The sequence below is a fragment of the Leucoraja erinacea genome, chromosome 20 (genome assembly GCF_028641065.1).
Source record: "Leucoraja erinacea ecotype New England chromosome 20, Leri_hhj_1, whole genome shotgun sequence".
Classification (NCBI taxonomy): domain Eukaryota; kingdom Metazoa; phylum Chordata; class Chondrichthyes; order Rajiformes; family Rajidae; genus Leucoraja; species Leucoraja erinaceus.
In genome coordinates this window covers 11,381,960-11,454,048 of record NC_073396.1, presented here as the reverse complement: position 1 = coordinate 11,454,048, position 72,089 = coordinate 11,381,960, and the positions used below count along the sequence as shown (strand labels likewise).

The following is a 72,089-nucleotide window of genomic DNA, read 5'->3' as shown; positions in this document are numbered from 1 at the left end:
AAAGTACGGGGAAGGACGTATAAACCGTACAGACAGCACCCATAGTCGGGATCGAACCCGGGTCTCCAGCGCTGCATTCGCTGTAAGGCAGCAACTCTACCGCAGCTCCATCATGACTTCTTTATCACTAATTGTGGTAATTGTTCTAATTGTGTTGCCACTTTCAGGGAGTCATGGAAGTGGATCCCAAGGTCCCTCTGTACATCAAAGCTGTTAAGGGTCATGCCATTAATTGTATAGTTTCCCATTACATTTGACCTCCCAATGCAAAACAGCTCACACTTGCTCAGATTAAACTCCATCTGCCATTTCTCTGCCCGTTTCTGTAGCTGATCTATATCTAGCTGTCTACTTTGACAGCCTAACTCACAATCCACGACCTCAGCAGTAGTGGCAGCATCTGCAAACTTACTAACCAACCCATCCATCTACATTTATGTCCAAGTCATTTACATACACCACAAACAACAGAGGTCGCAGCACTGAGGAACTGTACTGGTCACAGACCTCCCAGCCTGAATATTGTCCTTCCACCACGACCTTCTGCCTTCTATGAATAAGCTAGTTCTGAATCCATATGACCATTCTGTGCATCTTCTGGACCTTCTGGATCCTTCCTGGAAAAGCACCAATAGGCATTCAGAGAACTCTAGCCAGCCAAAGAGAAATGAAATGTTCAAGTTCAAGTTCAAGTGAGTTTATTGTCATGTGTCCCTGTATAGGACAATTCAATTCTTGCTTTGCTTCAGCATACAGAACATAGTAGGCATTTACTACAAAACAGATCAGTGTGTCCATATACCACAATATAAATATATACACACATGAATAAATAAACTGATAAAGTGCAAATAACAGATAATGGGTTATTAATAATCAGAGTTTTGTCCGAGCCAGGTTTAATAGCCTGATGGCTGTGGGGAAGTACAATTCTTGAACCTGTTTGTTGCAGTCTTCAGGCTCCTGTACCTTCTACCTGAAGATAGCAGGGAGATGAGAGTGTGGCCAGGATAGAGTGGGTCTTTGATGATACTGCCTTTGATGATACTTTGAGGCAGCGACTGCAATAAATCCCCTCGATGGAAGGAAGGTCAGAGCTGATGATGGACTGGGCAGTGTTTACTACTTTTTGTAGTCTTTTCCTCTCCAGGGCGCTCCAGTTGGCAAATGGCAAAATATCATACATCTTCTGCATGATACAATACTCCAGGAAAATATCTGAGGTCCTGCAGAAACTTCATCACAATGACACAAGTTGCTAGCACAAATGGAACCACCCATAAGTAGATGCGATAGAGGCAAGAAGACAACGTTTGCTGATTCATTGTTGCTGAGGTAATGATTTTACATTGACCCAATTCTTTTCTGCAACTGAAGTTGATCCTTCCTGATTCACTGTAGCAAGATTTTATCACCTGATTTATGGTTGAGAGAAACTGCTAAACGAATGACAATATTGTGGTGGATGAAGGAAATGTTACAACAGCAGGTGCTGAAACTTATCAGTTCAGCATCCAAGCTTTGTCCAGCGATCCACGAGATAACGTTTCCGCTTATTTCAGTTCCGTGAAACATCATTTAAGACTGAGGTGAGAAAAAAACCTTTTCACCCAGAGAGTTGTGAATTTGTGGAATTCCCTGCCACAGACGGCAGTGGAGGCCAAATCACTGGATGGATTTAAGAGAGAGTTAGATAGAGCTCTAGAGGCTAGTGGAATCAAGGGATATGGGGAGAAGGCAGGCACGGGTAATTGATTGGGGACGATCAGCCATGATCACAATGAATGGCGGTGCTGGCTCGAAGGGCCGAATGGCCTCCTCCTGCACCTATTTTCTATGTTTCTATGTTTCTATTTAGCTTTTAGAGTTCTCTCAGGTCCTCTTCTCTGCACCCACAGATTAGGATCCTTTGTATATTACCACCTAAATTGAAAATGGGGAATATAAATATTAGGAAGAACACATTTGATCTCAAACTTTCTCTTCCTCCACCTTGTTTATGCCTCCTCTTACAAGCCATTAGAAACATTGAAAATCCAAGCAATGGAATCATGATATTCACTGATTTCAGTTATACTTTGGCAGCACAGTGGCACAGCTGGTAGAACATCTGCCTCGGATTCGATCCTGACCTTGGGTGCTGTCTGTGTAGACTCTGTCTGCCTGTGGCGGCAAGGTGGCACAGCGGTAGATTTGCTGCCTTACAGCACTCACTGCGCCAGAGACCCGGGGGTGCTGTCTGTGCGGAGTTTGCACGTTCGCCCCGTGACCGCGTGGGTTTTCTCCGAGATCTTCGGTTTCCTCCCACACTCCACAGTCGTACAGGTTTGGAGTATAATTTACTTGGTATAAGTGTAAATTGTCCCTAGCATGTGTACGACAGTGTTACTGTGCGGGGATCACTGGTCGGTTCGGACTCAGTGGGCCGAAGGGCCTGTTTCCGCGCTCTATCTCGAAAACTAAAATTAAAAACTAGAGTTTGTATCTTTTCCCTGAGACCATGTGGGTTTCCTCCAGGTGTTCCAGGTTCCTCAAATGTCCCAAAGAGGTGCAGGTTTGTAGGTTAATTGGCCTCTGTACAAATTGCCCCTAATGTACAGGCAGTTGATGCGAAAGTGGGATAACATTGAACCAGTGAATGGTCGGCATGGACTCAGTGGGCCAAAGGGTCTGTTTCCATGCCGTATTTTTCAATCAATTTCACCAAGTGATGAAATCATTCTCATCCAGGAGATACATTGTCCATTGTTCATGTTGGTCACGTTGAATCCCAATAATTGGTCAAACGACTCATGCTGGCTGGAACAAGGAGTCATGCCCTGGCAGTGGTTTGCTGAATGAGCGAAGATTGTGTTGGTACCAACTGAAAGTACAGGTCAGGATCCTGCTGCATGTTTACAACACTCAGGATAATTCAGGACATTGATGAATATATCCTGCTCCCTCTTATGGATTGCAAAAAGAAATTGCACCCCACGCCTCTGCCTCTATCTCCAGAATTTGAACTTTAAGCAGAAGTTGAAACCATTCTGTTCCAACACCAAGCACAGGGATATCATGTCAAAATAGAGAAATAGAAACATCTCTTTGTTTATTTTCAGTGAAACCTCTCGGTTCTGCTTTGGTTCAGGCTGCCAGAAACCGAGACTGTTGTTTCCCTCTTTTCACATCCATACATTTTAAAACCCCCTGTCTGCCTGTCAGTGTGTTCCAGGAGACCAGATATCGGTCAACATAGATATGGTTAACCCTCTCAACCACTGTGTCTTGGCTGCGTAACGATAGGTTCTGCCACCTCAAATGCGGCTGCATGAAGGAAAGATCTATCATCAAGGGCCAGGCCCCAGCGTCCGGGCCAGGTCCCCTTCTTACTGGTACTATTGGACATGGACTACTTTCCCTCAATTATCAGGTTCTTGAAGCAATCCTCACAATCCTAATCATACCGTGACAGTGGAACACTACAACCCACCTCTTGCACGACGATGGATTTTTTAATGTAACTATATATTTGCATTAATGTTGTGCTTCCGCACAGTTTTCTTTTAGAATTTACATGTAACTTATGTAAGATTTGTTTTTGAGTCTGTGTGCCCGTGATGCTGCAACAGGCCAGATGTTTCATTGCACCCGTATCTCACTGCACTTGGGCATCAGACAATAAACTTGAACTTGAGCTTCACACCAACTTACTGAACATCAGATGTAGAAATGACAAAGGGCCCTGCTGCACACACACACACGCACGCACGCACGCACGCACGCACGCACGCACGCACACACACGCACACACACACACACACGCACACACACACACACACACACACACACACACACACACACACACACACACACAGATACTGACTAAGACATTCCCTAGCTCTGCCACATCCACTAACCACACAAACACATAATTTCTTATACACTCCCTTCCAATGTGTTCTCACATCCTCACATTTTCACTGGGCTTGGCACATTGGATTGTTTTATGTGGGGGGTGGGGGGATGGGGGAGATGGTCATGGGAAACTTCTTTTCAATCTCTTACCTTGCCGGAGATGCGATTGTTTTCCAGATCGTATCTCCGGCCGCTCTACGGCCTAACATCATGGAACTGGCTGCCTTGCTTGGGACTGACTTTGAGCCCCACCGCGGGGCCGTGGACTTACCATTGGAGCCTGCGATCCCTTGCCTGGGATCGACGCTCCAACCGCGGCCTGCGGATTTCACCATCGAGGAGCTCGCAGTCTCAGGTAGAGACTGATGTTGGGAAGCTCCAAAGTAGCAGGAGGTTCAACCAGCCCCGACCCGGAGTCCGATCGCTCGGCGCAGGGGAGCTGAGATCTCCCCCCCCCCCCCCCCCCCCCCGATGAGATTGATCACCCCGACTCGGAGGACTCGAGGCCCCAACCATGGGAGAACATAGAAGGTTTAACTTTTTTGCCAAACATACTTGGTTAATAATGTATGATTCTGATTCTGATTTGGAGGTCCTTGCATAATGACCCAGGAACACTAATTGATCCTCCATACTTGATGACACACCAGTTCTAACAGCTCCTACAATGCTCTCAAATAGCCGACACAATTTCTTCTCCTGACATATTCATGGATCTTGAAATTCTCAGTAGTCCAACTGCGATCAATGTTGCTCAGATACTCACCGGTTCCGACACAGCCCATAGCTTTGGCCCACCGAGTCCACGCTGACCAGCGATCACCCGTACACTAGCACTATCCTATAAATTTACGAAGTTATCAGGACTTGAGGGACAATTTACAATTTTACAGAAGCCAATTAACCTACAAACCTGGTTTATAGTGCCATCTATAAATCCGCCAATGACACCGCTGTTGTTGGCTGAATCACGGATGGTGATGAGTCAGCGTACAGGAGAGAGGTAGAACACCCGGTTGAATGGCGCTGAATCAACAAACACTTGCTCTGCATCGAGAACAAAACCAAGGACCTGATCATTGACTTCAGAATGGGGAAGTCGGGAGATCACATGCCAGTTTTAACTGGTGTGTTGATGGTGGGGACAGTTCACCCCGACATACCATATTGCTCTGACATGTTTGCTCATCCTGATGGACTAATGGATTCTGATACGTCTGCTGGTCCTGGCACACTCACTGGCCTGACACACACTAGTTCTGACACACTCACTGGTTGTGGCACACACTCGGGTTCCAACAATAGTCACGGTATTGATATACTGCTCCAGGTACATTTGCTGTGACACTCTCTGCTATTGAAATGTGCACTTGTCCCGACATATTCTTGGCAGTGCAAGTGCATCACTGGTCCGGAAACTCTCTGATATGACACACTTATTGCTTTCTGACAAACCTTATGCTGACAATAGTCCTAACATTCCAAGTAACTCTGACACACTCACCGATCCCAGAACACTCTCTCTGGTTTTAGTACTTACCAGCATGAAACATGACAAGAACTTCAATCGTAGACACCATGGGACAAGAAGACTTTGAGATTGTAGGATTGGCACAAAGAAAACAGAGACTTAATCCGGTCACAGAGTGTAGTCTTCAAGACAGGGGACCATCTGTTGCAATTAATTGTACTGGGAAACTAACAAATAACATAGCACATTCAGTGCCTGAGAAATATTGGAGTATTGGTCGATGTTGTGGTTGGAAGGATGAATTAACACAAAATGTTCCACACCGCAGTTGGTTATGGTGAGAGTCCAGACTTAACTATAGTCATAGTCATACAGTGTGGAAACAGGCACTTTGACCCAATTTGCCCACACCGACCAACATGCTCCATCTACGCTAACCGCACCTGCCTGCTTTTGGCCTATATCCCTCAAAACCTATCCTATCCATGTACCACCTTAAACGTTGCGATCGCACCTGCCTCAACTACCTCTTCCGGCAGCTTGTTCCATACCCCCACCACCCTTCATACAAAAAAAAAGTGAATCCTCAGGTATCCATTAAATCTTTTCCCCCTCACCTTAAACCAATGTCCTCTAGTTCTCGAGTCTCCTGCTCTGAGCAAAAGACTGTGCGTTTACCCGATCTATTCCTCATGATTTTGTACACCGCTCCAGGATCACCACTCATCCTCCTGCACTACAAAGAATAAAGCCTTTGAATAGACCCTGTTCTGGCACTTCAACTTCGTATTTAATGGCGACTCATAAATCTCAGCCAGGGCACCTGAAATCTCCTCTCAGGCTTCACGCAGTGTCCTCGGATTGATCTGATAAGACACAGATTTGTCTACCTTCATATGCGTTAGATAGATATGCATCGCCTCGACCATAATACTGACTGCTCTCAAGACACTTCTATTGACTCCCCCAAGTTCCTCGGTCCTTATGTCTTTCTCCACAGTAATAAAAGAAGAGAAATACTCGTTGAGGATCTTGCCCATCTCCTGTGGCTCTACACATAGTTGGCCACTTTGATTCATTATGGGTCCTATTCTCTCCCCAGTTACCCGTTTTCTCTTTACGTACTTAGAATTTGGAGACTTGCACCATGACTCAGCTCATGGGTAAAAATGTATTACTGACCATGACACAGCTGTTTTCGGCAGAGTGCAGCGTTGTCATCAGCAAGTTCGCACGATGTTACCATAAATGAAACTAAATCCAAATATTCAAATAGATATCACAATGTGTACAAGGGAATGATTCATTCCCATCTGATCCTGCACAAGCCACAAGTGCCTCAGTGTCAGCCACAGTAAAGCCCACAATGTGAGATCAAAACTCCCGTGGTCCTCCCGTACATCCCAGTGTCAGCTGCTCCATGGTTGCCAGACGCAACCCATTTAGAAAAAAGGCTCACTGTTCTGCTTTTTCATGAACTTCAAACATTCCAAAGCACTTTACAGCCAATTAAGTCATTTTGCTATGAAGAAAATACGGCAGCCAATTTGCACATACCAAGTCCCAAGTGACCAAAATCATCTGCCTTAAGTGGTGCTGGTGGGACAACTGTCACCCAAAATCACTGTGATAATTCTCCCTCAAGATTGATAGGAGACTTTAGGAGAGCTCCCCCTCCGCTCACCCCACTCACCATCAACAACACCACAGTCACATCTGTGGAGTCTTTTAAGTTCCTGGGAACCATCATCTCCAAGGACCTTAAATGGGGGGCTACCATTGACTCCACAGTCAAAAAGGCACAACAGAGGATGTACTTCCTGCGACAGCTGAGGAAGCTCAATCTGCCACAGGCAATGATGGCCCAATTCTACACGGCCATCGTAGAGTCTGTCCTCATCTTCTCCATCGTGGTCTGGTTTGGCTCAGCCACCAAGCATGACATCCGGAGGCTGCAGCGAATCGTCCAATCAGCTGAGAAGGTTATTGGCTGCAACGTTCCCTCCATTGATGAACTGCACACTGCAAGGGCCAGGAAGCGAGCGGGCAAGATCATCTCTGGCCCCTCTCACCCTGGCCACAAGCTCTTTGAATCACTTCCCTCTGGATCTTTCCAGAGATGCTGCCTGTTCCGCTGAGTTACTCCAGCTTTTTGTGTCTATCTTTGGTTTAAACCAGCATCTGCAGTTCCTTCAGACACATTCAGGTTAGGAATAGCCTCCATCATCATGCACTACGAAGCAAAATGATATGAGCCAAAACAAGGAGGATGGTTGAAACTTGGAGGGGCATCAATGTCCTGTGCGGCTTTGCCCGTGTCTTTCTCAGTGTGTGCAGCCATAGAGGGAGGTGCTGCTGATGCTTGACATCTTGTTAACTTGTTGACCAGCATCGTGAATTGTCCATGTTTAAGTGATAGTAAACAAAGAGGCAAAGTGTCTTTTGTTTCTGTATGTGTAAGGTGAGAGATGTATATGTGTGTTTGTGTAGACAGTAGGGGTTGTGTGTGCGTTTATGTGCATGTATGTACCTTGGTGCCTGTGTATGTAGAGACATGTACAGGCATTTCAGTGATGATCCAATCTGCCTCTAATCTGTCTTTAATGGAGAAAATGATCTCTCATCAATTTGAAACTCATTTCTCCTGTGTAGGTGAAGCAAACAATTTGAATACACGGCTGCAGGGAACTGATAAGCAGACGATTTTGTGTAATAGACCCAAGTTTTTTGGAACTTGGAGTTCCCCTGTTAACAGAGCTGTCAAGACCAAGTACAGACATCCTGGGGTAACTAAGTACTTTTCTATGCCAGCCAGATCTCGACTGGCTAAGCAGCTGAATTGCAGGGAACAAAATCTGTCACTTCTTTAAAACGTCTCAGGATTATGTTGAAGAAACAGAGTGGAGCTGGCAGTTATTGGGAGAAAACTATCGACTGAGCTGAAGACTGTAGGAGGAATGGGGGAGAGAATGAGACAAAGTGTGATGTCACAGGAAAATGTGAATAGGAGACAGACATGATGAGTTAATTCCTACAGAGAGGTGAGAATGTGTAGGATGAGGGTTAAAGCTGAATAGAAACAAGAGAGGAGGGTACACTGGAACCTAAGTGCAGCAGGAGAAGCAACTAAAGAAACAAGTTGGGAGACTTGTGGCAGCAACAGAGAAAATACAATTCTGATCGTCCATCAGTTTTCAATAATAATTGGGCAAACATTGGCCTTGATACAAGTGCTTTTCGCTTGATGAACAATTAACTGCATGGTTGTTGAGTGTGCTGTGCTGGCTCCGCAACCAGCTGCGCATGCATCCTCAAACATCGCTGACTCCGCTATTGCAGATAGTTAGGTCCCAGCTCATATCCTGTACAAAAAGAAAAGCATCAGCTCTTTGGGCAAATCCTCCCTCCAGAAGGTTTGTACAACAATAGATGATGGATCAGGTTAAAGTGACCCACTCACCAGAGCTGCCTTGCTCACTGCGGTCAGAATAAAGATGATGGCTTACAATTTTTATGGTGAAGCGTGTAGTTTACTGACTAGAGAAGTGAGGGGGTGGTGATCAGGGTTGTGTGACATCATTAAACATAAGCCAAAGTCCCCAGTGATGCTCCACAGCATGAAGAAGTCACCTTATCAGTCATTCCCTGCCATTATGTGACATACAGTGAAATTAAAGTGGAAATCCCAATTAGGGAATGTAGGTCTGAGCAATGTAAGCCTGAGCCGAGGGGAGAAGTTTCATCATTTGGTGAATGGTGAATCTTTGGAATCGTCGACTTTACTGGGCTGTGGAGGTTCTGCCCTGTCCATTCAAAACATAGAATGATAAAGTTCTGGACATTAAGAGGATGAGGAGATATGGGGATAGTGCTGGGAAACAACTCTGAAGTAGAAGATTGGTCATCATCTTTTCATGTATGGCACAGCTGATCGAATGGCCTGCTCTGGCTCCATTTGGTTATGTTCATAAGTGCTTGAATCAGCAGACTAGATGTGGTCCTGAGGTTTAATCACAGACCTGGGTTTTGGCTTTGGCTTTCATCTCAGCCTCACGCAAGCCTTGAGTTACAGCAGCAGAGCAGATACAATGATGTTCTGTACCCACACCTACTTGCTAGTGTTGCCTAAGTGTTGGGAGGGAATGGGTAAACTCTCCCTCATTTGGTAAAGTCACCCAGCAAGGTAAAGTGATCGAAACATACATTGATCTGACATTGACATTCAATTGACATTGAAGCATACATATGGCTCAATCTCCTTAGAACGCTTAGAAAGTTTGGCAAGTCCCCTACAACTCTCACCAACTTCTACAGATGCACCACAGAAAGCATTTTATCAGGATGCAATACAGCTTGGTTTGGGAACAGCTCCAGCCTTCACCGCAAGAAATTGCAGCGAATTGTGGACGCACCACACATCATCACACAAACCAACCTCCCTTCTATTGACTCACGCTGCCTCGGGAAGGTCAGCAGCAGCATCAAGGGCCACTCCCTCTTCCCTCCTCTCCCATCAGGCAAAAGCTATGGAAGTGTGAAAACGCACACCTCCAGATTCAGGGACAGTTTCTTCCAAGCTGTTATCAGCAACTGAATCATCCTACCACAACCAGAGAGCAGTGCTGAACATCTATCTACTTCATTGGTGACCCTCGGACTATCAGACTTTGCTGGCTTTACCTTGCACTAAACATTATTCCCTTATTATGTATCCATACACTGTAAAGAGAGTTGTGAATTTGTGGAATTCACCCAGAGAGTTGTGAATTTGTGGAATTCTCTGCCACAGAGGGCAGTGGAGGCCAATTCACTGGATGAATTTAAACAAGAGTTAGATAGAGCTCTGGGGGCTAGCGGAATCAAGGGATATGGAGAGAAGGCAGGCACAGGTTACTGATTGTGGATGATCAGCCATGATCACAATGAATGGTGGTGCTGGCTCGAAGGGCCAATTGGCCTCCTCTTACACCTATTTTTTTATGTTTCTATGTAAATGGCTCAATTGTAATCATGTTTTGTCTTTCTGCTGACTGGTTAGCGCACAACAAAAGCTTTTCACTGTACCTCGGTACACATGACAGTAAACGAAACTGATCTAGTTTGTATTTATCTTTCAGTCAAGCTGTAGCTAAAATTATCTTGTTATCTTCCTTGCACTCTACATTAGTATATGTCTGTCCCTATTTTTCTCTCTACAAGTTCCTCAATTATTGGTTCTGATTTGACTGTAAATGCCCGGTGTTCTTTCTGTATGTGTCTGGCCGTTGGAGAGGTTACGTCCGGGCTGCATCTGTTCTCTGTCCTCCGTGACTGTGACAGCTACAGTGCTAAGTAACTAGATACTCAAGCCATTGGCTAGCCCTGCGTGGGTTAGATACAGAGCATAGCCCGGGTTAGTGTGGGAACTGCAGATGCTGGTTTTTACCGAAGATAGACACAAAATGCTGGAGTAACTCAGCGAGTCAGGCAGTATCTCTGGAGAAAACGAAAAGGTGATGTTTCAGGTCCAGACCCTTTTTTGGACCCAGGTTAGCTTCTACCCAGCACTTCGGGATGGTTGGATTCAGATTCATCCATCTCCAAATTGTCCCATCCAACACTTTGGTGGCAGGTACCATTATCGCTTCCAGCAATTATTTCATGGATTTCATGTTTTAAACAGAGAAGTCACCCAATACCTTTGCCTTACTAAACTCCCTGTCACCATGAGAACTGTCTTATTTCAGTAATCAGGGACATGATTAAGCAGTGAGCAACCGATAGGGGATTGAGGCCCTCTTGTGGTAGGATGAGTCCACATGCCTGCCATTGAAATGTACAGGCATTTAGAGAGAACTTTAAACACAATCTAATAGGCCTTTCTCACGGGGCGACTTGACGCAAGATGTAACCAGAGTGAAGTGGTCGTGGTCTAGCACGATATCACACGATATAACGGGGGGGTAGACAAAGAGTTCCCACGGTACTCGGCATTTCTGTTATTTGTGCGAGTGACTTGTCCGTCTCCCGAGCTTTCCCGTTAAATCTTGAATGACATTGTAAACTGTCAAGTGTAATTAAATCATCACGTGGCACAAATGATGGGGGGGAGAGAGAGAAATGAGGGGAGATGTATATACACACACAAAGCAGAGTTTTACTGTGTATGTGGGAGACACAGATGGACTGAGCACAGTACCTCGGTCTTACTGTGTGTGGGAGAGGGGGAGAAAGAGACGTACACTCACAGAGGCAGAGTCTCTCAGCCTGTGTGAGAGGGAGGGAGGGAGAGAGAGAGAGGCACACACAAGGTGGATGTGAAATCTCACCTGCCTGTTTCAGTGACAGACACCCGCCGCCAGTAAATGAAGACACCCCCATCTGTCTCCCCCTCCTCTCCCTCGACTCCCCCACCTTTCCCTCCCAACTCCAGTCCCGTCCCGACCCCCTGGGAAACTGAAGGGAGCAACAATTAACTGCTGCCTGCCCGCTGAGTTAAAGAGTTCCCACGGTAGTAAGACGATGTTAGTTGCGCCCAAGTTTAAATTTCCAACGTGTGTTTCAGAGTAAAGAGTCAGCGCAGAATCCTTGATAATCAAAAACTGTCTGAATCAGCAAGTTAGACACAAAATGCTGGAGTAACTCAGCGGGCCAAGCAGCATCTATCTCTCAAAGAAGTACATGTGAAAAATTTCTCACGGACCATAAAAATGCGGGACCTTTCAGTAAAGTCCCTTTTAAAGATTATAGTTATTTTCTTGAATCTCATTAACATAACTCATGAATAAGTTGATGTCCATATGCGGACATATACGGTACACGCAAGAGTCAGTACGGATATCGCACTGGCCACTACGTGCATATAATGTTGCAATATTCAACCACAAGTGTACAAGTCACTCTTGGAGAAATTCAAGCTTGTTTGAATTTTCTCCCGAGTCACCAAGTTACACGAGTACCTGCCGTTAGCGCCACGGTGGTCCACGGTGGTCCACGAATGCCGTACGGTTATCGCAAAGGTTCCCACGATGTTCAACTCTGGTTAACTCTTGCGTCAAGTCGCCCCGTGAGAAAGGGGTTTAACACTGGAAAAGTTCGATGGGCTCTCAAGGAGAGCTTTAGTCTGCATCTATTCTGTTTTGAGATTCTCTACCTAAATATATTTTCTTCCTAGTTTTCGCACTCCATTTTGAGTTTTTATTTGGCTTGTTTTCATTTTATTTGAATAATGATATTTACTTAAATCACCAAAAGAAAACTTAAATTAAAATGTTCTCCTCCCGAGGTTGCATTCCAACTACAATGCCTTGTTGGTCCTAGAAGGCCTATAAACAGCCACAGGCCTATAAACTCGTCCCCAGAAGGTGCTTTATCTCCAGGGATGTCCAGGTACATTCATAATCTCAGAGTTTACAATCCTAATGGCCTCTGAGAACAAACTCCTTCTCAACCTCTCCGTTCTCACAGCATGGCAACAGAGGCGTTTGCCTGGCCGTAACAGCTGGAACAGTCCGTTACAGGGGTGGAAGGGGTCTCCCATGATTTTATTGGCTCTGGAGTTGCACCTCCTGATGTATAGTTCCTGCAGGGGGGCGAGTGAAGTTCCCATAGTGCGTTCGGCAAAACGCACTACTCTCTGCAGAGCCTTCTTGTCCTGGGCAGAGCAATTCCCAAACCAGATTGTAATATTTCCGGACAAGATGCTTTCCACAACCTTGTTCTACATAGGGGCCAGGACGCATGTCTGTGAGCGGATGGCGGCCACACCTACATGTACACACGGATCCCGCCCCGGATGGCAGGCATCAAATCACGTGTTCAAAGAAGGTAGACAAAAATGCTGGAGAATCTCAGTGGGTGAGGCAGCCTCATGCAACCCTTGCATATCTCACCCGCTGAGTTTCTCCAGCATTTTTGTCTACCTTCGATTTTTTCCAGCATCTGCTGTTCTTTCTTTAATGTGTTCACAGAAGGTGCCACTCATACTCACTCGTCCCCAGCCTACTGACAACCCCGATCCTGACCAAAGATCATAGAGCGAATCTTTGATCCAGATAGTGAAGCCCAGACTACAGTAATGATTTTGTGATATTAAAAAAATTTTTAATGTGAAAATCTAATCATTAATATAGAGGTGCCAGTACACTGTACCACCACATACCGTCATGATAAAAGCACCAGTTATGGCTATGAATGTGTTTAATGCAAAGAGTACACATTATGCTGCATCTGACCTGCAGTATATATGGGGAGAAACAGCAGATGCTGGTTTCGACAGACACAAAAAGCTGGAGTAACTCAGCGGGTCAGGCAGAGTAGGGGATGTTTTGAGTCAAGATCGCTTTTCAGACACAACTTCAAGTCTGAAGAAGTCTTGACCCGAAAGGTCACCTATTCCTTTTCTCCAGACATGCAGCCTGACCCGCTGAGTTACTCCAGCTTTTTGTGTCTGCGGTATATATATATTTCTCTTGAAGGTGTATAAAGATATTTTTTATTTTGGCATTGGCATAGCTCAGGATGTTTCCTACGTGAAGGGTGTTATATAAATACAATTTACTGTAGTTGGTTCACTGAGCGGCAACAAATGAAACCGTTGCAGATTTTCCACTGCTCGAATCACCAGATGTCTTAACGGCTACATGCAGTGTTGTTGGCCTTTGACAATAATTCTCTTTCTTATTCACACACAGGTGTTATTACAACAACCCTTATCCGGTGACTGATTGGGGCTTCCATTTATATTATTTTACCTACAAGTAATGCAAATAGTTCCACTGCTTCAAACAATGCCACAAACACTCTTGTGTAGGAAGGAACTGCAGATGCTGGTTTAAATCGAAGATAGGCACAAAATGCTGGAGTAACTCAGCAACTCAGAGATGCTGCCTGTCCTGCTGAGTTACTCCAGCATTTTGTGTCTATCTACTCTTCGCTAGTAGAGAACAATACACATCCTAGACTGACCAAATCCTGCTTATTAAACCCTCTGAGAGGTCACAATACTCTTCAATTCTTGAGAGGACTCGAATGGTCACAGAAATCTTTTTCCGTTGTTTTCTGATGCTATAATTATCCTTGGCTCATGCTTTTATCGAGTACACAGTTTGTGTGTTTGTGGCCTCCGCTTTTATTCTTTCAAATTGTCACATCTAAATCACAAATATGTTCACACTTATAGTTGTGGAATCCTAGTTAAAATAAACTTACCTGATGTCATGTGTAGGAAGGAACTGCAGATGCTGGTTTAAACCGAAGATAGACACAAAATGCTGGAGTAACTCAGTGGGACAGGCAGCATCTCTGGAGAGAAGGAATGGGTGTCGTTTCGGATCAAGACCCTTCTTCAGACTTGTGTAATCATGCTTTCAATTAAAAATATTGGTCCCCGTGAAGAATCATGAACTCAGAATGTGCCAAATTGGATTACTTTGGTACCAGGTCATAAGTCAAATTAACAGTCACAATTAAAACCAAAACATAATGCAAAAATCCTTTCCGATGAAGGATCCTCTAGCTGAAACATTAACTGCTTCACCTTCCCCAATGGATAGTCAGCAATGGGAAATCATGTCCCACAACTTTGATTAAACTTTTGAAGACGTGGCCAAGAAGATTAATAAGGACAGTGCGATAGACATCGTCTACATGGACTTTAGCAAGATTTTTGTCAAGGTCCTGTACGATAGGCTGGTCTGAAAGGTTAGTTCACAGGGAATCCAGACAAGCTAGACAATTGGACAAAATATTGGCCTGAAAGTAAGGGACAGAGTGAGAGAGGGCTGTTTTTCATAGTGGAGGCCTGCCACGGGTCGTGTACCACAGCACGGCAGCGGCGCAACGCTTCCGACGGCCCGGGACTCTTGCACTGAGGCTGCTCCATGGCCGGAGCTGCAGCGAGCGACTCGCCAGCCCGGCAAACACTCGCCATCCCGCAAACACTCGCCAGCCCCGGCTCCCCACATCTGTCCTCGCCGCTGGTTCTGCTTCCATCCCTCCCTCAGCCCCGGCTCTCCAACACCCGCGGCCCATGCAGTTTATATGAGTTTTGAAATTTTCATTGATCACGGAATTTCTCACGACAAGAGCGTGAGAAATTTGTGATCAGCGTGAGAGCATGAGAATTTGTCCAAATGCGTGATTCTCACACTCAAAGCGTGAGAGTTTGCAGCCCTGCCCTTTACCACAAAGGCTACAGAGGCAGAAATGGACACCACCACAATTTGTAACCTCACAGCCAAATATTATTCACCACCATTTGCTGACTCATCCTCACTACCAGGTTCCCCATATTTCCTGAAGGTCTTGAGACACAAGAGACCATAGATGCTTGAATCCTGCTCAAAGATCAATGCTGTAGGAACTCAGTGGGTGATCTATTGCCTGCCCCCAGCTGGATTCCTCCAGCTGTTAGTTTCCTACAGGCTTTATCGGCTAGTATATGTACTTTCCAGTCTTATCTTTTTGGTAATGGCTGTTATGTCAAGCTGATTTTTTACCTATAATACATTCTAATTTGGTATGGCAAATTGCTGGAGGATTAACGTGTTGTCTTCAAAATATTTACTGCACTAACCATGTTACATATTTGCAATATGAAGAGTACTCAATCCATTACAATACCATGTAGTGTGCCCTATGATGAAACTAACTTCATTAGTGTAGTGTGTAACCTCTGCCTGTAACCTTTGCTGCACCATGGGCACTGGGCCTGGCTGCTTTAGCTAAGTAAAGAAACCTGCACACCCAGCTGCAGCAAGGACAGGATCGTGCTATTTATATTGTAAGACTTCCTGTAAGGCAAATGCACACAGCAAGCACCTAATTGCTACTGTACTCGCTGCCACAATGAGTCTGAACACTGACTGTGAAGGGAAGAGTAGGCAAAGGAAACGCTTGTGCAGTAAAAGTGTCAACATGACTGGCAGCACACAAGTGTGACAGCTGCATTAAAATGGCTTAAAACAAAAGGGTGAACGGGGTGTGAAGACCCAGGGTCATCTGCAGAGCATGAGAGCAGCACCAGTACAGGTACCTACATTTAGACAGGTACACGGACATGGTTTAGAGGTATGTGGGCCAACACAGGCGGGTGGGACTAATGTAGATGGCACATGTTGGCTGGTGTGGGCAGTGAAGGTTGGGTCGAAGGGCCTGTTTTCATGGCTTTCCGAGAATTATATCTACTATAAATTCAAATTCACACATGCACTGACTACACCGCCCAACACGGACTTCCATCTGTATATCTGTATATATGTATGTAGCGCCGCAGAATGTGTGCACCTATTCCACCCCCCATCTCCCTTCTGTTTTTTGTTTTTTCTGTTTCTTGTTTGTTGTGCTAAATTGTATGTATGCACTGAGTACGAGCAGCTTTCAGTTTCACTGTACATGTATAGTGACAATAAATGGCATATCTATCTATCTGTTTTCATGCTGATCTTGGGCAGAACAGTTGGCATAACATCCAGATCGAATGCTTCCTATGCTGCAGCCGGAGAAATTGATTTTACAGGTTACAGGGACTTGATAGAGGTCTTTAAGAGGGATAGGCAGAGTTTAGGTGGATAAGCTTTTCCCATTGAGAGTAGGGAAGATTCAAACAAGAGGACATGACTTGAGAATTAAGGGACAGAAGTTTAGGGGTAACATGAGGGGGAACTTCTTTACTCAGAGAGTGGTAGCTGTGTGGAATGAGCTTCCAGTGGAAGTGGTGGAGGCAGGTTCAATTTTATCATTTAAAAATAAATTGGATAGGTATATGGACGGGAAAGGAATGGAGGGTTATGGTCTGAGTGCAGGTAGATGGGACAAGGGGAGAATACGTGTTCGGCACGAACTTGAAGGTCCGAGATGGCCTGTTTCTGTGCTGTAATTGTTATATAGTTACATGGTTAATAAGAATGTAGCAGTGTTAGTGTGCTCTTTTGGCCATAGTGTCAATGTGGCTGGACCAGGAGAATATTTTGGTGACATTTATACCAAGGAACCTGAAGCTCTTCATCATCTCCCCTTTGTATTATTGATACAGATTGGGGCATGTACTCCAGCTTCCTGAAGTCGATGACCAGCTCTTTTGGTTAGCTGACTTGAGGGAAAGGTTGCTGTCCTTACACCATGTTACTAAGCTCTCCATCTCCTTCCTGTACCCCGTCTCATCATTGTTTGAGATTCCGCTCACTATGGTGGTGTCATCTGCAAACTTGTAAGTGGAGCTGGGGCAGAATTTGGCGGCACAGGCCGTGAGCATACGGGGAGTAGAGTAAGAGGCTGAGGATGCAGCCTTGCAGAGTTGCAGGTGTTGAGAATTATTGTGGAGGATGTTTTGTTGCCTAACCTTACTGATTTCAACCTATGGATCGGGAAGTTGTGGATCCAGTTGCAGGGGGATTGCTGAATACTAGGTCCAGGTGTTTGGAGAAGTTTGGTTGAAGTTATGGCGTTGAAGCTGTTTCTATAGTCAATAAATAGGAGTCTGATGTAGATGTCCTGGTTATCAAGATATTCCAAAGAAGAGTGTTGGGCCAGGGAAATGGTATCTGCCGTGGACCTGGTGCAGTGGTGGGAAAAATGCAGTGGGTCATGATGGAGATGATGTGCACCAAAACAGGCCTCTCAAACCCCTTGATCATCGTGGATGCCAGAGCCACCGAACAATAGCAATGGCTACTGTACTTTCCTTTGGCACACGATGATAGTGGTCTTCTTAAAGCAGGTGGCAACCTCAAACTGGGGAAGGGAGAGGTTAAAGATGTCCGCGAATATTCCTGCCAGCCGATCTGAGCATGTTCCGAGGACATGACAAGGGGCTGCAACCGGGCCAGTCGTTTTCTGTGGGTTCAATCTCAGAAAGGCCGATCTGATTTCTGCAATGTTGGCCGTGCGTACAGGTTCACCTGCCTGGCGGGGCATTGATGGTCGTTCCACTCACCGTCTGTTCCAAATAAGCAGAGTATGCATTGAGCTTGTTGAGGAAAGATGCATTGTCGCCACTGATTCCGGCCAAGCTTGATTTGTAGCCCATTATAGCATCCAAACCTTGCCACAATTAACAAGTATTGGTGTGGTTAGTCTTGGACTCTGGCCTAGGATATTGGGATGAGGATAGGTGATTGTGAGTGGGATATTTGTTATACTGATTGTATTGGGAAGGGTGATTGCATATATGACTAAGATACTGTATAGTATATGAGGGTTTTTCTTTTCTTTTTTTTCTCTTTTTTTTGTATGGCTTTGTAAATATTTGATTAGTGTATAAATGTAAACAATTTGGTGTACATACTGTATAGCTGCTGGTATACATATGGTGTACCTAAAGCTGCTAAATTTGTATAAGATAATTATAAGCAGTTGAATAAGGGGTGGGTCCTTTTCGGACACATACGATTTCATTTATTTATAGATATTGTTTATGACACTTTATAAATATTCTTGTTTTGTTTTTTGTACGCTGTTTCACACTTGCTTTTTATTCTTTTATTCTGTTCGAAATAAAGAATTAAATAAATAAATAAAGAGTCTGGAATAGTCTCCTGGCACCCGTGATGGCTTGGCAAAGGTGGTATCTAGATTTCTTGTACAGGTTGGGAACACCCGATGACCGTCTCAGACACGGACCTCACCCTGGAGTGAATCTCGGATTACTCGGATTGATTTTTTTTGGCGCGCAGTCTTCTACACACTTGCTGATGAAATCTCTGATGGCAGGTGGCATTCTCATTTGGCTTGGCCGATGATGCGTTGTTGAATATGGGTCACTTCACCATCTTAAAACAGTCATGTGGGAACTAATCAGTTTCCTCAGGCCAACACTGTACAACTTTCTGTACCGGATTCTCACGCTTTGGTTTCTGCTCGTAAGCAGGAAGTAGGAGCACAGCCTGCTGATCAGATTTTCCAAAATGCGTGCGGGAAACGGTCGATGTTGACTGCGTAGCCGTGGTCAAGGGTGTCTGACTATAAGTCACTGGATAGACCACAATTGGAGTACTGGGACCAATTTGATCATTACATGGGCAATGAAGTGACAGTGTGGAGGAAAATTACGATAAATGTTCCAGGAATGAGGGATTTCTGCTTCAGATTAGATCTGAGAGATTCAGGATTTCATTTTATGATAACTTTATATTTACCTGGAGTTTGCAGCAAATGTCTCATTATCGCCATCTGCAGGGAAACACCTGAACTGCTCCACCACAGCAAAACAATACCAATCAAAGATCCATCCTATGGGCATGATGGATACTTTTTATTTAAGAAGGAACTGCAGATGCAGGAAAATCGAAGGTAGACAAAAGAGCTGGAGAAACTCAGCAGGTGCAGCAGCATCTATGGAACAAAGGAAATAGGCAACGTTTCGGGCTGAAACCCTTCCTCATACTTTTTAGTTTATCCAGTGGGAGATCATATCAGGACCAGTGCCTCCCACCTCTGCCTCCACGCTCTCCTGTCTTTTGAACAGTGTTGGAATTAGGATGTCAAGGAATAGGTGACATTGGAGGGCAATCCTAATCATCAAAGGTACGTTGAGAGAAAGTAAACCAGAGTCATGCATGTACACAAAGCCCCAATAATCACAGACACACAATGTATACAGGCACACAAATGCATGCACACCACACAAACGAACAGATACTCAGAAACACAACACACAGACACAAATACAAACAACAAATATAGACACACAAAATGCATACACCAGAGGCACATGACGTACATATGCACAAACCACATACACAACAAACACACATAGTCCGGCACACACACATATTATTATGTTAACTATTGCCAAGTGAGGTGCGGCATGGTTTAAGATGAAGAGATATGCTGCCTGTACACTCCTATGACAAGAACCAGATTGTTAGATACAATGGAAGTATCCCTGTACTCATTTCACAGACAATGTTAAAGTAAAACAAGGGTTAAGTGCAGTGTAAGCATCTCTCTGAATAAGCGAGTTTGGTATTTCAAGTCAAGTCAAGTCAAGTCAAGTTTATTTGTCACATACACATACGAGATGTGCAGTGAAATGAAAGTGGCAATGCTCGCGGAACAACAAAACAACCAAACAAATTATAAACACAATCATAACACACATATTATTTTACATAATAAATAATAGAAGGAAAAACGTTCTGTACAGTTAGTCCCTGGTGAGAAATGCGTTTACAGTCCGAATTGCCTCTGGGAAGAAACTCCTTCTCAACCTCTCCGTTCTCACTGCATGGCAACGGAGGCGTTTGCCTGACCGTAGCGGCTGGAACAGTCCGTTGCAGGGGTGGAAGAGGTCTCTCATGATTTTGTTTGCTCTGGAGTTGCACCTCCTGTTGTATAGTTCCTGCAGGGGGGTGAGTGACGTTCCCATAGTGCGTTCGGCCGAACGCACTACTCTCTGCAGAGCCTTCTTGTCCTTGGCAGAGCAATTCCCGAGCCAGATGGTAATGTTCCCGGACAAGATGCTTTCCACCGCCGCTGCGTAGAAGCACTGGAGGATCCTCGGAGACACTCTGAATTTCCTCAATTGCCTGAGGTGGTAAAGGCGCTGCCTTGCCTTTCTCACCAGTGCTGAGGCGTGTGATGACCATGTCATATCCTCAGAGATGTGGACTCCCAGATATTTAAAACAGTTCACCCTATCCACAGGATCCCCATTTTTACTCAATGGAGTGTACGTCCTCGGATGATGTGCCCTCCTAAAGTCCATGATCAGCTCCTTCGTTTTTTTGATGTTCAAGAGGAGGCTGTTCTCCTGGCACCAGAGTGCTAGATCAGCCACCTCCTCCCAGTAGGCCCTCTCATCATTGTCTGAGATCAGGCCCACCACCACAGTGTCATCAGCAAACTTAATTATTGAATTGGAGCTGAACCTAGCCACACAGTCATGTGTGTACAGGGAGTACAATAGGGGGCTGAGGACGCAACCCTGGGGCGATCCTGTGCTCAGGGTGAGGGACTTCGATGTATTCCCTCCCATCTTGACTACCTGGGGACTGCGCATGCCCAGGTCATAGGTCACTTGAGATAAACATTCTCAGCAGCTGAGCTGCTGCGTGTATACAGACCTGCGTTTCATCCGCCGTCAGGATCGAACCAGGGTCCCCGGCGCTGTAAACGCTGTTGAATTGCTACTGGAGTTAGATAATGTAGAACAAGTGTGAAAGGCTGATCTCACTACCGTTCCCTCCCGTGTTTCCCATCCCTGTCCGGGGGCAGCCGGAGATGGGACACCGGCCCGGAGCAGTGTCGGCCCGGGGCTTACAGCCAGTGGGGAGAAGCACTAACTCCAGCTCAACTCCAGCTCAACTCTGCTCCAACTCCCGAGGAACCCGTTCCCCGATGGGCCAGGGACCGTCAGCTGCACCTCTCACCTTATCCAGTAGCTGTCGGTTATTATACAGGGGTGAACCACACACCCCTCTCCTGCATAACCCTAGGAGGCGAATTTGTGAACGGAGTCTCACTACTGTCCCCATCCCCTCCTGAGTGTCCCACCCTGTCCGGGGGCGGCCGGAAATGTCCGGGGGGACGGGACACCGGCTTGGAGCAGTGGCGGCTCCAGGCTTACAGCCAGCGCTAACTCCAACTCTCAACTCTGCTCCAACTCTCGAGGAACCCGTGTCAGCTGCACCTCTCACCTTATCCAGTGGCTGTGGAGAGAGAATGTCCTCCAATGCTGCTGGGAGAGGTTCTGCAGAATTCCAGAGGGTGGGTTTGTGAAGTAGGATATAAATAATATCTAATTAATGTTCATAAACGCCTGTCGCCTGACGAGTGACGCCTGTCCGCTATTGAGTTGACAGAATTTTAGTTTAATTCATTGGTGGAATCCTTAACAATTTATACACAGTTTATACAGCCAGTGCTTCGTTTGCCTTTTCTTTATCACGAATGACCATGATTCCTTGCGTTTTTTTCGGAATACCGAACTCACATTGTTATATCAAAATAAACAAGCTCAGCGGCTTTTAGAAAACTCGAGAATTGGGCTTTGGCCACCTACGCAGTCGTCTGCAAGCATTGTTTAAAAACTCCACCTCAGCTTTTGGAACAAATAGAATTAATAACTAAAATATAAAGAACAGGAGGCCATTATTTACCAGATTGTGTGGGCAATGGTACAATTGGTGAGTGTTTTAAATAGAACATTGGGTCATTTATAAAAGAGCTACTGCAGCACAAAAAACTCTCATACATGGACATTTTTTAAACTAATCTAAGATTTGCTTTCACGTCAAGGGTCAAGACTGTTTAAACATCATGTGTACTGACAATGGAAAAATGAAATTCTTACTTGCAGCAGAATAACAGGCTTCTAAACAGAATACTCATAGGTAACATAAAATAAACAAACAAATCAATAGTGTGGTAAAAATATTCGGTCATTACAATAGACAAAAAACCCCGGAATATACGACAATCCGGTTGTCTGGTCTATTCTCATTCTAAGATAGTGAGAACAAGGATGGAAGAAGTGAAGTAACAGTCTATAAATCAGGGGTTCCTTTTTCGTCCCTTTTACCCCCGGCAACTTTAATAGCACAAAACAATGTTATTTCACTTATTTATGAACAACTAATGATGAACAGATACCGGTATATCAGACCCAAACACGGTTAGTCAATGAGAAATTATATGTACAAATCCAGAATCAACAAATTTACCCCCTGGGGGTAATTTACCCCAGGTTGGTAACCCTTGCACTAAATTATATAGTTGAGTGTGGAATCTACAAAGTACATGATAACGCTAGCTGTTCCAGGACCTGAAGTCTACTTCCCTGATCAGAGAGGACATATGTACTTGCTCACTGACACTTATACATGGTGATAAAACCTGGCTTTGATTCTTTCCTTTAAAAATATGGTGGATTTTTTCATTCATATTGCTGGTTTTTCTGGGAAATGCATGGGGATTTATGTGAGGCCTATTTACAATCTCTCAGAAAATGGATATGAGAAAGAAAATGATGCCATCTGTCAAATGATTTGTTTTTCTCTTTTCCCAAAATTGGAAGAGTTTACAGAATTTCTGAAAGGCAATACATCCTCTGAAGTCAGAAGCCTCAGATACTTCAGTTCTGAACTGGGTTACCTACGTTTGCAGAAGAACTCATCATCTATCTTACCGATTAGATCAAAGTGATTAAGACATAGCCTATGTTCAACATGTTTACGCCATTCTGTAGCTCTAACAAAAAAAAACATAAAGAAAGATTTAATAATGGTGGATCCGAAATCTATGCAAATGTATGTATTATCTTGCACCTAGGGAAGGGAGCCTAGAATTTGAGGGCACAAGTTTTTGAAAGGGAAGAAATTTAAAGGAGATCCAATAGGTACGTTTTTCATATAGAGTGCTGAATATCGGACACAAGCTACCAGAGGGGTTGGTGGAGACAGTTACATATTGCAATGTTGCAAAAGCACTTAGACAGATAGGGATGGCCTAATGCAGGCAAATGGGAATAGTTTGGTGTTATGAAGATAGACACAAAATCCTGGAGTATATCAGCTGGACAGGAAGCATCTCTGGAGAGAAGGAATAGGTGACTTTTCTAGTCGAGACCTTGGTTGGCCTGGGTGAGGTGGTTCAAAATGGTCCATTTTTGTACAGTGTGATCTATAATTCAACTCTTCAACGAATGTGAAGGGTTTGAAGAAAATGGCAAGCCAAAGTGGGGGACATTGTATAACGTTGTATAAAGTTAGTACCTTCACCAATGTAAAGCACTTTGGCCAATGAGAGGTGTTTTTTAAATGTGCTATATAAATAAAAGTGACTTGACTTGACTCGACTTGACGTGATTTTTTAAATTTGTTGTTTCATGTTTGGTTTAGTTTAGTTTAGTTGGGGAGTGTTTTCTCAGTTATGACACTGACCTGAAGAAAACTCCCCAACTAAACCACGGGTAAGGTCTAGCTTTCATGTAAACTCACCATTGTTTCAAGGTCTGTGCTTTGCAAGCAACAAAAAATAATGAGTTGAAAGGTAGGGAAAACAATTGTTAGAAAATGACCACGCCAATCTTTCAGTACTCAATGGCATATAAATGCAAGGAACATGTAAATGAGGCAGATGAATTGATTCTTCATTTCCATCTCTGACAGAACTGGTCATTTCTGCATTCATCATTATGCCTCTTGCCATTAGCAATATGCCACACAAAGAATTTAATCAGCTTTTTCCTGCTATTGAACCACTACATTTAGTCACCTGTTCTCACCTTATCAGAGATATTACCTTTGTTTTACCCAACCCCTTCTGAAACTTGTTCTCAGTTCAGATGAAGAGTCCCAGACATGAAACATTAACTTTTCTTCTTTCCGTAGTTGTTGCCTTACTCTGTGTGTGTTGATGAGTCGAGGGCGCTGATAGACACATGCAAATACAACATTCTAGCTGTTCTGGAGACATGACATAAAGAGGGGCTACTTTGGCAGTTTAACATTCCTAGTTACAGATTTTTCAGCTGAGTTAAAAAACAAGGAGGGAGGTGGAAACATTGATTAAAAATGAAACAATCAGAGCTGTGAGAAGTGATGATATGTTAGAAGAATCGTCACAGGAGGTCATACAGTATGTATTGAACAAAAGAACAAAAAAGCAGTATTTGCACTGTTGGGGGTAAACTAAGGATCCCTTACAACCCATCAAAACATTGGAGCAAATGTGTCAATGGATTTCTGCCAAATGCAAAAAGCAGCAGAGCAGAAATAATGGAGGATTTCAATTCACAGAATATTAACTGGAAAACAGTGGGTGCAATTGAGCACAGAATTTCTAAACCACATTCAGAAGAGTTTGATACTCTGCATGAAGAAAAACTCTGCAAGGAATGTGGAGGTCAATGGGCCGATGTTGCAGTTAATATGATATTTTGGAGGAGTAAATGGAATAATGGCAATAAAAGTGGCATTAAGGGGTTTTGCATCTTTGAAATTGGTTAAGCAATGAGGCTCAGATGAAATATATCCCAGACTGTTAAAAAAGCAAGGAAACAATATTTGGGAGAGGTCAGTGATATTTCAATCTCTGCTGTCCTCTGAACCTATTGTTTTGACAATAACAGGGAAATGTGTCAAAAGCAAAAAAAAGAGGGGGGGGTGCAGGAATTCGGCCCTTCGAGCCAGCACCGCCATTCAATATGATCATGGCTGATCATCCAAAATCAGTACCTCGTTCCTGCTTTTTCCCCATATCCCTTGATTCCATTAGCCCTAAGAGCTAAATCTAACTCTCTCTTGAAAACACGGAGGCATAAGGGATATTGAATAATCTTCTCCTAATCCCCCGAAGGGGCTGAGAACTGATCTCCAAATGAAGTATTTGTAGATCAGTGGGCTAGGGGCAGGAGCAGGCAGAAACAATAGGGAAGTTGCACATAAGGTCATAATGTCAAAGGGCGTGATGCATGAAGTAGCTCAATCTTTCTGGAGTACAAGGCAGCTTCCAGCATACACTAGTACCACACTAAACAAGTATGTTCTTACCTGTTAAAAAACACCAAATTGGTCATTTTTTGCGCTGAAATAAATTGTGGAAATAGGGGTAACCATGAGAGAAAACCGCCAAAATCACTGCTGCTCACTGACTTGCGAAAGAGCAGCGTGCCGGCGGATTGAGGGCAGGTCCCGGTCCACGACAGCCCGGGGCTGGAGGGTAACTGAGCGCTCTGAGCCTGAGCACCAAGGTGTAAGCGGCCGAAGATGCGGATCCCTCGGGACAGCCCCCACTCTCCACCGGCCACGGCTGCCCTCCACCCCGTCTCCCCCTGTGCGGCCACACTGTCACGGACTGTGGGTCGGCACACACACGGGCCGGGTGGAGCGGCTCCGGGCAGCGGACACACGGGGCCATAAACCCGGCAACGTCCCCGTCAGCTGCAGCAGAGTTGGGGACAGTCTGGTCCCTCCGTCCACCCAGAGTCACTGACCGCGCTGCACTGGCTCCAGACCCCGACCCCCACCAGGATGATTTACCCACCCCGACCCCCACTACCACACGGGGTAATTCACCCCCCTGACCCCGACACCCACACTGGGTGATTCACCCCTCCACCCCCGACCCCCACACGGCCCTGGGTCCGTGAGTATGGAAGCCATAGTAAGTGTTTAACTGCAGTTCACCGCTTGTACTCCAGAAGGCGTTGCATGGCAACAGTGCAGGTCACGGGTCGTGACCTCGACTGTCGTGCAACCTCCTTATAGGTCTGTCAGAGCAGTTCTGCTTGTGGATTTTGGGAAGGAGATAGAAACAAGTAGTTTGAATAAGGGTCCCAACGTGAAACACCACCTATCCATGTCCTCTAGAGATGCTGACTGCCGATTGTGTTACTCCGGCAAATGGGTGTACAGTTTACAAACTTTGAAAATATCGACATTACTGGATAAACAGGCAATATAATTAACAATTGAAACATGGAAGATGGACACGACAGAAGAAGAATGTAAACTGTTGAAAAACCAGGCAAAAGTTCGATATACTCTGTTAACTATTCGGGTTGACTGATTGCAGAATTTTCTCTTTTTATTTCAGATTTCCAGCCTCTGTAGTTTTTTTTTAATGATTTTCATGAACTATCTTGTTTTGTCCCCGGAGCCGGAGGTACCAAACTCCAACTCCAAATCTCTCAGATGTGGATGAAATGAAAGCAAAGAAACTATCAAAGATCCTCTGCTATAAGATATTTGGATACTTTAATCTTTGAATGAAAGGGGGTGAAATGCGGGGTGCGTGCCGGGAGGGAGGTGTGGCATGTGGCGCACTGCGTGATGGGAGGTGTGGCATGTGGCGCACTGCGTGATGGGAGGTGTGGCATGTGGCGCACTGCGTGATGGGAGGTGTGGCATGTGGCGCACTGCGTGATGGGAGGTGTGGCGAGGCAGCGTGGCAGTGTGTAGCAAAGATCCTATAGCAGAGCGGGGAGGTTTACAATGTTTATTATTTAATGTCCCTTGTCTAGTCTGAAATAAAGTTCATCATTGGATATAAAAATCAGAAGAAATATAATTGTGTTTGTTATATGATTATATACATTTATATCACATTCATGTATGTGTGTTTATAAACATTTCATTCTTTAACAAGAACTAACAGAATTATGAATCTAACCCTATAATCACGCACAAAAACTGTTCCCCCGCAATGTTAATTACCCTGCGATTCGGGTCGGGTCGGGTAGGTTCCGGTTACTACAAAATCAACTCAAACACTGCTTGTGAGCCATTTAAAAATAAATGATTTAAAAATCATAAAAAAAGACAATTACCAGTCAAATTTAATTCTTGACAAGAATTAACAGAAGTATGAACTGAGAGAATTATGAATCTAACCCTATATCACACACGCAACGTTGATTACTCTGCGAGTCGGGTCGGGTCAGGTGGGCTCCGGTTACTAAAATGGGCGGGGAAAATGCCCAGGATCCCCTCTGTAGCTACTACACGGCAGCCCATTGCATTTCGCAGGAGTAGCCCATCTTGCTCCGCTATAGGGTCTTTGGCGTGTAGGGGGAGTGGCGCGCTGCCTGACGGGAGGTGGGTCGTGTGGCGCACTGTGTGCCGGGAGGGAGGGCGTGCGGTGTGCGGCCTGGCAGCGCGTTGGGGAGTAGGCGGGCGTGCGTGCGTGCCTGGAGGTGTGGCGTGTGGCGCGCTACGTGCCGGGAGGTGTGGCGTGTGGCGCGCTGCGTGCCGGGAGGGAGGGCGTGCGGCGCGGCCCGGCAGCGCGTTGGGGAGTGGGCGTGCTGCGTGCCGGGAGGTGTGGCGTGTGGCGCGCTGCGTGCCGGGAGGTGTGGCGTGTGGCGCGCTGCGTGCCGGGAGGTGTGGCTGTGGCAGGCGGGCGCGGGCGGGCAGGCTGGCGGTTGGTGAACGGTCGCCAGTATGGCGGCGGGGAATGGGTCACTCTCGGATTTCGCCGAGAGCTTCAGTGATTCGTTTTGTCCGAAATGCTCCGGCATGGAGTTGGCGGCCACTGCCAAGTGGGTTCGACTGAACGTCGGCGGCACTCGGTTCCTGAGCACCCGGCAGACCCTGTGCCGCGATCCCAAGTCATTCCTGTACCGACTGTGCCAAGCCGACCCGGACCTGGACTCAGACAAGGTGCCGGGGAAGGGAAGGGAGGAACCGGAGCGGGGTGTGGGGACGGGAGTAGAGTGGCATAAATATCTAGTGGGAAAGTAGAAAGGCTGAAGGAGTTTGGGTGGGGAGACTGTGGGAGTAATTGGGACAAGTAGCGAGGTGTGTTCGAGAGTGGAGACGGCAGGAGTAGGTGGATTATTGTGAGGAATAGAGTCTGGGCAGAAGAGTGAAGGAGGTTGTCAGCTGCTGTAGTGAGGAGATGTATTCGCCTATTTATTTTGCAGGGTTGATATGAAGTATAATCATGTATGGTCGCATAATCTTTTTGTTCATGTACAGTACTTTGACTGATAGTATACAAACAAAAGCTTTTCACTGTACCTCGGTACATGTGACAATAACAAACTAGATTACAACGGGCAGGTGGCGATGGAGGTCGTGGGCATCGGGGTACAAAAGGGTGAGGAGATAATGCTTTCAGACAACAGTGGTGAGGGAATGGTTCTGTGGTTGAGGGTTTCTGATCAAAAGGGATGATTTTTGAGCAGTCACAGAGCAATATCTGAAGCGTTTACTGAAGCACTTTTTATCTTTGCACTTCTGATGTACTCATTTAGCATGCACTGGATAATTAAAAGTAGCCCTGTAACCTATCTTATTGACTATACTTAAAATATAATAAATTGGAATTTTGGCAATAAGTATTAAAATATGAAGAAGGGGAGAGCTGTGTAACTCGAGAATTACTAATTTTACAGCTGAGACACCCAGCTGTATTGATGAACATAATGCTCAGTTTCCCAGTTTCTGTTGGTGAGTGGTAGAACGTGGTGAGCTGAGGGGAAAGTGGAGAGAATGGCTTTTAGGGCGAATTAGTAAGGAATTACTCTGTGAGTTGCCTTGGAATGATGGGCTGAATTGGACTCTAATGTCGTAAGAAGATATGGAAGCTGGCCCTAATATTCCAAAAGTTTCTAACCAAACATTATCGTTTATTTCTTTAACTGGATACAGAGGGCATAGATGCTACCAGTAGTAAAATTTGTTCCATAAATTAAATTTTATGATTCTATATGCTGCAGCTTAAGCCAATTTATTTTGAGACGAGTAGAAAGGGAACTGGTCTGTTTAGATTGCTGAGTGCTTTGTTTTATGTATAGTGGGGTGACAGACGTACTTTGATATTAATAAAAAGGGACATATATTTGAATCAGCAAGTTAAAGCTGTTGTCCCTGGGGTATATTAAGTAATACAGATGGAAAGATCCTGAGATCATCCGTATGCCCTGCTTAGTAACTGAACTTGGATAAGATGATGCCGAGTCGCTGCAGCTGAGAGTATTCCACTGTATCTATAGATGTGTCAGCAAGAGAAGGTGTGGGCTGAGTAAGGGCATTAGACTTGTTCTGATGTCTGTATGACAATCTGGCCTTGAGAAATAATAAAATATGAGAATCGGGTCCCATTATCAGGCAGTATATCACTTTGATAGTTTTCAGTTTTCATTTAGGTTGATTGTAAACCATTCTCTAGTTTTTGACAGTTTGACTGATGCAGACATGATCTTTTGCAATAGGAGCATGGAATTATATTATTTTAATGACACAAATTTAATGTGGCTTTTAATTTTTGGCTCTACTTGACCAGTTCTCCTTTTATTGCTGATATATCTGCTGATAATAGCAACAGTGACTGGTGATGTGCGGAGTCCTCTTTTGGTGATGTGAACACTGAATGGTAGACAGACAGTGTTTTATCTGGTCTCGTTGTTCTGAAAAATGCTGTAACACTAGGTAGAATCAGTCTGCTAAAACACGGTAATTGCATTCCTTGCATTATAAAAAATTGTATCGCAAAGACGATTGTGTTATAGAGTCCTTCGGCCTAACTTACCCACACCGGCCAACATGTCCCATGTAAACTAGTCCCACCCACCTGCGTTTGACCCATATCCCTCTAAACCTGTCCTATCCGTGTACCTGTCTAAATGTTCCGATAATACATGGCTCAACTACCTCCTCCAACAGCTTGTTCCATACACCCATCTTTCCCGCTTCACCTTAAATCTATGTCCTCTGGTTCTAGATTCCCATACTCTTGTTCTTTTACCCAATCTACACCTTTATAAGATCACCCCAGTGATCCTAGCCTTCCCAGTTCTGCTCAACATCTCCCGATAGCTCAGACCCTCAAATCCTGGTAACATTTGTGTAAATCATCTCTGCACCTTTTCACGCTTGACAACATCTTTCTTATAATATGGTGCCCCAACACAAACTGAACACAACACTCTAAATGTGGCCTAAATAACAAAGTTTTACGCAACTGCAGCATGACCTCCGAAATTCTATACTCCATGCCGGATAAGGAGATTAGGTGTTAGAAATGAAAAGATCATGAGGTTAGCCTTATGCCATGCTTATTAACTGAACGTGGATACGGCGATGCGGACATTGCTGGAGTGAGGCGACTCTTTGCATGCTTGTCCCGCAGGAGAATCTGCTATCGACCTCCCCTTTTAAATCTCTCTTCTACCTGTTGTTCTTAAGTTGAGCTCAATTGCATTTATATATAATATTATCTTATTTGATTGGATAGCATGCAAAAGAGCCTTTCACTGTACCTCAATACAATGACAACATTAAACCTCAACATCATTGCAGTGAAGTGTATTCCACTCTATCTACCAGACTCACAATAACAAACTCCCACAGGATTAAAAAAAGATGATGGTCTTTTTAATAGCTGCAAATTCAGTTTTGTTACTGAAAGCTAAAACATCCTAAATGCTGCATGTTAGTTTTAATGGAGCACTATTGCACAAGTGTCAATAGAAGAGCTGTGGTGAAACTGCTTGACTCTGATGTCAGGAAACAATGGTGTCTGATTACTGCAGGGTGGTTACATGGAAACAAGTTTATTTTTTCCCCAAGACAGTTTTTTCCTGATTGTCGATTTCGAAAATAACTTTTAAGTAGTTTTCTAGTTCCCTGTACTGACAAACATGTGAAAAAACTTTTGTAGTGGCAACTGGTTGATGAGAGATGGAGAGCTATATCCTAGTTTTGCAAGAGAACATTTTAAACTGGGAAAGAGCATAATTTGATTAGTCTTTTAGTGGTGAAGATTGGTCTGATGTCAGGTGAATCTTCTGAGTAATTCCGCTTCGGTAGTTTATTTTGCTTTGCTTCTTTTGAACAGATGCAAATGTTATTTGCTGCTGTCAGGAACCAGGGTATAGATCTCAGCTTTCTGAATCAGAATTATCTGATCCACTCGGGCAAAGAGCCTAGCAGACTCGAGTAGGGCATTGATGAAACAACCTCAAGTTTAGTAGCCGTGTGTGACTCCCTCACCATGAATGCAACCATTCTTTTTTGTGGTATGGAAACCCAGACTCAGTACTGTAACCATATCATTACGATGGTACTGTATTTACAGTTCTTGTTGATGCTGTTTGATGGGGTTGGAAAATGTCTTGAGATGGAAAATATTCATATCTCAACTTCAACAGTCTACGTGGCAGTTTCGCCACCAGGGTGTGCTTAATTTTAGAGTTAATTTTCCTTCTCAGAATCTTTATTTTCTTTTAACCAATTGCAGACAGCAACCTGTAAAGAGCTATTGTTTGCTATCTCTCGTAAGGTTAGCTGTTTCCTAGTATTTCAGCGCCAGTGATGCACTGCACATGCTGGTGCACCACTCCAGCTTTCTGAACAGAGAGCTCTCTCTGCTCTCATTACATGGCATGGAAACTCTTCCCTGGCACCCACCTCAGGAACAACCTGAAATAAATTCTGAGAAACCTTGCCAAGCATGTACCAAGAACAATCTGGCCAACAACATCACGTGCACTGATGTTCTTATACTTCAACTGGAACCATTTGTGTGTGTGTCGTTTCTAATGACACCTTTCTTGGTGTTGAGGGGGAAACTCAAATAAACATTTGAACTAAAACAAATTCCAAATAGAGTGGCATGGTTATGGGGTAGGTTCCTGCAATGATATGTAGTGGTAAAAACTTACAGGTTATTAGTTTCTGGAAGTGTTGGCTGTTCAATAACTATTATTTAAAGAGAAGGAAGGTTCTCCACAATATCCTGATGAGTACTTATCGTGGGACCAAGATTAATAAAGCAGATGATCTGGTTGCTAATCAAATTGCTTGTTAGTATAGTAATTTTATTTATCTTTTTGACTTGCCTTCCGAGTCCAAGCAGTTGGTAGGCAGGTCCACAGGAAAGCCATCGTCATGTGTCCCAATCAATGGGTATCAAATTATTTTTATGTCTGCAATGGGCCGCACCCATTATGTGAGCAATGGTGAGTCAAACCCTTGTTTTCCTCTGGATTTAAATTGGATGGTTTATACCTCTAACCTACAGGCAATTGTTGAAACAAATTCCTCGGCTAATGTGATCGTGCCTGATTTAGTTGCAATGAACAAAACAAAGTCGACTAAAACAAGATAATATGGAGAACATGTGTGGGAAAGAACTGCAGATGCTGGTTTAAATCGAAGGTAGACACAAAATGCTGGAGTAACTCAGCGGGACGTGCAGCATCGCTGGAGAGAAGGGATGGGTGACGTTTCAGGTTGAAACCCTTCTTCAGACTGATCAAAATTTGTTTCCATAATTTACTTGAGTCGGGCAACAAGTACTGAGTACTGCGTTTACAGACCTGTCTTGTTGTTGCAAGTAAGAATTTCATTGGTCCGTTTCACATTCTTGACTCCTGGTAGGCTGATCCAGAAGATTAAAATGATGGCTCGGTTATTCAGAGGAGGCAGATACGATAGTGGCATTCAAGAGGCTTTTACATAGGCATATAAATATGCAGAGAATGAAGGGGTATGGGTGTAGTAAAGGCAGCGGAGATTAAGGAGCCACCATGGCTGGCACAGACATTGTGAGCAGCAGGGACTATTTCTGCTCTGTTCTGTTCTATGTACATGTCCTTGGAGGAAAGCTTGCAGATGGGCTTGCTGCAATTGAGTTTTGGATTTGAGGTGAATTCAGTTATCCAGTTGTGAGCCCCCTATGTGTGCAGGAAGCAAACCATCTGTGCATCATGTTGATCTGAAATCATCTTGGTAATGCACAGCTTCAGCTGTGTTACTTCATTAGATCTCACTGAAACACTAGTGGATGTCCACGTAAACAGAACTGCAATTATAGATAATTTTCAACTATTGCCCAGTTTTGATTTTGATTAGAAATAATCTGGAGACCCGTATGAGACTTCCATCTGTTTGTGCAAAGGTTAAATCAGCCCTCCAGGTGTTGGACGATCTGCTTTGCACACTGGAGAGTTTGTTTTGAGCTGCACCCAGCTGTTGCTTAGTGAAAGGTAACTTCTCCTGGGTGCTTGCTCTGCCTCTAAAGTAGGGTGCCTGTTGAAGAGATTAATTACTGCCAGCATTTTGGGAAATCAAACAGGAGGGCAAACGATGCTCATGATGTTTGTGGCAGTGCGTTTGAGGAACAATAGTGCTGATATTAGACCTGTTTATAAGTTTCAGATTATTACTATTATTTAAGTGATCTTGTATTGATCTTCTCTTGTTAAATACGATAATGTTCCAAAGAAAAATATTCTTTAATTTCACTAGTTCCAGCGACATAACTGCAAGATCTGAATAATCAGGAATAACAGATGGCAGATAGAAAGGACCGTGACAGACGGAGAGCTTCATAACCAACAGAATGTAGACGGTCTGATTTTGGCATTTGAGTCTTGAGTTAATCTGAACCAGTTTACTTTCTCATAAAATAGACACAAAATGCTGGAGTAACTCGGCTAGACAGGCAACATATCTGGAGAGAAGGAATAGGTGACGTTTCGGGTCGAGACTCTTCTTCAGACTGAAGAAGGATCTCGACCTGAAACGTCGCCCATTCCTTCTCACCAGAGATGCTGTTTGTCCCGCTGAGTTACTCCAGCATTTTGTTTATCTTTGGTTTAAGCCAGCATCTGCAGTTGTTTCTTACTTTCTCATATGTTGAGATTGTACAGACTTGAGTTTGGGGAAGGGATTTTTCAAATTTCATCTTCTTTCCCTTTCATTCAGTGCACTGGGGAGTGTGTTATCCTGCGAAGAGTAAAGAATGTGAGCACGGGGGGATGGAAAGCTGGTGCCAGTGATAGCATGACTTACTAACACGAAATGCAATCCATTTGTATTGTCCCAATTCATTATTAACAACAAAGTAGTCCTTTTCAGGGTAGCAGAGCTGCAGATTTTCATTTTGTAGATTGAGTGAATTATTGTTGAACATTGCGTCACTCCATTCAGATAGATTGAGTCATGCTCCTTCAAGTGAAGCAGAGTGCATATAAAGACCACAAGATTGCGCGTTTCTGCTGTCAATTTGCAATGTTCACGAGTGAATAAAGTATGGGGACAGGAATAGTTGGTAGCAATGGTAGGTGGACATGTTTGTGTAGCAAAGCAGCCTTTTGCTCAGGTCTTTATGGTCACCTTTATCAGAAAACCAATAAATTAAGGCAAGAACCTGCCTAGCTGAGCAGTAAAATTGTATGCTGACTCGTGGAGGAAATGGTCACGCTATGGTAACCGCTCGTCTTCAGCAGTTTAAAAATATATATCGTTCGTGTGAATGCTGCAAAAATGCATTTGCAGAACATGAAACATTGCTATGAATCAGCAAATTGTTCAATGTTGGTACTCAGAAATTTTGATGTCTTTATGCAGCCAAAAGTTAGGGAGTTGACATGCAGATGAAGCGAGCAATTAAGGCATCAAATTATATGAAGAATGGTTTGGGAACATAACTAAAAGGAAGTCTTGCAGTAATTTCACGTGGACGCGGTCACACCTGGTGTGCTGCATACAAAGGATGTACTATAAGCAGATTCACAAGAAGCATTCCTAGATGGGAGTGCTCCCATGAGAGGAAAAAGAATAGAAGAAGCTTCTACTCCCTGGAGGTTAGCAAAAATTGAGGTATTCTCATTGAAACATAAGATTTTGAAAGGGATTGGCAGAAGAGGTCTAGAAAATGTATTTCCTTTCTTGAAGATTGGGTGCACTGTCATTCGCAAAATGGGTTATAGTCTATTTCCCCTTTAACAAGGATAAATCTTTGATGCTTTTTGGAATATTCTACTGAAAATCTGTGAATGCTTAATCACAAAGTGGATTTGATGAGTAAGATCCATTGTTTTTGGACTATGAAGAATTAACTGATCTGGGATGGGTGGGTGGAATGATCAGGATCATCTTATTTATTGAATGGCACAGCTGGATGGGCTATTCTTATTTCTTGTGTGGAAGTGAGTGGAAATGCTCAAGTTTTCATCCAGACACAAGGAAATGCCGATACTGGTTTGCAAAAAAAATGTAGGATTAGCTCAGCAGTTTGCATCCAAGAATGACCTTGGACACAATTATTCAAACAATCTTTACTTTCTAAAGCAAAAGATCATTTGTGGAAACTTTTAACGTTATTGGAACAGATTACGTATTACACATCACTCCCTCTTCCACCAGTATGGTGCTCAATTATTTTTAATGGTTTACCGTCCATGTTAGTGTTGATTATTTAGTGTTAATTTTAGTTTTTCCTCATGTTTCTGTTTATGTGTTCTTTCATGTTTTCATTAAATGTAAAGATAATTAATTGTAAAGATAAGTAAAAAGATAAGGGAGATTTGGAGGTATGAAGGAAGTGAAGGAACTTGTGTATTAAGTGGGAACCTGTTGATCCACCATGATTTTACTGTCTGGTGGATCTACCACCTCAACATTTGATATTGCCTTTTTGATTATTGTTTAGTGTTTGTGTTATTTCATTAGTGCGCTGCAAAAGTGCAGCAAGTAAGAATTTCATTATTTTGTTGCCCGTGTGCATGACAATGAAACACATTTGACACTTGAGTTAATACTTAATTTGTTTGCTCAATCTTTTATTACTTGAACATTTTTAGTTTGATTAAAGTTGTCACCTATTGCAATGGCATTAAAGAGTTTCAAATGTTGTAAGTTTGCACTGGGATGGAAGTGCTGCAGCGTTAAAGTGTTTGTGAATCATGAAGTTTCTGAGACTTCAGAACAAAAGTCAAGCTTGTGTTTGGAGAGGGAGTATAATTGTAATGAGCTATTCTTTGTTTCCCTGAAGGTACTGTGTAAATCACAATGGAAGTATGGTTTTGGGATTTGACTATTGTTCCTATGAATAGTGAGATATTTGTTTTTATCCTTGATAATGAATCATTCTGATCGCTGTAGTAGCTTTGGGTTAACAGATTCACCAGTTTCTCTGAGTCGCAAGAGAATACTGAATGTAGATGCAAAGGAAATTATTACAATTTTGTTGCATTTTGTCACTGGAGGAGGGAAATCAGCAAAATCATTAAGGATTTAACAATCCATTTGTGTCCTCTCAAAGAGACTTTTAATATTACACCCAATACAAGTTTAACTGACGTGTAATCAACAGTGCATAAAATGCTGCAGTCAAAGTTCTACATTGAGATAAATTGCAAAGTTATTTGATGTATTGGCATATTAATTTTTTCCTTGGAGTGCAAGAGGCTGAGTGGTGATCTTATAGAGGTGTACAAGTATCATGAGGCGAATAGATCGGGCGAATGTACAGAGTCATCTTCCCAGAGTAAGGGAATCAAAAACTCGAGGGCATAGGTTTAAGGTGAGAGGGGGAAGATGTAAAAGGAACCTTAGGGTGGAGGCCATATGGAACAGGCTGCCAGAGGATGTTGTTGAGGCAGGTACAGGAACAAATAAAGGATATTTGGACAGGTGCATGGATAGGAAAGGTCTAGTGATATAGTGTCAGGTATGGACAAATGGGCACTGCACTGGCACACAAGTTTGCACTGGGCATCTTGATCGGTCTGAACGAGTTGGGTCATAAAGGGCCAGTTTTTGAGCTGTAGGATTCCATGTTAACATTAGTAGGGACAAGTGATAGCTAAATACTTGGAATTAAATGTGCTGGGAGGAGTTGACTGTTGGATATGTTGGCTGTTCTTTTTTGAAAATTATTTGAACATGGAATTTTTAAGTCATGCAGTTGCCAGTTCAAGTATCATTCCAGAGACTTAATTACATAATTTCAATTGTAATTGTTGTTGAAGAGTTATGTACTATTGCAGGTGGCTTTAAAAGTATCCTGTTTATTTATTTTACATCCCTTCTAGCAACATTTGGGGTTCTCACAACAACTGTCAATTGATGTTTGAGCATTTGAGATTTTTAAATTCAGTTAATTGTTTTTGTTAATTAAACCTAGTAAGCGATATGAGGAAAAGGCAGGTATTTGGAGTGAGGTGGCCGATTAGTCGTGATCTTATTGAATACCACTTTTGTAACTGAATTTTCATCTCCTCTTCCTTTATTCCTAACTTGCTTGACCTAGCTAGCTTTGAGTCAACAGTAAATTTGGATATCATCTGAGCTTTGTGTCAGCAATAAACTTAAATAATATCCAGTTGTTCCTTTATATTAAATAGATTGTGAATGGTTGGGACCTTGACACAGATCGTGTGTCAGTCTGCTAATTACAAACTGTCACTTTGAAAATGACCTGCTTGTGCCTGCACATGCCTTTTATTTCTTCGCCAGTTATTGTTTGCTGTATGGACCGTGATGATCTTCCAACTTCATCCTGTTCCACAAAAATGGAGAGTTGTGATAGGAACTCGGTGGGTCAAGCAGCATCTGTGGAGGGAAATGGAAGGTCAATGCCTCGGGTTGAGGCCCTTATCAGGACCAGTCCAGTATGGTCTTTACCAAAAATGTCAATTGTCCATTTCTCTCTAGGGATGCTTCCTTATCCACTTAAGTTCCTCCAGCAGCACTCCTTTTGCTTCAGACCCCAGCCTCAATACCCGGTTCCAGTTTGGGCGACGAGCACTTTCATTCGTCATTGCTCTTCCCCTATTCCCAGAAGTGCCTTCAAACTGACTTTCTCCGAGGTTAAAATTAAATTGAAATGGCAAATTATGTAATATAGTTCAATATTTTTAAGCACTCTGACTATTACCCCACATGATTGGACAGTACAGAGTTAATTAAAACTTGCTATTGCCCTGGGTGCTTAGTTCTGGAGTGCTGGGCTTGGTTTAATACAGGTACCTCATTTGAGCAAGTGATGCAATTTAAAAACAAATGATCATTTTCTGAATAATCTTTCCCAAATTCAGTCCACAGTGTGTATGTATTCCTCTTTACCCAAACTGCATCTGAGAACCAGCATCTTCAGTTACTTTAACAATCCTCACTCTACTGCTCAAAACTTTCACGCGTTACAACATGCATTTCTGTCAAAAGTTTAGAATTCCACTGCCCATTCAAGTATTGTCCTTGTTCCTTATCTATCTTCATGTCTACTGTCTTTGAAAGTCTCTATCTAGCTAATTCTGGTAATGGTTTCCATCCTATCACTGCAAATGTCCTCCATATTTGCTCTTGTGTGCTCTGAAACAAACTGTTCATGCTTCCTAACATCATGATTTTGAGCACAAATTCAGATGTGATCCTGCATTTTATCAAAAGATTCAGTGAGAAAATTATTTGCTGCAGTCAGATATGTTTTACTGAACTGCTGATGTGATATTTTAGGTAGAGATGCTCTAAGTGGAGTAAAAATCATTGAAAATGCTTTCTACCATTCACACATTCCACTTTCTGACATTCGTGCACTTACCACAAAAGCCACATCATAGTTTACAGTCAGGATCAGTCCAGCGATTGGTAGTTCTAATGTTATTCTGCATTATTCATATTGGTTCCATTATAGCTGCAGATTGCGGTTTATTACAATTTGTTTTGTTTCTCCTGATTCTTCTGTTCTTCTACTTAGGCACTCACATGAAACCAGTGTGTACAGTGTTAAATTAGATAGTGTGAATGCTGTCACATGTGTGCACAGTTAAATTAGACAGCGAGAATGCTAAAGTTCCGATTTGTCACCTATCCCCATCCAACTAACCAACATTCACATCGCACCAAACACATAATTTGGATGTGCAAGAATGTAACCATCTGAAAATGTAGTTGTCATACAACTGCTTGGGAATTTCTTTTAGGAAAAAAATGTTATCTGGGTGCCTGTGCTAACTCGAGCAACCAAGGCTTGTTCTTAATAATTGATGTTGCAATCAACAATTCTTGCATAATTAATGTTCCCAACAGTCTGAGACCTATTTTCCTCCCTGAAGGATGCAAACTGCATTACTTACATGGGAATACCAAAAGGTTGCTTTCTTTTCCTCCAAATTTGTTTCATCAGAGAGGCAATTTGTTCACCCTTAAGCATCCATGAAAATATCATATTCCTTCCAGAAGATGGAGCTGACAATTTCGATTAAGACTATTTGCAAATAGAATTTTTTGAAAAGCAACCTATTTATTGATTCACTTTCTTTTTCCAATTCCCAGTTTTAACCTGATTTCAAAAGTCTAAGCAAATCGCAAACATTACAGCAGCTTTCTCTCTCAAGAAATTGAGGGTGTGAACTGAAACAATGGAGACCAACACAGCATTTATTAACATAATAGTTTTATATTCTATAGAATAAATAACTCTCTTAACATTCATAGAAATCCAAATGATTATGGCTATTTCAAGCCTTAAGTTTGTGCTGTGATAAGCATGAGGTGAATATTCTTTAATTTCAAAAACATTTCAATTTCAATTTTTTTCACAAAATATGTACAAGAACTACAAAAACCGCACAGGGCTTTCTTGCCAATCGCAGTGTCATCCCATCTGTACATTCATAGTGTTGTCAATTCAATGCATTCGTCCTGTCAAGTTAGTACATTCTTTGTACCGACGGCACACACAGCTTTTGTTGCTTTTCACTCTACTTTGGACCATAAACTGAACATTTCTTTTAAAGGGAAAGGAGTGGATTAAGCAGAAGATTTTTATTCATCTCTTGCCTATGATTACTTAAATTGGAAATTTATCAACAACTTTTATTTTGGCAAAGAATTGTAGAAATTAATCCTCATCTTCTCAGACTTATTTCTCAAGCCAAATGTCTTGTTTTGATTTTGCAAGATATAAAACTTGTACTCAAGGCCAGATACTGATCACTGGGAGCTAACGTGCAAAAAAAACTTGCAAAATGTCAAAAGCATATAATGCTCACTTGTGGCTTTTTAAATGTATATTATGTTATAATGAACTAGGGCAAGCTAACTTTGCAAATGGCCTGTTAAACTGCAGGTGCCTGCATCAACCAGTCTGTATGTGCAGTCCGTTCAGCTCGACATGATAAATCCTTTGCCTCATTCTCATTTCTGGAATAGAGCCAATAAAGTATTGCTGCTTTGCAAAAAAAGCCCAGGGGGCAAAAATAATTTGGAATGATTCAGACCCTGGTGAAAACTAACAATTAACTGGTCCCCTGCCGGATTCAATCTGATCCCAATCCACTTCCAATATGCAAGACTAAAAACCTCACCTGGGACTGATCATGTATCCAAAATAAGCAGTAACCTGCTGCAACAATCCTGCTGAACGTGTTGACTCGGAGTTAAGTGATGGCAGTCGAGTTCAGAGAATCCGCATCTGAAGCCTTAACTAAATTGTACTATTTGAATGTATTGGCAGGCCGGAAAGTGGTTTTGGATTTCTGTAATCATTGGAATTTTGCTGTTTACTAGGAGTCGGATCTGGGAAGGAAGACTTGGAAAAATAATCACCACTTTTATTTCACAATTTTAACAAACATTCCGCCTTTCTCTAGTAATTTCCGCTATCCATAATGTGTTTACACCCACTGGTGATTTGGTCCTTTACTCGTGCTGTGACCTCCTCCTTCTCCACGGCTTTATTATCCTTATGTTTATCCATTCATTCCACTTCCCATTCCATCACCACATTCATTTTTCTCTTTTCCGAAACATTTCCACCATCCCCACGACCAGTCCTGCTGGGAGCTTCTGCAAAACATTTGCAGGATGTATTTTACTAGGAAGTCTGAATTCTGCTGTGTTCAGGGTCGGGTGCCTAAATTATTTAACCAGTTCTGCTTTTTATATTTTCTTCTCTCCCTTCATTCTGATATTAAACCGATCAACACAAAAGCACTATTTGGTTCTGTCGTCGGGGTTTATATGAAAAGTTGACCTTGTATTCCTCCACAGATGCCTTCTGACCAGCCTGGCTCCAATATTTTCAGATTTGATTCACAGCCACAATCTCCTCAATGCCATTGAGGCATCTGGCTGTGATGCCAGATTGTTGAGCTGGCCTCCTGCTTTATAAGTGTCTGGACAATTCCTAAGGCAGATTCCTAGTTTCTTGAAAGAAGTCACCTTATTTCACTGTGAATGACAGGACATTCCAGCCATTTCCGTGCACTAGGGAATTTACGGGTTTGTTATTGCACTTCTAAAAGTTTTGCCCTCTCTCCGCTATTATTAAGAGCTGTAAATAGTTTGTGAGGAAAGAGGTGGATTTCTATTAGCAGTTGTACCTTGGTATGGAAGTACAAATAGTGTGTTAATTAATTAATTCCTTCTGGTGCTGTAATGCTTGGATATCAGATGTCTCTATAATCCTGTCTCCAATATTGTACCTGTGACCGAAGATAGCACACAATGCTAGGGAGAAATTCTCTGGAGAGAAAGAATGGGTCACCAGGTTATTTTTCCAGAAATAGGGCTGAAGCAGAGTTCATAATAGGACTTAAAACAAGTGTGGAAACAAATGGGAATTAAGAAAACTTAATAGCTGTGTGGAAAAGGCATAGGGATTGGCACTAAATTAACTTTCAGAAAACAGCCTGACAATTTCCTGCTTTATTTACTTCTAAATATATTTATTCATCATAGATTTAGATGTAGTGCCAAATGTGCAACATTTCATAATGTCATGTTTTTCATGTTACTTAACAACAACATATTATCATTTATCATTCATTTACAGCCCTAAATCAAATAGTTCTTGGGATTTTGATACAGAATTCAACTAATTTAACACTCTGGCCCTTGCCCATAGATCCTTTTCAGTGTCTGTATCTAGCTTTAACATGTCTCTTAGCATGTTGTCCTGGACCTTTGAATGTGTCACCTTGTAGCCTTGATCTGTGACACTAGTGAGTTTTGGTAATATGTATTTTGTTGCAATGGTTTTCCAGAAGCGACTGATACTTGTTTCCATGTGTGCCTCTGGGAACAGCATATGCAGCACAGAATCCTCTGTATGCAGTTTCTGACAGTGAACCTCAACAAATATTCTTGCATCGCTTTCAGTTCATCCCTTCAAAGGACACAGGTAATGGTCTCACTTCCAGTGCAGCCATCACAAGGGTTGTGTGCAGTACCAATACTCCCAACCATGAAAGATCTGATGGGGAAGGCCTTTCTCCCCAGCAATTAGCAATACAATCAGCAAGGTGCTTGCTGTGCTTGTTTGAAAGCTTTGCTGATTAGGCATACTGCAAAAGAAACTTTGACTATTCTCTGGGAACAAACTAGATGCACTGTCTTTTTATTCCTGTAGAGTTCTGATAGCACTTTTTTCAGACCATTAACTAATTGATTTGTAATTAAATATATTCTTCTGGGTAAAGTATCCTACTAGGGGCAGGTGGTGTGGAACAGGCTAATTAAATCGAAAATGTTGATGGCCAGGTCCATCCTGTGTAAAGATGAACACAAATACTACTTGTAATGACACTCGGTGTTTGCATTTTCATGGTCTGTGCACAGCTTGATGCAGCCACCCATGGTTGGCCGTAAGAGCAAGGGCCGTGATGGTAGTTTGCTTTATTTTTCTGGAGGTTAATTCATCAAGGTTTTGCAAATTTGCTTTATTTTTGGCCTGCTGATGAAACAAAAAGTCTTGGCTGATTGCTATTGCACAGTTGTGGAATATAGCCAAACTGCATCAACTCTGAGAGCCTCTCATACCTGTGATTGACAGGGAGAGCTCTTACCAGTATACTAGATGTTTTCCACCTCCTGATGAGTAAATATGACAAGCACCAGGTGCTGTCGTAGTTCAATTTGCTACTGGATAAGCTGATTGTGCTTCAGGCAAGAGAGACAAATAGACTTTTTTAATGAAATGAACAAAGCTGGCTACCTACCTACCAACCATCTGGTTGCATGCAACCATCTTGCTGCGCTTGCAGCAATATACTGAGTTAGTGTTAACTCTGTGATTATGGAACGACTCAGGGCGGAACGGTGACGCAGTGGTAAAGTTGCTGCCTTACACCCCCAGAGACCATTGTTCGATCCTGACTACGGGAGCTGTGTGTACGGAGTTTGTATGTTTTCCCTGTGACTGTGTGGATTTTCCCTAGGAGCTCCGGTTTCCTCTCGCATTCCAAAAGACATGAGTTTGGAGATTAATTGGCTTGGGTAATAATAATAAATTGTCCCTAGTGTTAGTGTACAGGGATCTCTGTTCGACGCAGATTTGGTGGGCTGAGGGGCCTGTTTCTGCGCTGTATCTCTGAACTAAATAAAGCATCGTACTACCAGGGACTGGGACTATTATTTTTCTTTTGGGATTTGACCAGACAGAGCATATTTGTGTTGCATATTTCTGCATCGTGTTGTGGAATGGCCAATTAAGAAGGCAGCTAATGAATGCTTGTGATTCCTATGGTCTGCCTATGTGCAGTCATACTCAGCACTAGTAGAACGGTTTTATTGCAACCATGACCTCGCTTTTTTTCATATGGACTTTAGATTCATATTGCCAGATTCCATAGGGATGCTAGAGGATATAAGAATGAAATCAATAATAGGAGAGGAAGCAGTCATGGTGAAAGCATGAGAATGTTTATCTTTTGTGACTAAGTTTTATCGATTATAACATTTAAAAAATACTGGTAAACATTATGCACCCGTTTCTTCAACCATCGACTTTGTTTTAAGTTAGATACGACATATGTGTAGCGCTGACTTGGTAAGCATGAGAGCAAAATTTCGGGGATGGCAAAGTGGCACAGCTGGTAGGCCTGTTGCCTCAGTGGCAGAGACCTGGGTTTGATCCTGACCGTGAGTGCTAATTGTGTGGAGTTTATACATGTTCCCTGTGACCATGTGGGTTTCCTCCAGTACTCCAGTTTTCTCCTACATTACAAAGACATGCAGGTTTATGGGTCATTTGTCTTCTGTAAATTACCCCTAATGTGCAGGGAATAGATGCAAAAATGGGGTAACATAGAACTAATGTGAACTGATGGTTGGCATGGACTCATGATCAAAGGGCTTGTTTCGCTATATCTAAAATTTAATTCAACAGAGCACCCACTTTTCAAATCAAAGCTCGTTAATTTGATTCCAAAACTAAAATAAGACAGATGCTAGAAATCTCAAATAAAACACCACAGCAAGTTCCTGGGAGACAAAGCAATGTCCGCAAAGGGAAAAACAAAGCCGTCCTTAACACATCAGAGCTCCTCTCTCCACAGATGTAACATGGTGGCCTATAATTCAATTTCAAGTGCCTTTAAAGTGTGTTTGGAGGTCATGTACAAGTTTGAGGTTTCATGTTTTGATATTGGTGATGTTTCAGGCTACCAGTGCAGACTGCATTACTGTGCCTAGGATCCTTAAAATGAAGCTTCCCAGGACTTGCTTTTAAAAAAACCTATGGTCTTATGATGGGTCTGAAAATTACATGTTACTCTTGGCTTACAGCAAAAAAAATCCTTTGGTATATTTAATACTTAGTACTGGGTTGTGTCCCCTATTTCTATTCTCCCAGTATCCTTTCTATGGCGTGGATTACAATCCTGCTTAAAATAGTAGTAATTACTTTATTTTTGCATGTATCTATATGCAGTGAAATGGTTTATTTTGCATACAATCATCATACCGTGCATAATCATACACAGGTACATAAGGCAGCAGGGGCAGATAAATAAATGATGGGTCTTTGTCCCAAACATTATGGATTGTATTTAAATGAGTGCTACATGGGAACAGAGGATGAATGGGGAGAGATGTAAATAGTTTTTAAAACTGAATTGGTGTACTGAAAAACATGTTTGTGTGTACTTGTAGTGTATATTTTTTGTAACCAGATGACTGTGTTTGTAATGCAGGATGATACTGGTGCTTACTTAATTGACCGAGATCCCACCTATTTTGGCCCAATCCTGAACTATCTGCGACACGGGAAGCTGGTTATTAATAAAGATTTAGCAGAGGAAGGCAAGTCATCACCATCTTTTGTTTATTTTTATTATGTTCCTTGATTTAAAAACAAAAGTTTTTTTAATTGCCAAGCTCGTTCTATTTTGTATTGTATGTAATTTGATTCCGTCTCTCTTACTCTCACTATGTGTCAGTATTTAATACTCTCGTCAAAGGTGGAGAACTGAGTTGCGATTATCAGGAATGTTTTTAACTCTGCAGCTTTATCGCTTAAAGTACTTCATTGGTGATTTGTTCCTTTTAGGTGTACTGGAGGAAGCAGAGTTTTACAACATCACGTCACTAATAAAGTTAGTGAAAGACAGTATAAGAGAAAGAGACATGAAAACATTACAGGTGAGTGAAAAGAGACCTGCTCCAAATATGTACAATTATCCTTGACGACTAGTGGGGAGAGGCTGCGAGCAAGATATCCATGTGTTTAAAGAAAGACACAATCGGGTAGTAATTTTCCTGCCTGCTTTTGGAATCCAAAGATATATTATAATTGGAGACCCACACTTGACACTTTGGATTGGATTGGATTCAATTTATTGTCATTGCACTTTTCAGTGCAACGAAATGGTTTAGCCTGCAGTCATAACATAGAATAAATAACAAACACTCAACACAGTTTAAAGTCCCAAAGTCATTGTCTCTTCCCTCCTTGCTCTCCCTCTGCGCTGAGGCAATCCAAGCCTCCGATGTTGTGACCCCGCCGGGTGATGGTAAGTCCCGCGGCTGAATCCGTGATCCGCAAACAGGCTGGTTCAAACTCCGCCTCCCGGGGCGGTCGAAGCTGCCGCCCTCCAGTCCAGCGGACGCAGCTGTAGTTGCGGGAGCTCCGGAAAAACAGGTCGCCACCTGTGACCTGTGAGCTCCCGACGATGTCGTCCACTGGCCCGCGGCAGAGCCTCCGAGGCTCCAAAGTCGGGTCGGAAGTTGGGTCGATCCCGCAACCACAGTCCCGAAGTCGGCCAGCCTCGCGTTGGTAAGTCCTGGCTCTACCTTCGCAGCCTCAAGGTCGGTCGCAGTTGGAGGCCGCCAGCTCCGCGATAGGCCTCAGCGCAGACGGACACGGACACGGAGACTACGGCAGGGAAGATCGCATCCCCCCCGAAGGAAGAGTCAAAAAACATGTTACACCCACCCCCCCACACATACACAACTAAATAAACTGACATAAACTGTAAAAACGGGACAAGAGAAAACAAAAAACAGAAAAGACAAACGGACTGCAGGCGAGCCGCAGCTGCAAGGCAGCACCGCCACTTCCGGAAATGAGGATTTAAGACACTACCCAGTTATCTTGGCCAGTACAAGCCTCTCAAGTAGCATAGCCTAAAATAAAAATTCTGCCGTTGTCCTTGCTGTGTACAAAGTGGCTCTCGGCTAAAGGAGAGCCAGTGCCATCAGAAGATGACCATTGTCAATGAATTGAAACCACGTGGAAAGGCTTTAGAAATGCAGGAAGGTATAACAGTGAGCAGAAAAAAACAAAGCATAATAGCAAAGCTATGTAGAGATCAAACTGTTTTTAAAAAAAAAAATTAAAAAAAAAGTTTTTTGGGGTATTACAACCCTAGAGAGTAGACGCAAAATGCTGGAGTAACTCAGCGAGACAGGCAGCATCTCCGGATAGAAGGAATGGGTGACGTTTCAGGGCGAGACCCTTTTTCAGACACTTCAGTCTGAAAAAATAGTTTTTCAGACTGAAGAAGGGTCTTGACCTGAAACGTCACCCATTCCTTCGCTCCAGAGACGCTGCCTGTTCTGCTGAGTTACTCCAGCATTTTGTGTCTACCTTCCATTTAAATCAGCATCTGCAGTTATTTCCTACATTAGATAATGGAGATTTTATTTTTAAAATTAGTGTGCAAATAAATGTGCCACTCTGCTGAATGTTTTTAGTACTTAAGAAAATTGTTCCCATTAAAGTGCAAAGACTGCAGCAGCATTTTAAATGTATTCATAAAACACCCACAGTGAATGTGTTCAGAAAATAGAACTTATTTTAACTCCGAAATCTAAAAAAAACTAATGCAGTTGATTTGAATGTCGATTGCAATACTAAAGGATAAATGACTGCTCAGGAAATGCAAAGTCAGCCAAGAGCACAGAAAAAGCTGCAGCCTCACTTCTGCAGTGCCTGCTAAAATCCACTATTTAATGAAGGTATGTGCTGCTTACCTGCTGAGACTAAGTGCTGAGTTCAGCCTGTGTCTCAGCAGATTTCTTTTGCAATCATTTACGTGTTACCAAGCAGTCTGTTCTTGCTGTAGAGAAAGAAAATTGGACAGGATTTCCAGTTCCCTGGATCTATTCCGCCTTCCCTGGTGGAAGCCCTTGAGGTAGCAGTACAGTGGCGCAGTGATAGAGCTACTTCTTTACAATGTTAGAGACCCGGGTTTGACCCTGACTACAGGTGCTGTCTGTACAGAGTTTGCACGTTCTCCCTGCGATTGCATCCGTGTGCCCGTTCCCCCCCCCCCCCGCCCCCCCCCCCACTCTCCAAAGATGTATTTGGCAATTGGCATTGGTAAAAATTGAAATTGTCCCAAGTGTGTACGGTAGTGTTCGTGTACGGGCACTGGTCGGCGCAGAGACGGTGGACCAAAGGGCCTGTTTCTGCGCTGTATTTCTAAAATCTAAAGGATGAGAGGACAGATTTGGGAATCGCTGAGGATAAAGTAAAAATCTTAGTTTAGTCACATGATAATGACCATCAAGAGCAGAACATGGAATAAAATTTGTAAACAAATGTTCTTTCAAGACATTGGACAGTCTGTTAGGTAATTTATTTTGGATTGGACAATATCAATGTACATTGAGAAACAGTTATTTACAAGTCTACAGAGAGAATCCATTCAATTAAATAAATACACTATCCCTGTTTAATAATTAGCTGCTTGAAAATGATAATTGACGTGAAAGCTCTGCCCTCTGCACATATCTAACAAACCAAAACGTTAACTGGAATACATTCCCCTCTCTGCCTGAGCTAACATGGCAATCCAATAACCACCTAACCGAGATCTAATGTACTCACATTTTCTTCCCCCACCCCTGCTTTTTTACAAATCATCTTGCTGCTTGGAGAATTTTGGAAATTGAGAGTTTGAGGGTTGGTGAGGTGGTAGACAGGGGGCTGGGATGGAAGATAGGTGGGTTGAATGGTGGGAAGACGTTCTCTAGGGAACTAAATGAGTATCTGGTCTGATCAATAGGGTGCAAATAGACATAGATTTAGAAATGTAAGTTATACTTGTGAGTTTATCTTCAAGATTCAAGAGAGTTTATTGTCATGTGTCCCTGATAGGGCAATGAAATTCTTGCTTTGCATCAGCACAACAGAACATACTAGGCACGACTATAGAACAGATTAGTGTGTCCATATACCATAGTATAAATATATACACGCATGAATAAATAAACTGGTAAAGTGCAAATAACAGATAATGGGTTATTATTGTTAAGAGTTTTGTCTGTTCAAATCAGCAATTTAAACAAAAATTATTGATCCAGGTTAAGATTTGATAAACATTATTTCCATCATTGGAAAGTCCTGAGTGTTCACTGCATTTCATAAAATTTTCTACAATTGGTGTTTGAGCTAAAAAATATTTCTTCTTGACTATAATCTTCAGTTCCCAATGAAACATGTCTACCGAGTGCTACAGTGCCAAGAAGAGGAACTCACCCAGATGGTATCGACAATGTCTGATGGATGGAAGTTTGAACAGGTATGGATGCTAAAATATTCCCTTGAACTTGAAGCAATCAGAAATTACATTGTAGTTGAGAATAATCAAGAGTTTCATTCTATTTTGGTCCTCCACACAGCACTCAGAGATCAGCAGCTGTGTATTGTGTGGTTGGCTGCATCAGAAACAGATTCAAGGCAGGCAGACGTTCTTGCATTTATTCACATTTCAGTGTTCATAGTGTAAATAGCTCGTTCTAAGCTAAGTCTAGTTTCAGTCAATAAAATATTGAGTTATGCACTTGTGCAACTAAACTTTATTTTGGAAAACACAATAACAGTTTACTATACCTAACCACCGCGGGTTCGATTTTTGTATCTGCTTGACCAAGCCCTTCTAGTCTCGTGCAAGCAGAGACACTACAAAAGGTCACGCCGTCCCAAGCGTTCTTCCAGAAGATCGACATCGGACCTCGTGGGAGCTACCTTTTATAATTCCCTGGACCTTGAGGGACCGAACCATATGGGGGTGGTCTCTATACAATCCAATAACAAATATCGATTAACACATTACATGATGGACAGTTCCCTAACCCAATAATACAGTGACTAATACAATGTATCTGACGAAGTTTCTAGATGCAAGTTAACAAAGATGAATTACGCAACATGTGCCTAGATATTCAAGAAACCCAGGCAAGGCTCAACACTTAACCCAATCAACATCTAGCAAAGTAAAGCTTTGCAACGCTATTTACAGTGTGTATGTCTGGTTTGCATTCACCTAATCCGTTTTATGCAATTTACACCTGATTGTAAGAAACTGCAGATGGCCTAATCTTTCCCTGCAGTGCTTATCTGGGCCACAGATAAGCTGGCACCATTCCACAGCTTGTCCCAGTTCTGCAAAAGGCACATTTAAATTGGCCAAAATGGCCTAGCAGCACAGAAGCCTTTACTCAATTTTAATGTCCTGGCAGCTCCAATTTGGCCAGAATTAACAATAGCTGGACAATCAACCGACATTTCCGAGCTGAGTTGAGTATTTAAATGAATTTGTTTAAAAAGTGTTTGAATATGGTGGTACAAGCACAGTGCTTAGGAAAGATAGACACAAAGTGCTGGAATAATTCAGTGAAGGTCAGTGTGAAAAGGGGTCCCATCCCAAAACATCACCCATGCTATTTCTCCAGAGATGCTGCTTGACCTGCTGAGTTACTGCAGCACTTTGTATCTATCTTCGGTATATACCAGCATTAGCAGTTCCTTTCCACACAATGCTTGGGGATTTGACTATTGCTGCAGCATGAATCATTCCCAGCTTTATTTTTGTAGCTATCTAGGAACATGGTTGGTCTACCATTCCAAAGCAAGATTCTTCGCTAAAGATGTTTCCACATATTGCAATCCCCTCTCCCATGATTAGATGCATATCTGGGTAATCCACTTCTGATTGTATCATTTAAATTCACTTTACCCGTCATTTAAATCAGCCACATTCTAATGACGATGTTAGCTCTAACCCCGTGAAAACGCTCAATTTTCATTGGAAATCATAAATAATTGTGCATAGTTAGTTGTGCATTACTTCTATCTTTGGAGAAGAGGTGTAAAAATAATGCAAGTTGAGTTCACGTTTTCTATTGCAACATTTCATACCCTTATTTCTAATGGAGTAGCAGTGCTGCTACTGGCAGGGATGTGTAGTTACAGCAATACCTGCTCAGACAGACAATGTTTAATTTAGAATTAACATTTTTCTAAAGGCAATGTGTTGGTCTGTCCACTTGAATTGAATCCTTTATTTGTCATTCAGACCTTTCGGTCTGAACGAAATGTTGTTGCCTGCAGCCATACATGTAATAATAACAACACACAATAAACACAAATTAACATCCACCACAGTGAGTTCACCAAGCACCTCCTCACTGTGATGGAGGCAAAAGTCTTAGAGTTACTGTCTCTTCCCTCCTCTTCTCCCTCTGCGCTGAGGCGATACCCCACCGGGCGTTGGCAAGTCAGTCCCGCGGTTCAAGCTCCGCGGCCTGGGGGTGGTCGAAGCTGCCGCCCTCCAATCCAGCGGACGCAGTTGTTGCCACGGGAGCTCCGGAAAAGAGGCACCAGCCTGTGACCTGCGAGCTCCCGACGATGTCGTCCACTGGCCCGCGGCCGAGCCCCGGATTCAGGTCGCCGCCGCCTCAGCCACCGGAGCACCGTCTCCGCCCCGCACCGGGCCGCCCACACGAGAACTTCTCAGCCCCGCACCGGGGCCGCCCACACGGGAGCGCATTCCAGCCGAGAGCCGGGCCGCCCACACGGGAGCGCCTTCCAGTCGGGACCCAGGCCGCCCACACGGGAGCGCCTTCCAGCCGGTAGCCGGGCTGCCCACACAGGAGTGTCTCAGCCCCGCGCCGTCCGCCCTCACCGGAGCGCCGAGTCGTGCCGCAGCCCAAAGACGGCCAGCCTCGCGTTGGTAAGTCCTGGCTGGCTCTACCTCCGGAGCCTCGAGGTCGGTCGCAGGTTGGAGACCGCCTGCTCCGCCATTAGGCCTCAGCTCAGGCGGGGGAAGAGAAGGGGGAAACGACAAAAAAGTCGCATTCCCCCGAAGGGAGAGACAGAAAGCCCTGTTTCAGCCCCCCCCCCACAAACACACATAACACAACCTAATAACCAAAAGTTTAACTGAACTAGACAAAAAAAACAACGCAAAAAAAGTAAAAACAGACAGACTGCAGGCGAGCCGCAGCCACTACTCAGGCTCTTTTACCCTTGCTTAATGTTTTTTGTTCTTTCCCCACCTCGGCCTACTTGAACGGTATGCCTGTTTTGACTCTCATAAGCCTCAAAGAAGATCAATCAACTTTTTTTTCATATTTACAGAAAATAAAGCTTGCGCTTATGTAGTCCAGTTGCATTTCTCAAAGCCTCTGGCTGTCTCTCATGCAATAGTATTGTTGGCAAATACCCTGATAAGTAAGATTTAGCCTCCCATTTAAACAGTACTTTCATGTACTATCCCTGTGATATTAGTTGGCTTTGTTTATTTCAGAAAGTCTCTGATCAAGTATGCCAAAGATGATTGTTTAAATCTTTTAAATCCAAGCATCTGTCCTGGCATTTGCTGTTTCCTGCATCCCAGAATCCCTTGACATTTCAAGCTTTAATAAAACCAAATGGCACTAAAGTTACATAATCTGGTGATTCTCCTTTGGCTTCAAGAGAAAATAATTTCAGCTAATTCAATTAAAGATTAAAGTCAATGTTTTTATGCCAATAAGCCATCCCAAATTACTTTGATGGGGAAAGTATATTTTTGGGAATTAAATTGCCTTAGGATTTTCTGTTCAAATAATGACTACGTCTTGGGGAGTTCTTCATGTTACAAATATTATGCTATATATCCCAGAGTATGGTAATGTTTGGTCAGTTTTCCCTTCTGCCAACTTAATTCTGCTCTTTTAAAGTAGGTGCATTTTCCACCTCTTTTGAGGGACTATTTCTGGGTACCTTCCTCAGCCCCCCTCCACCCTGCATGCTTCTCCACAGTTGCTTGCACCCCTCCCTCTATCCCTCCACCCATTTCACTTACTCTACAGCTGCTGAATGACCCCCTTCCTCACTGCCGCAGCATATCTGCCTTCAGTTGTCATGTTATGAAACAGTGGTGCTTGCAATCTGTTCATCTACATGTGGCATGACTCAAACCCCATCCTGCCCCTGTCTATTTAGTCCTTTCCAGTTGGTGAAAGGCTAACAAATTATTTTCTTCCTTCCTCAGCCCCAAAAGCACTGACTGATCTGATGACTTAGTAGAATTGACCTGGTTTGTAAGAAAAGTTATTTGCGGCCTTGTACTGTTTGGCTTTATGCGAAGGCCCTTGTCTTTTCCCTTCCGCCACTTTAGGCCCCACTTTCTCGAGTCCTCTCGCTCCAATGGAGCAGCTGTAGATGTGAACAAAGCAATAATCACCCATTAGTGCTCCTTTCTCAATTCTTAGCAGATCACCGCAGATTACGGGATGTTCATACCACACAGCATTCTGTAACCTGAATAAAGAGATAGATTTGTTTTACAGTTCAATATTTCTGGTGTTATTGTTTAAGTAATTGCCACATTATAGCATTGAAAATTTGTGTCACTGAAACTGTAATTGATATGTTAATAATAACTAAGATATTTTTAATCTGCATCTTTTAAAAACTTGAAATGAAAGAACTCTTGTAATACACCCACTGTTACAAACACTCTGCTCTGGTTGTTACAGCTGGTCAGTATAGGTTCCCCCTATGGCCTTGGGCGGGACCATCAGTCAGAATTTCTGCTGATTGTGTCGCGGGAAGTGAAGGGGGAGGAGACCAGTTTCCACAACAGCAGCAGCGAGGTCTGTCCCAGTAATACCCTCCACCCTCCACATTCATTCTAATAATGCACGGCCTGTCTTCCTGCTTCTTACCATTACCCGCTTTCCATTCCATTCTTCATACTTTGAAAGGTCAATTTGCATCACCATTTCAATTCTGATTGTGCTGATATCATTGTGTTTATATGTAGGAGTTGATAGATAAAAAATATCTAAAGTATGTACCCATTTTCACACTTTTTGCAGCAATTGTGAGCTCAACGCATTGTGCTTTTGCTTTCTGTAATATAGTTTTAACAGCTTTCAAAAGATATGTTAACTCAAAATATAGATTATGAAATCGGATTTGGAAATACAATCTTTCCTGAAGCAAGTTTGTTATTGTTAGTAATCCTGCCTTTGTGTGATATTTGGTGAAACCTGCAGCAAGGACCCTGAAACGTCACCCATTCCCCATTCCTAACTCTCCCACTAGAGTTACTCCAGCTTTTTTGTGTCTATCTTTCATGCCACAGAAAATGATGCTTAGGATCAATGGCCTTTTTGCAGAATTGGTGCCCATCCCCCACAGATATTGTCTAACCCACTGAGGGATTGCAGCATCTGCAGTCTTTTGCTGCTTGGTGAATTGAGGCATTCTCTGGAGTTCAGATTGATCCTGATGCGTTTGGAGATTTCTCGGCACAGATCACAGCAGGAGTTTTATGCACATTTGATGCCAATTAATAATTTAAAGAAATTTGTAATTGCTGCTCATTTTTGTCTTATTTTGAAGGCAGATCATTTTCTTTTCTGACTATTTTTTAAATTGTATAATCTGGACAGTGTAAAAAGCATCCAAACTGCTCTGTTCCTTAAAATATGTCAGCTTATGGGTGTAGACTACATCCTTCTGTTTTGTGGCATTGGATTGGATCCTTACATCTGGAGACAATGGAGCTGGAAGTACCTGGATTCAATCCCTTGTCTCTATCCACTTAGCTAATCTTAGCCAGTGCCCTATTTTGGCTTCAAGAGAAAAATAAAGTTCTCCAAATCTGTACAAATAAACTCCATTGGAAGTATGTTTGGGAGTCAGCTATCCACCCCAATTTGTTGGCCTCTTCATAAATAAATGGACCCCTTGAACAAAATATGGGATGTTTTCCATCGCTGAATTAGGCTTACGTTGCGTCTCGTCCTTAAACCATTAATCTCCGTCTTGTGCACATCACCGATGAACATACCTTTGTCACAAATCTTTAAAAGTGAAGTATGCTCTCTTATTGCTCTCCACAAATGGTCCCTTACACGATGTTCTGGCCGGGTTCCAAACGCTATGCTCTGCACATACTATCCTTAATATGCATATTTCGAACTTGCATTCCCCGTCCAATATTCCTAACCCTTCTTATCAGCCCTTGTCTGGTGTGGCGTGGCGTTCCGGCATATCTTCTCCAAGGGCCATCACTTCCGACTTACCACTTACACATGCCCACTAAGGTCACTTAACCACTTAAACTTGTCGTGTAGTCACACTGCGGTTATTCGAGTAAAAGCTTAATTTCAAGGGCTTTGCCTCATATATTGTCCAAAAACATTCACGTTTCATTATCCAATTGCATATCATCTACAATTACTACCCTCATAGATCTCTGACATCTACCAACGCTGATATCGGACCACCCAGCTCAGATCCACGGCAAGGATAATACACAATAACATGTCTCCTGCTTCCCTCCTCAACGGCCTGGGCGAGTGATTTACTTTAGAAAATCCGTTGGTCACCTCGCCCCCTTCCTCCTATCTCCGACATCTTCTACTGTGCGATTAGGCGAGTTTGCCAGCTCGGCCACAGTCTCTCTTCCATACCCACAACGCGTTGCTCGAACTCTCATCCGTGATTTGATCGCTCTGAGTGGGACTCATCCTCCATATACCTGCTTTATACCTCTCCCAATCTCATAAACGCATGTTTCACAACCACTTCACAGAGGGGGATCCTTACTGTCATTCCCTCGCTATGATGCGTGACGGGGATAATGTCGGCCCGGCGTTTGTCTGTCCTCCCTAACACTTCTTCCTGAAATCCTAGCTTCGGCTTGTCTAGCTTCAATTCCGGCGTTTGCTACAGGGCTCTCCATCCATCACCCATCACTCGGGGCAGTGCGAGTAGTATTCTCACTGACCTTGTGGCCGTTCTACATTGACAACCCGGCACCCCACCTTCTCTCTAGGCCCATGTCGTCAGCTTCTTGCTGCGGACGTCTACGCCTTTCTTTCTCCTGTCACCATTCTCCTGGGCTCCCTATTATTGACTGGATATAATCTTAGGCCCTCATCACCACGTGTACTATACACACTAATGTCTCCGCTCAAAGCGCTCTCTGTCACAAGTGCTAAACGCTTTTTACTCCGGTCGCTGATCCTCTGATACACTTGGTTCCATTATTCACCACGCATGGGCAGCATCAATGACATGCTCTTACTGTTGGGATCAGGTCGGCGCTATATGCTCTCTTAGGACCTGTTCACCGGGGAATCAACCCACGCTAATAATCGACAAGCACGATTTCTCTTTGGCAACACATGCAACACTGAGGGAAACCGTAAATGCTGAAATCTTGAAGCAGCAGATACTATGGGTACTCAGTGACCTACCGGACGCGAGTCAATGACAGCTCACCCCCGATGCCACCAAATAATACTGGCTCTTGGCTACTTTACTTGCATAGTCGTCCCCGCGCTAAGACTCGTATTCCTTACACAGTCAACTACCACCACACGGGTTACACGTGGCTTACAGTGCTCTTTAGCGCATATCCCGAATGTCGCGTCGAGAGGGCCTACCGAATTGCATCGTAGGCTATGTAACAGAACCAGTATGTGCCAGCGCTACGACACCCTGTAGGCTGCGTGGCCCGCCAAGCCGCCACGTTGCTGACTTTACACCTGATGTCCAAGCATACCACACTTAGCTTCGGCACCAAGCTTTGCGCGCCGAGGTACGTGGTGCAAGGCTAGTAATGTAATTGCTGTATAGCGTAACCAGGCTCCCCCCATTCCGCACGCGATTTGGCCTCGGGGGAGTCCTGTGTGGAGTCCACGAGCCTATTCCTGGTCCAAGTGCGTTTGCTGTCACAACCTAGCTAATACACGGCCATCCACCACCTGGGTTCCTCTGAACCTCCCACGATGCTGCTACTCTCTACGTCTCCGCCGTCCGCTTAAACGTCGACTTGGGTAGTGCTCACCAGCCTACATCACGTCCCGTGCTTCAAACAGCTGGTGACAGCAGGACCACACTCTAGTCGTGCTGTGGCACTAGCTCCAGCCAATATCACTCTCGAACCCCCGTCCTCCTGGCGGTACTCGGCGCCCAGTAGCAGCGTGGGGGCGGCTCGGTGCGGGACGACGGGGTCCGGCTGTGTCATTGTACTACTCACGTCTCATAGTGTCTCACGTTTACTATAAACACATCATACACCCTCCAGCCGTCATATACGTTTACCATTCGCGGTAATCTTATCACGCATGGTGTCACTCCGACTTCGGGATTCGCTCGGTGACTCTCATGCACTTGTTCTCTTAGGTTAGCTCTACACTTATATTAGCAGAGAGTCTGATATGATACCAGTAATTGAATATCGACTCATACCACCTGTAAAATTAACCTGCATCACATCAAGCTAACCATCCTACACTGTGCCATTGTGTCCAACCACTTTCAGTAAAAATCTAGGCTTTATCTCGCCTACCCTTCTGTCTTTCTCCTCCATCACTGAAACGTCCTTCATATATTCCTTTTTCTCTGTCTCACTATATGGTAAAGCCATCTAATGCTATCTTCCGTGGCATCTAGCTTTATACTCTATCTCTCCGTTCTGAATCACGACCAACAACTATTAACCCTCTTGAACAATGCACCGTCTCCCTAAGATCTCTGCACAGGCTCCCCCTGATACTTTACACCTGGTCTTCTCGTCCACTCTTGCCTGCTAGCCTCTCCACCTTCGCTGTGACATCGACACCATCACTCCGCCATCTCCTACGTATCTCCGCCTTTTTCCGTCGCTTGCCGGTCATCCCGCCTGTTTCCGGTCTGTTGTATGCGCTTATATACTTGGGCTTGCTCACTGACTACTCTGATCACCATGCACGTCTCGGCACCGTACTCACACTTGTTGCGCTGCTCTCCTGTGTGTAACGGCCTGTCTCTCCACGAAATCTCTCGTGGGGGGTACCTACGCCCGGCCACTCTGCCATCTTCTCCGGATGCGGCCCGCACTACACGATTCTCCGACAACCCGCGAGCGGTGTGCTACGGGCCATGGGCCCACAGGCGGCGTCGGACCGGGGCGCGGCCGCCGTTTCTCCTTACAGAGCTTGAGCCCTTCAGGTATTACGCGATGGCACTGGCGAGAATAGTCGACCGTCGGATACACGTCGTTCCTGAGTCGACACGCGCGTGTCGTGGACGCTAACCGACCAAGAGGCGGGAGCAGGCGGCGTCTCGCGAAAAGCCCCTGCCTAGCGCTCTAGCGCTTGCGGGACACTCGGTAGGACCTGCGCCTATGCAGGCGTGGCAGCTTCCTGTGCCTGTGGGCAACTCCCACCAGAGCACATCCCGTGAGTCCGTGCACAGGGGGGCGCGCCGCCCTGCGCGTGCACGAGCTGCGGGCTCAAGTCGAGGCGTACGCCGACGTTTCCTTCGCCCTCCCGCGTCTGGTTGTGCCAGCCTCTGTGGGGGGACACCAAAACGACGGACCGAAGCACAGAGGCTAGATTGTGCCGAGGGCGCGTCTCTTTGCAGCACCACCGACCCCTCGCGCCGGTGGTCACGCTGGGCGGACCGTGAGCCACAGGCGGCGCCACACAAGGGTGCACAGAGGCGATATAACGCCACCCATCCGCGGATAGAGGATGTCCCCTCCTTCATACCCGCGCGGCCGACAGTAAGGGGGCCACTGCTGGGGGTGACGTATCCGCAATATGGACTGGGAGCTTACTCCGCCGGCCGTGCCGCTTGCTGCAGCGAGCCGCTGCGAGTAAAGAGCTTCATGGACTATCCCTGCGTCCCCTCTTCCCCGGGGCTAGGGCGGATCCCCTGGTATCTCTCCCCCCCGTCCTCGTGCGCCGCACCGGTCGCGCGAGGCACTCCCCCGCCCGCGCAAGTAAACTACCGTGCGGTGTTATCGCGGACGCACCAGGCGCCGACACACATGGACTGACGAGGCTACTAGTCCTCTCGACCAAGGGACTGGCGACCCGAGATACTCGATCGGGATACCGGCCGCAGGCCTAATTCAGCGCTTCCGCTGCCGTCCTCCGGCGTAGGCTACCAGTGCCCCGAGCTAGCCTGAGGTCGGAGCTAAGGGCCGCAACCACCTGTCGTTCTTCACGGACTCTACTTATAGCGTCCGGGCTGCATCGTGCTCACGGCCTCCGGGGGCCGCCCTACTGCCTCGGAACGACTCCGACGGGCAGGGCTCGAGTACGGGGTAGGAGACCTCGCTCTGGCACAAGGCGCTCGCTGCCGATGCACCTCACCTGCGTCGCCTGGCGGCAAGTGCGGCGGGGCGGTCCCGCACGCTGCAGACGGCCGCGCCAGATCCGCCAAGACCCACTACGTCTCGCCCCATCCGTCGCCGCCTCCACTGGGTTATTCCTCGCTCTCACCCGGCCTCGCGGGAGGGCACACAGCCTCATCGGGCATCTGGCCCGGCGCGCCGACCCCTCGCCGTGCCACATATCTGATCTTCGGCCTCTCACGCCTTCACGGCAGCGACCATACTTCCCGTCCTACTGCACAGGCCTCTGTGCACTCCAGTCATCCATACGCACGCTGCATTCAGGCGGATCCGCGGGCCCGCCCCCATGCACCCCCTGCCGGTCCTGGCGCTGCAGTCACTACGCGGAGCTCTCATCTAGCTCTCCGCCGGCCGCCGTGTGCCCACTCCCTGCTCGGCTCCGCCGTCCCCTATTCCCTGCCGGCCCACAGAACTAGCGCCTTGGGCTTTCGGCCCGGCGGCATCAGTCCACCGGCGCTTCCCGTCGCACTTCTTCTAGCAGGGACCAGGCCCCGGGCCCGCCTTTCGTGCGCGCGCACCGCTGGGCAGTGCGCGAACCGCGCTCCGTCACTTCAGCATGAGGTGCTTAGTCGCCTCTGCAGTGGGAGCGCGGCAGCTGGAGATCGTCCAGAGCATCGGATACAGGTGAATCTGCTCATCTACTCGCTAGCAGTTCCATTCGCGCGGACCTGAGCTGCCCGGCAGCGCCTTGCATTCGAGCAGTACTGATCGCGCCACTGGCTGCTAATCGAACAGTGCCGGGCCTCGGTCCGCTGACGATGTACACCAACTGACGGGGAGGCGGGTGCACACCGAGCATTACCCCATTCCTTTATTTGGTGGCTCGTCCATAACGCTCCGGGGACAGAAGCGGGAGGCCGGTCCCAGGCTCATGCCCGGGGGGCGGGTGACTAAACACGCCAGGCACCGACAGGCTCGCGGGGGGCGGGGGACACCACAACTGATTAACGGGGCGGGATATCAAAAACAAACTGCACGGGGTGACTGTGAAGTCCATCACGGCCACACGTGGCGAAGGACGCCTGGATTAAACCACGGAGGTCCGTTGTGACTGACTGGACCAGACTCATGGGAAAGGGTAGGGGCTCAGAGCGACCCCTTCCCTCCTTGCGCCCATACATGCCTTAAAAGATTAAATAAGATGGCCGGACACTGCGAGTTTGCTCCACGAAAGTGTTGAGGCCCCTCTTACAGAACTCTCACTCGTCACCAAAACCGGAGCTGAGCGTGCGACATCGATTCTCACTAACCTGATAAACAAATCGGCAGGGGCGCGAAGCGAGTGAGCACGACCAGGGGGACATCGGGAAGGCTCGCGCTCACTGCTGGCTCAACTGCCACTACCGGAGGTTGTATGGGCACCAGACGTAAGCATTCGGACCGGACGTAAGACGAAAAAGGGCGGGCGGTGCTACCTTGGTTGACTCGCCCCACTCCAGACCCAGATGCCCGCTCGGGGGTCTGGGCGAAAGAACGTCTCGGAGATCGCACTTCCTGATTTTGTGTAACTCTGCGCTTTGTCTTGACTGAGAAGTGACTCACGAAGCGCTCCAGCTTTCAGCACAGACACCCTCGGCTGTTGTGTGGGGTTATCCGGCCACCATACCTCTCCTACGCAGATCAGTGGTGTCCTGATGTTGCTCATAGCGACCGCCAAAGAGGCCGGATTGTCCCACCTGCTCCACACATACCTGTCCTTCGCTTGATGTTCGACATGCCATGGTCCTGCAACCCACCCTCACTTACCGGCTCGTTCCTTGAGGAAATTGAAGCTGGCCTTCTCCGCTCCAGTCTTGTCACATGACCATTAATTTTTGTCGTAAGACATAACAACGTGTCGTACTTAATGGAACAAACCTCAGATTCCGGGTTTCTACACACCGATACACGAACAAAAGATCACAGGTGCCTTCCCTGCACTAACTGTTATGGTGTCGGTCAGCGGCCTTCATCTCTGGCCGAAAGATGCTAGGTGCTCTATGCTTTCAGGTTGGAACCCGGTCAGCTTTCAGGTTGTCCGCTCATCTATTGTGTTCACTCTACTCTCTTTCTCCTACCACATGCTCCCGCCTACCGTCGCCTGAGTTACCCCTCCCTAGCTTTGCTCCGTTTTCCTTGTGTGCTTAGATACGACCAGCATAGTGGATTTCTCAATTATGACTGCGAGACCCGCCGTGGCGCTATCTGTGTCGGTGTACGAACATGGGTTTGGTGCGTCAAACCGCCTCACTCCTGCAAGATACGGTACCCGCTATATGTGCGTCCCATGTATGTTTGTGCAGGTCATGTTCCAAATCTTTCCGAGCTCACCCCTGTCCCCAGCTGCTGCGGATGGACGCGGTTATCCCTCTTGCGTGCGGAGGCTGAGGTGTGTCCCTGTACCACTCCCCACTTCCTCGCGATCATTCCACAGACTGGACAACTGCCTGGACAGGCTTCGCATTTGTGTGTTGTCTTTGTGTTCCGTTGAATACTGCTGTGCTTGGCTGGACATGCCTATGTGAAGTAGAGTCATAGATCTGATATGCTGGGGAAACAAACGTTCGGCCCAAACTTGTCCCCGACCGCCAACAATTTGCCAGCTACACTTGTCCCACTTGCCTACGCTTTGTCCATATCCCCCCAAACCGGTCCTATCCATGTACGTGTCTAACTGTCTCTTAAATTATGGAATATTCTCAGCCTCCCCTGGTCCAGCTTGGTTTCCTTACATCTCCATCATCCCTTTTTATTTGTTGTGAAAAACTAGTCCAGCCCCATTCGTATTCCTCTTAAATGCTCTATCTCCTCTTCCCCTTGATATACCTGGTTGTCTCTCTGTCCCCAATTTCCCCTCTATCTCCTCTGCGGCCTTGTGTACGCACTCGACTGGGCCTGCAACTGTAACTCCGATCTATTCCTCCTTCATGATTTGTACTTACTCAAGAGATCCCCCTCCGGCCATCCTCTTGTCGCTCCATGCGCCATAGACGCCCCGCCTTTCTCAACCCATTGCGTTCCTCCTGTCTTTTGTGCCTCATCTAGCTTCTACTCCTGACAACATCCTTGTAACATCTTGAGCGCTGAACCCTTTCAAGCTTCCACACTGTCTCTATGCTCCGCATAACATGGTGCCCAGAACTACTGAACACAATATGCAAATGAGCGCCTGTCACCCCACGTCTTATACACTGCACCATCATCTGAAGAAGTCTCTGACCCGAAACGCTCGCCCATTTAGCATCCTCTCCTTCCTTCTCTCCAAGATCTGCTGACCCTCTGAGTTATCGGCCAGCTTTGTCTACTTGCAACCTGACCTCCCAACGCTTATACGTCAAGACTTCTGACTGATTCGAACGCGCCAAAATCTTTTTGACCACCTTCATCCTAGCCTGTTCGATTCGACTTTCAATGAACCATGCACCGACACCATTCCTAGATCCCTCTGCTCCTTCCACACACTACCAGAGGCCGATCATCTTACGTGTGTGGGTCCTGGTCTGCCCTTGTTCTGACCTCGTCCCAAAATAGTACACTTCACTAACCTTCTTTGTATTAACATTCCACGTCACATTCCTCTGGCCGCCTTGCTAACGCGATCCAATCCGGCTGCAATCTTTCAAAAACCATTCTTCACATGTCTGCACAACCTGCCTCTTTTACAGAATCTCTAAAGCTGTGGTTCTGATCTCATCACAAAGATAGTTACATCGGCTCTGGCTCAGTTTGTTCTATCCACTGCCGCAGTTAGAACATTTTGGTGTGACATATCATGGCATTTTTGGTTTTGGTTTATTTTTGTCACGTGTACAAAAAAACTTCTGTGTGCTATCCAGGCAAATCAATCCAGATCATACAAGAGTTCAATCAAACCATACACGAGACAACAGGTGGTGTAAAAAGAGAAAGGATATAGTACAGAATATAGTGCTACAGCTAGTGTGCAAAACAAAATAGTATAAGGGCTATTAAGGACAACTAACTAAGTTGATTGGCATAATTACAAATACATTCTTAGTTTATGAGAGGTCTGGTCAAGAGTGATAAACGTTCTTGTTTCCAGTGGTACTTGCTTGCAAGCTTTGTATGTTCTAACTGACGGGGGAAAGGAGAAGAGCGAATGACTGAGGTGTATGTAAGTGCTTCATAAGCTTTACACTGCATCTTGGTACATATGGCCATAAACCTAACTAACTAACTTCATTATGTTGGCTGCTTTCCCTGGGCGGCATGGTACAGGTGGAGTCGATGGGGTTGGAATGGTTTATGTGATGGTCTAGGCTGTGTAATTCTTGCAGTCGTGGGCAGAGTAGTTACCGTACCAAAGTCATGACGTATCCCGAAAGGATGCTTTCTGCAGTGTATTTGCAGTTTATGTGTACACTTGTCGGAACTGGTTTCATGAATTATTTCACCCAGATCACCTGCCTTTGTTGTCCTGTGACAACAATCAATAATTTAAATGTACATTGCTGAGGTTTGTTGCTTTGTGATTTACATCCTCATGCAAGGTATTGGAGTGAGACTGAATGGGAGACTGAAGAGGTAGTAGAGGGAGCAAGAGTCTACAGGGGGCAATGAGAGGAAGGAAAGAGAAACAAATGAGAGTTGCCGGGGGGGACTATTTTCAAAGGACCAATGTTTGTTCAGGATCAGCTTGTATTTATTGTTGGTCTGTGGACTCGTTACGAAAGTATGTTGATGAATTATTCTTTTGCTCCGGCACTTTGAGGTTCTCAAAGCAAAACCAACTGTGCCTACCCTGGTTTGTTTCAACAAATGTCAGAGTTATAGTCTCTTCTACTCGTCATTGTACATGAGTAAATTGGTGATGCTTGTTGAAACTTTCACAACTTATAACCTGGAAAGTGGGAGCATCAACCAACACATCTGTCCCTCCCTTCTGCCTTCATGTTGCTGTTTGTCCCTCTTATAAGCACGGCCTACCTTTACATATCTCATTTAAAGTGATGAAAGCTGTAGGTGGTTCTTTGTAATTTGGGAGGTCGGGGAATATTCATCAGAGTTTGTCACTATTTCCCTGATTGCATGACTCAATGCATGTTTGAATGCTAATACACTCTCTTCTCTTTTCCCAGCTGGTCAGTATGGGCTCTTCCTACAACTATGGGAATGAAGATCAGGCTGAATTTCTTTGTGTGGTCTCCAGAGAGTTGCATAATACTCCTTATGGCACAGACTCTGAACCCAGTGAAAAGGCCAAGGTGAGTGAAATTATACAGGGATCATAAACGGTCTCCTTAATGCTTGCTTTTGTGGTTTTCATCCCAGTCCATGTTGCTGTCTTGAGTCCTAACTGAAAGGAGTTTGGAGAAGTGTCAAATGGTCTGAGAGTGACCATCATCGTGCAGTTCGCTCTTGATCGAACATGGGGCACAAAGGGAATTACTATTAGATTACTGTTGCACCATGTGAACAGCTCACTCTTTAATTGAGAGCATATCTTGGAGATATTAAATTCAGGGAGAGGGTGCTCTAACTCTCAACGTGAACAGAAAACAGTCTTAATTACTTCATGCTTGCCAATAAATTAGCATCTATTTCTGATGTATTCAGACGAGATTTAGCTAACAAAAATCATATTTACATTGTTGCTAATATTGTTACTGGTACTTATTATGCAGTATCAATGTAGAGAGCCCGACATTCACCAGTGCTGGATTCAGCAATGAGTGCAAAAAAAATTGTATACCAGAGCTTTTCAAACCTGCTATTAGTTTATCAAACCAGGCATGGATATGGGGGAGGGGAGATACTTTGTGGCTTGAATAACATCTTAAAGCCAGTTTGGTTTAGAATCATAGTCATAAAAATATACAGCATATAAACAGATCCTTTGGCTCACCAAGTCTGCACTGACCACAGAGCATTTTAAACTGGTGGTTTGAAAAAACTAAAAACCTCCAGCTGGATTAAATCCCATTGGGAATAGTAGAGATAGTATTCCTAACTCCAGTCATCCCAATGACTGAGTGCGTGTAGTGTATTTCCATCTGAACAACCCACTGAATATGAACACTTTAAGCATTCAATCACTGACTAATTCATCAACTCACACTGTTTATTTTCTGATTATTTCTGCACAACCAAACGCATTGATTAGCATTGCTTCATTCCATTTTGATGAATTAGATCATTGTCCCACTTGTTTTAGTTTCAGGCATTTTAACATTTTATTCTCAACATGGATAATTAAAGTAACCTTTACATTCATACATATACAACACGGAAACAGGCCCTTCTGCCCAACTCCTCATACCGAACAAAGATACCTATCTAAACTAATCCCATTTGTCTGTGCTTAGCCCATATCTCTCTGAACCTTTCCTCTTCATGTACTATCCACATGTTATATCACCATGCACTTTAAAAAAATATATTGATTGGGTGTCTGTTATCATAAATAAGGCTTTGGTTCAGAAAAGTATATTTAATGTGGTGTATAATTACTCTGATGTCCTGAGAGGTCTTTTTTCATCTCCCAGTAGGAGAGCTTTTAATATTTATTATTCAGGAAATGGAGGAGTGGGGAGTGCTCAGAGAAGCAGCAAGTGCTTTCACAGTGTGACCTTTCCATATTTCATTATAACATGGAAGGAGGCCAGTCAGCCAACTCAGCAATCATGTTCTCTCACTAATCTGCCCTCTGACCTATTTCACCGTGCACTAAGGCTCTTTACAGTAACCACTTAACCCAGCAACTCGTACATTTTTGGCGTGTGAGAGAGGTCTGAAGATTAATAGGAACTGCTCAAGGTCACAGATAGAACATGCAAACTCCACAATGATAGCACTGGAGATCAGGGTTGAACCTGGGACACTGGTGTGACGTCTTCATGCCCACGTTGGTTTTGCATACAGCCTGTCACCGCTGGCAACTTGCCAGCAAGCTCACGAGGAGGTCCAGCCACAAGAGATCAATAACAACTCCAAGGTCAGACGCACTAATTGGCTTTATCTGCACACGGGCTATGATTGGTGAGAATGTAGGTAAAAGGGCCTTCTGGAATAAATGTGACACCAGGTGTCTGGCTCAGCTAGGTGTCGTTTGCTCTTTGCTTTCCATCATGAGATTCAGTAGATCCTACACTGGAGCTATGCCACTTATTTGGAATTGTAAGGGGAATATTTTCATGTTAACTCATGCCAGGCAGTTTTTTGGGTGGTAGTTTGTTTTTCCACTTTAGTAATATTTCTGGCCAAATGTCAATGACTCAGCAATGAAAAGACACAACATCAGCCACCATTCCAGTTTTGGGTAATGACTCCAAGATTCAAGTGAAAGTCAAGTCTGCTCCAGTTGTACTTCCTGACTGAATTGATGCTTAAATAAGATTATTTACATAAAGTAATGCCACCTGATGTCCCATTCAACAAAGATGTTTACTGAAACACAGTGGGGAAAATCCGACTTTGCTCCAGTTCCTGCTGGTGAATTTGTAAACACTGAGGGCAGAATGTTTGCTGCTGGGTGAACGACAGGTTCTTTATTTCTGTACAACAGTGACAAACTTACTGGAGCTCTGTCTGGGTATCTCAGATGTAATGTGACTGAGATAACAAACACGCCTGTTGATAGTTTGGATTATGTTCAAATTTGTGAAAATAACAAATGGGGTAAACTTTTTGCTAATCTTGTTCCACTATTTTATTTGAGCATGTTTTATTTTTTCTGTTGCTGACATAGTCGTTAACTAGAATTTGGAAACAATTGCGTACAACAATGTCTTCCTTACTGTTTACATTTATGCATGCTGCATGCTGAATCCAGTGCGACGATGAAGAAACGGATAATGATTTGATTGACTCGGATAAATTTGAAATAAAATGTACCGGTGAGCACGAGTAATCCATTGGAGAAAAGCGCAGATCCCCTCAGTTCTCCCCGGTTTGCCCTCGCCTCTGTAGAGTTCCCATCCGTGACCCTAACCCTCACTTGCCTTGCCCTGCCCTGGACCAGCCTTGATGCTTGCTGCCTGGTAGTACAGTACTGTGCTGTATGTTACCCTGCTGTTGCATGCTCTGCTGTGCTACGGGAAGAGATATTTGAAGCATTCAAACTTAGGAAAACAATTGGGAGAATTTCTGTAAAAAGTCTGCACCACGCGTACTCTGTTGCCAGTGTATCCAACTGAGCACTAGATGTTGATGAAATGGTCAGTTACCAGCATCATGATGCCCAGCTTCTCTGTGCCCTGCGATGCAGCTCCGGAACCTGGCCTGAATTTGTTCATGCTTGACAAGGGTTAGCTTTAACATGTGTTCCTTCCTCTGTTTCGGATTGGAGGAAGTTTGAAGAAATATTCATTTCAGACTGGAGGCAGAAAGGGAGAGCGAGGAGAGCTGATGCCATGTTGTCTCTATGTCCAGTCTGAGGACATGTCTAAATCCATCAATTTGTTCACATTCTCAGTTTCTCCAAGAGTTCTCTGACTTGTCAGGCTAGACCTGCAATTAGTAAATATGTTAATCCTCCAGCACCTACTAATTGCTCCATGGTGTTCACCCTGTACTTGCCTTCTGATCACAACAGATAACCTTTATAGAATATCTTTAAAAAAAACAAGACCTGCAAAGGAATTTAACAAAGAACATTTGAGATGGTTGCTTAAGTAGGTTTAAGCAGTGCCCCGAGGAAATAAAAATATGCAAAGTTTTATGGAGGGAATTGTGGAGCTAACAGCTTAGTCATTACATTTTATGTGGTTTAGGATGTGGTGAGAAGTATTCTGGATAATTTTAAGTTTACAGGAGCAAAGAGGGGGGGGAATGGAGAAATGATAGGATTCTCAAGTCTAAAGGTGATAAAAATTGGGACGAGGGGACGAGGGCAGGGATGATGGTAAAGGTGGGTAGAGAGCACTTGTGAAGATGAGGATGTGTATTTACTGATCATCTTGGACAAATATCCAAACTTGTGAACAGACGGGTTCAGAGGGATGAATTCCCGTGGGAAAGACAGCATTTAACATTCTATCTGGAAGTGTCTCCCGTTTCAGGTAAGACTGCCCTGAATAATTTGATACCATGCTGACCTAGCCCGCTTTGCTTGAACCAGAAAAAAATCTGAGGGAGAAGGATATGTTTTCATTCTTGGTAATGTTACTCTTCCATGATTGGTTCTCTACACTCACTTCCTTTGTCTTATGTTCTCTATGGGTCCCGAACAGGAAGACTGACGAATGGAATATTAGTTTAACTGTTGGCTAGCTTGACTTCTTCTCCATAAATATAGTTTATAGAAATATGGAGATATTGGGGAAGGGATATAAACTGAGCTATCCATTGTACATGACTTCACTGTGTTTACTCCCAGTGCGGTCAGTACACTAGTGTAGTCTCTTGTATCTCCACTTGACCATGTTGACTGTGGTCTATTTTGCAGGCCATAGACAAGGTAAACAATTAAGCTGCCATCATTGTTTTATTTTCTTTTACAGATTCTGCAAGAACGAGGATCACGGATGTGAAGTCAGTATTGACTTTGGCCATGGAAGGAGTTTTAAGTTATTGTACTGTCAGAAGAAATGCAAATTCAAACAGAGACCAACCTAAGAGTTCTGTGACGTGAACATTTCTTGCAACATCTTTAAACATCGATTGTTTTTTCTCTGGCTATCTTTCTCGCTATAATTTTCTCACTGCCTTTCTCGCTATTGCAATCTCACTCCCTATTGTGTTCTTGTGCTTTCTTGCTATCAATTACCCACTTGCTTTCTTGTTATGACCTCCTCACTCTTTGATATCTGACACTTTCTCACTATTGCTCTGTTACTCTTTCATGCTACCATTTTCTCACTGCCTTTCTTGCTATTGCTTTCTCACTGTCTCTCATTATAGTCTTCTCAGTCTTTCTTGTTATCAATACTTCACTTAGTTTCTCTTTCTCGCCATTAATTTCTCTTTCTTGCTTTTGCTTTCTTTTACTTTTTCTCTATGTCACTTTTTCTCACAATGATTTTCACTTTTTCTTGCTATCGCTATCTCTCTACTTCACTAAGACTGCATTTTTTAACTGACAGTGAACACTTCAAGGGTTTAGGATTCTTTATGCATTATAAAGACGGCCATATATTGAAGCCTGTCTGTGCTAGCTGGGAGCAGCAGTGATACCTTGGTATCGGGAACTCATCTGGCCAGAGGGCTGTTCTGATGCTTCCTTTCCCTTCTGGGATTAGACCAATGAACTCCTGTTTACAAAAGAATTAGCTTGTTATTTTACAAAGAAACCTGGAGCCTGAACCAAGTGTATAACTGAGGTACAGTTTACCAATTACAGAGTGAAGACAGTGCCTCATTCAACAGATGCACTCCCACCCAGTGCCACTTTGATTACACTAGTTTCTTTATAAATGGTTATGTAGGTTTCAAGAAGAAGCAAATTTAGCAGTTGGATCATCGTCTTTCAATGTACCTTGTAAATAGGCTGTATTGGTTGGCTGGGGGCTCTGGATGGGGCTAGGAGATGGGCTTACAAAATTTGATGGAATAATTCATCTCCCGTTGTCAACTAAAAGTGATTTTAAATTAAAGCTCATTGTGTGGGGAAACAAATGAATGGAAAATATTTAAATTCTGATGGGATATTTTTAATCTGGTTACCTGATTTACTGCTTTTTATTTCACTAGTTGCTGTTTTAAGTGGTTTGTATGCTTTAGAATTCCTTTGTATATATTTTTAGGGTTCTTGTGTTGATTATTACCTATAGATTAAGCTGCTAAACTTTTCCAATATGTTTTAAACCTTTATATAAAAATTGTCCAAACAAATATAATCCTTGGACTTTGTGAAATTTCACCATTTCAGAGCCATGTTTCAATTATGCTTGCGCACTTTTCTCATTGTCAGAAACTATAATGCTATTGTCCACATTCAATCATGATCTGAACAAACACAACACAGCCAAACAATCTTGTTCCCATCGGTTTAAGTTTGGGCTACATTGGGAATTCATTTAAGTCTGTAGACAAAGTGGCGTTCCTCCTTTCTCTTAAAGATCTGGTTTAGCGCTCTCTCTTTCTTTACGGTAATACATAGGTACAGCATGTGGGGGCATTTACTATCCAGGCTTCCTATATTGAAGTCGCTTCCTGAACAATTCCTGATCAGAAAATTGGTAATTTAGGTGAAAGTGCTGGTCACTCCTGCAATGAGATTCTGCAGGAAGACAGAGTAGGTGGGGGAGGGAGGGAATGAAATGGTAGCTAGTTCACCACAATCTGCACCTGCCAAGAACAATTTTACATAGAATCACAAGATGTTACCTCTTGTTCATGATGTTCCAATCCCTGTTATTCTTGTGTTTACACAGCCTTCACCGCTTTGCACTGCTATTTAAATAGATCCACGCCATTTTCCCTCATAAGAAGATGCTCGAGTTGGAAATGATCCAACAGGTCAGATACTGTATGTGGAAAGTTTTCATTTAGATAAAGGACTAGTCATTGATGTGAAACATTAATTGTTTCTCTCTCGCCTGACCTCAATATTTCTAGAATTTTCAATTTAATTCAGGATTCTGGCAACTGCAGCTTGTTGATGCCACACAGCACAAGGGACCCAGGTTTGATCCTGACCTCTGGTGCTGTTCCTGAATGCACGTTCTCTCTGTGAATGCAAGGATTTCCTCCAAGTTCTCCAGTTTCCTCCTGCATCCTAAAGTCATGCCTGCAGGTTAATTGACACCTGTAAATTACCTCCAAGTGTGAGTTAATGTTAAGAAGAATAAAATGGGAGTTGATGGGCATGTGTAAGAGAGAATAAGCATTGGCGAGAGAAGGTGAATGGGACTAATGGAATTGCTTCCCTGGAATCTGACAAGATAGGTGAATGGCCTCTTTGTGTCATCTTGAAATGAGTTCCAATCAAAGTGAACTATTTTTAGATCAAATTACTATCTTGACGGTCTTGATCAAGTGCCTAGCGAACCACCACTCACTCCCTTTCAGTTGTGAAAATCATCAGCAAAATGTTTTTCGGAGCAAAAGAGCACAAATATAACCATATAACCATATAACAATTACAGCACGGAAACAGGCCATCTCGACCCTTCTAGTCCGTGCCGAACACATAATCTCCCCTAGTCCCATATACCTGCGCTCAGAAATCTTGGGTTTATCAAACCCAAATCTTGGGTTTATCAAACCTGTAGACAGCTGCTGCCACCCTTCCAAATTAACATTGTGTTTGCTAAGTGAAGGGAAGGAGGTGAGTGAAGGGGCCTGATGTTGTGGGTATCAAAATAATTGCTGCTGTCAAGCTCAATAACTTAATCATGAGCTTCAACATACGCACTAAATGAACACCAATTGCTGATTGGAATCCAGGCTTCCAGCTTGGTGCAGGTGTTCGCAAAATCTGCATTCCTTGGTTTTTAGCGCACTCAACTCATGTTCTGAACCAAGTCCCACCTGTGCCTGCGTGGCCCAGTGGCGCAGCTGGTAGAGCTCACAGCGCTAAAGACCTGGCTCGATCCTGACCTTGGGTGCTGTCTATGTGGAATTTGCAAATTCTCCCTGGTTTCCTCCTGGTGCTCCCACATCCCGAAGACGTGCAGGTTTGTAGGGATGAAATGTAGGATAACGTACAGTTAGTGTGAATGGATGGTCGATGGTCACTGTGGACATGGCAGGTCTAAAGGCCTATTTTCATGCTGTACCTTTCCATCAATATTGAAATAGAGAATACTACAGGTCATAAATCAATTAAAAACAGAACATTGTAGAAATGCTCAGTGGTGGGAGAGAAAACTAATGTCTAACATGAATAAACTTTTCTCAGAACTGGAGAACTACAGAAGATGGCAGCGGTGAGAGACAGCTACATGAGGGGGGGGGGGGGGAAGTGTCATAAATTGTGAAGGGTGG

General features: G+C 44.2%; 1 protein-coding gene across 2 annotated transcripts; it reads left to right on the top strand.

Moving 5' to 3' along the window:
- The first annotated feature begins 28,134 nt into the window (after positions 1 to 28,134).
- Positions 28,135 to 69,997, top strand: LOC129706784 (BTB/POZ domain-containing protein KCTD5-like). 2 transcript variants are annotated; one of them, XM_055651268.1, is made up of 7 exons: positions 28,135 to 28,446; positions 45,498 to 45,606; positions 45,854 to 45,945; positions 49,236 to 49,331; positions 53,557 to 53,673; positions 64,301 to 64,426; positions 68,663 to 69,997. In XM_055651268.1, exons 1-7 carry the CDS (start codon positions 28,228 to 28,230, stop codon positions 68,690 to 68,692), a joined length of 789 nt encoding a protein of 262 aa, XP_055507243.1. In that variant the 5' UTR covers positions 28,135 to 28,227; the 3' UTR covers positions 68,693 to 69,997. The 2 variants fall into 2 exon arrangements, with proteins under 2 accessions (XP_055507243.1, XP_055507244.1); XM_055651269.1 differs by lacking the exon at positions 53,557 to 53,673 and having other exon boundaries at positions 28,143 to 28,446.
- Positions 69,998 to 72,089: the final 2,092 nt, after the last annotated feature.

Excerpts from the sequence above, each read along its gene's own strand:
- LOC129706784 (XM_055651268.1), top strand. The coding sequence starts at position 28,228 with ATGGCGGCGGGGAATGGGTCACTCTCGGATTTCGCCGAGAGCTTCAGT. Across the intron at positions 28,447-45,497 it reads CGGACCTGGACTCAGACAAG|GATGATACTGGTGCTTACTT; the intron begins GTGCCGGGGAAG and ends TTTGTAATGCAG. Across the intron at positions 45,607-45,853 it reads TAAAGATTTAGCAGAGGAAG|GTGTACTGGAGGAAGCAGAG; the intron begins GCAAGTCATCAC and ends TGTTCCTTTTAG.